Genomic DNA, 72,089 nt, shown 5'->3' with positions numbered 1-72,089 from the left:
CTAAGGTGGTACACTGACGGCTCCAAATCCGGATCTGAAGTAGGCTGCGGAGTATACGGCGAAACGCCTAGAAGGGCTAAAAGCCTAAATCTAGGACGGTATTGCTCTATATTCCAGGCAGAGGTATACGCCATCTTAGAATGCGCGTCAATCAACCTGCAATGCAACTACATCAACCATACTATTTACATCCACTCGGATAGCCAGGCGGCACTCTTAGCCCTAACTTCGGACGTCATAACGTCCAAGCTGGTTGAGAACTGCAGGCAACTATTAAACAACCTTGGATCCAAAAACAAGGTTGTCTTAAGATGGGTCCCGGGGCACGCAGGCATCGAAGGCAACGAGAAAGCTGACGAGCTTGCACGTACGGGGGCAAAGGGTAAGCACCATGGCCCAGAGCCTTTCTGCGGTATCCCGAAAAGCCTTACGAAACTAACCCTAAAGACCTACTGTCAATACAAAACGATTCAGCTCTGGAGGAACACGCCAGGCATGAACCATTCCAAGGCTCTCATCAGAGCCTACAGCAAAAAGGCATCCTCAAATGCCTTGGCGCTGTCAAGGAACCAACTTCGCAACCTAGTGAGGGTGCTGACAGGGCATTGCCACCTGAACAAGCACATGCACACTATCGGGAAACGTGCAAACGGGCGGTGCAGATTCTGTCTAGAGTCTGATGAAACGCCCCTGCACATCCTGGCAGAGTGCCCCTCTCTAATGCGCACACGTAACATGATTCTGGGCAGCTACCAATTTCTCCCAGAGGATGTGAGGTTTCTCGATCTCAAAAAGATACTACAAGTCTTTGAATTTGTAGGACTTGATCGAGAGTTGTAGTAGGTGGCGATCACAATAGATCAGAAATGGTCGCAGTGATACATAAGGCGCCCTGAAGCCTTACAAAGCCCCTAACCTAGAAGAAGAAGAAGAAGCGCCTCTTAAATCTAGCGATGTTGGGGTCAAAAATGTCAAAATCAATATGATTAGAAGCTAACTCATTATATTAGCGGCACATTCTAGTAATGGAATTATAGAAAGAAGTACTGTTTTTATATACTCTAAGAGCGAAAAGTTTAGTGTTGCGACCTCTAAATCTAGGTGTATTAAAAGTAATGGATGATAATAGTGGTGCAGAGTCAATTCTAGAGTGAACTATTTTGTGTAAATTCAAGAAGTCGCTCATCTTACGACGTGCTTCAAGAGTAGAGATATTAAAGTTGATAAGTATATTATATTTAATCAATTAAATATATTATATTTGATCGCCAGTGTGCTAGTGGTACTGACTGTACTGAAGAATATGATGTTGCACACTAACAAATTGAAATAATGCGTTCTTACAGTTAACAAGCTAACGTTTGCGATTCTCCAGTTTTTTTATAAATCTAAATATATAAAAGAAGAAGCTGACTGACTGACTGACTGACTGACTGACTGACTGACTGACTGACTGACTGACTGACATATCAACGCACAGCCGAAACCGCTGGTCCTAGAGATTTCAAATTTGGCACATAGGTTCCTTATATAGTGTAGAGGAGCACTAAGAAAGGATTTTCCAAAATTCACCTCCTAAGGGGGTCAAATGGGGGTTCAAAGTTTGTATGGGGAAACAAGATTAGTTTGACTATTTTATTCGAAACTTCACAGGAAGATTCCTTAAGACATATGACTGAATACGTGTTTCAGGTTTTTTGAAAATTTAACCCCTAAAAGGGTGAAAAGGGGGTGATAAAGTAAAAAAATCAATATGGGTATCGTTTTTATGGTTTATCGGGTCGCTGATCACGATAAATACAACGTTTTTAAAATCTAACGAGGCGGAAGTGAAATACCTTCTCCCCTGTTGTGGTGCAATGGGGTTTAAATATATAAAAGAAGATATTGACTGACTGATTGACATATCAACACAGCCGAAACCGCTGGTCCTAGAGATATCAAATTTGGCATATAGGTTCCTTATATGGCGTAGAGGAGAACTAAGAAAGGATTTTTCAAAATTTTCCTCTTAAAAGGGTGAAATGGGGGTTCAAAGTTTGTATGGGGAAACAAGATTAGTTTGACTATTTTATTCGAAACTTCACAGGAGGATTCCTAAAGACATATGACTAAATACATGTTTCAGGTTTTTTTGAAAATTTGACCCCTAAAGGGGTGCAAAGGGGGTAAAGTCAAAAACACAATAAGGGTATCGTTTTTATGGTTTATCGGGTCGCTGATCACGATAAATACAACGATTTTAAAATCTAATGAGGTGGAAAAGAAATTTTCTCCCCTGTTGTTGTGCAATGGGGTTAAAATATCCAAAATAGCCATAAGTATAGCTTTAGTTTTTATCTTTACTTCTGGTTCAAGAGATTTCAAATTGACACGGAAGTTCCTTAGAGGAGCACTAAGAAAGGATTTTTCAAAGTTCACCTCCTAGCATGATAATTTTACAGGGGCAAGGACAGGGACAGGGCCAGGGCCAGGGACAGGGACAAGGACAGGGACAGGGACAGGGACAGCGACAGGGTTAGGGATAGGGATAGGGATAGGGATAGGGGTAGGGATAGGGATAGGGATAGGGATAGGGATAGGGATAGGGATAGGGATAGGGATAGGGATAGGGATAGGGATAGGGATAGGGATAGGGATAGGGATAGGGATAGGGATAGGGATAGGGATAGGGATAGGGATAGGGATAGGGATAGGGATAGGGATAGGGATAGGGATAGGGATAGGGATAGGGATAGGGATAGGGATAGGGATAGGGATAGGATAGGGATAGGGATAGGGATAGGGATAGGGATAGGATAGGGATAGGGATAGGGATAGGGATAGGGATAGGGATAGGGATAGGATAGGGATAGGGATAGGGATAGGGATAGGGATAGGGATAGGGATAGGGATAGGGATAGGGATAGGGATAGGGATAGGGATAGGGATAGGGATAGGGATAGGGGTAGAAATAGGGATAAAAATAGGGGACGGGGACGGGGATAGGGATAGGGGAGGGACGGGGACAGGGACGGGGACGGGGACAAAGATAGAGATAGGGACGAGGATAAGAATAGGGATTGGGGTCGGAATAATCGGTCGGCAATCGATATATAGGCAGTGTAAAATGCAGGTGGCTCAGTGGGAAGGGATTAGTAAGTAGGCATCGGCGAGTATCCTGCATCCGTAATAACTATTACATTCAATGTGCTGTAAGAAGATCGTTGTTTGCTTGCCTTTTATATGTTTACGTTTGCAATATAAGCAAAATGGAAAAAATTGTAAGCGATAATGCAAGGAAGTACTTTTTACCCTACCGACCATAGCGTCGAGATACTGGCTATGTGGGTTGTATGAAGTTTCCCCAGTATAAATATTTATATAGGTAAAATTCATACATATTCGTACCTACTACCTACGCTGTGGTCGCTGTGTAACAATTCTACAATCATTGCAAGAATTTCTTTAAAAACGATAGTAATATGTGTAAGGTACAGTCAGCCAAAATCGGACAGTACAGCAAATAGATCAGTTACAATGGCCCCCCAGTCGAAAATTGCCCCGCTTTACCTGAATCGAAATAATCGCGGACAGATGTACCTACAAAGAAACCTACGGATCCAAATGAAAATCTTATTTTTTGTAAACGTTTCAATAAGAATATTTTTATTACGCGGGCGAAGCCGCGGGTAAAAGCTAGTATATTTATAAAAACCCCTAACCCCTATAGGGGGTTTTCAGAGAGCGCTGGTAGCCTAGCGGTAAGTACGTGCGACTTTCATTCCGGAGGTCGCGGGTTCGAACCCCGGCTCGCACCAATGAGTTTTTCGGAATTTATGTGCGAAATGTCATTTGATATTTGCCAGTCGCTTTTCAGTGAAGGAATACATCGTGAGGAAACCGGACTAATTACAATAACGTCTAGTTTACCCTTCGGGTTGAAAGGTCAGATGGCAGTCGCTTTCGTAATAACTAGTTCCTGCGCCAAATCTTGGGATTAGTTGTCAAAGCGGACCCCAGGCTCCCAATGAGCCGTGGAAAATGCCGGGATAACGCAAGGGGGATTGATAAGGGATTTTTAAGAGAACACAAAGCCCGTTTTCCACCTTGCCCCGAGTTTTACGTTTCTCCCGTACCTACCCAAAACGGTACATCGAATATCCATTCCCCCCTCCCCTTTTGTTCTATTGTTCAAATAATTACCAATCCTACGTATGTGACTCAGCGTTTACAGCTCCAATAATATGTATGCATACATCGCCTTTTTACGAAGGAATTAGGCTGAAATTTGTTGAGATGTTTTTGAGTGTGTTGGTGTCGAATTGCTACGTTTTAACCGAATTTAATTTCGTGGTTACAATGGAATTGGGTATGGGTTAGTAGAATAGATATATGACTATTGTCAAGAGGACGCTGTGATTCTGATGTATAAATAAATAAAATAAATAAATAAATATTATAGGACATTCTTACACAGATTGACTGAGGCCCACGGTAAGCTCAAGAAGGCTTGTGTTGTGGGTACTCAGACAACGATATATATAATATACTAGCTTTTACCCGCGGCTTCGCCCGCGTAATAAAAGTATTCTTATTGAAACGTTTACAAAAAATAAGATTTTCATTTGGATACGTAGGTTTCTTTGTAGGTACATCTGTCCGCGATTATTTCGATTAAGGTAAAGCGGGGCAATTCTCGACTGGGGGGGCCATTGTAACTGATCTATTTGCTGTACGGTCAGCCATGAAAGTGGTTTCCCACTTTTCGACTCTATTGATCAAAAAGTGGTAAACCACTTTTTTGGCTGACTGTACCTTACACATATTACTATTGTTTTAAAATAAATTCTTGCAATGATTGTAGAATTGTTACACAGCGACCACAGCGTAGGTAGTAGGTACGAATATGTATGTATTTTACCTATATAAATATTTATACTGGGGAAACTTCATACAACCTACATAGCCAGTATCTCGACGCTATGGTCGGTAGGGTAAAAAGTACTTCCTTGCATTATCGCTTACAATTTTTTCCATTTTGCTTATACTTATTGCAAACGTAAACATATAAAAGGCAAGCAAACAACGATCTTCTTACAGCACATTGAATGTAATAGTTATTACGGATGCAGGATACTCGCCGATGCATACTTACTAATCCCTTCCCACTGAGCCACCTGCATTTTACACTGCCTAGATATCGATTGCCGACCGATTATTCCGACCCCAATCCCTATTCTTATCCCCGTCCCTACCTCTATCCTTGTCCCCGTCCCCGTCCCCGTCCCGTCCCTGCCCCTGTCCCTCCCCTATCCCTATCCCCGTCCCCTATCCCTATCCCTATCCGCATCCGCATCCGCATCCCTATCCCTATCCCTATCCCTATCCCTATCCCTATCCCTATCCCTATCCCTATCCCTATTCCTACCCCTACCCCTTCCCTACCCCTACCCCCTACCCCCTACCCCTACCCCTATCCCTTCCCTATCCCTAACCCTAACCCTATCCCGTTCCTGTCCCTGACCCTGTCCCTGTCCCTGTCCCTGTCCCTGTCCCTGTCCTTGCCCCTGTCAAATTATCATGCTAGGAGGTGAACTTTGAAAAATCCTTTCTTAGTGCTCCTCTAAGGAACTTCCGTGTCAATTTGAAATCTCTTGAACCAGAAGTAAAGATAATAACTAAACCTATACTTATGGCTATTTTGGATATTTTAACCCCATTGCACAACAACAGGGGAGAAAATTTCTTTTCCACCTCATTAGATTTTAAAATCGTTGTATTTATCGTGATCAGCGACCCGATAAACCATAAAAACGATACCCATATTGTGTTTTTGACTTTACCCCCTTTGCACCCCTTTAGGGGTCAAATTTTCAAAAAACCTGAAACATGTCTTTAGGAATCCTCCTGTGAAGTTTCGAATAAAATAATCAAACTAACATTGTTTCCCCATACAAACTTTGAACCCCCATTTAACCCCCTTAGGAGGCGAATTTTGAAAAATCCTTTCTTAGTGCTCCTCTACACTATATAAGGAACCTACGTGCCAAATTTGACATCTCTAGAACCAGCGGTTTCGGCTGTGCGTTGATATGTCAGTCAGTCAGTCAATATCTTATTTTATATATTTTTTTGATATTTAAACCCCATTGCACCACAACAGGGGAGAAGGTATTTCACTTCCGCCTCGTTAGATTTTAAAAACGTTGTATTTATCGTGATCAGCGACCCAATAAACCCTAAAAATGATACCCATATTAGTTTTTTGACTTTACCACCACCTTTTCACCCTTTTAGGGGTTAAATTTTCAAAAAACCTGAAACACGTCTTTAGTCATATGTTTTTAGGATCCCTCTTGTGAAGTTTCGAATAAACCAGTGAAACTAACATTGTTTCCCCATACAAACTTTGAACCCCCATTTAACCCCCTTAGGAGGCGAATTTTGAAAAATCCTTTCTTAGTGCTCCTCTACACTATATAAGGAACCTACGTGCCAAATTTGACATCTCTAGAACCAGCGATTTCGGCTGTGCGTTGATATGTCAGTCAGTCAGTCAATATCTTCTTTTATATATTTTTTTGATATTTAAACCCCATTGCACCACAACAGGGGAGAAGGTATTTCACTTCCGCCTCGTTAGATTTTAAAAACGTTGTATTTATCGTGATCAGCGACCCGATAAACCATAAAAACGATAGGTACCCATATTGATTTTTTGACTTTATCACCCCCATTTTCACCCTTTTAGGGGTTAAATTTTCAAAAAACCTGAAACACGTATTCAGTCATATGTCTTAAGGAATCTTCTCGTGAAGTTTCGAATAAAATAGTCAAACTAATCTTGTTTCCCCATACAAACTTTGAACCCCCATTTGACCCCCTTAGGAGGTGAATTTTGGAAAATCCTTTCTTAGTGCTCCTCTACACTATATAAGGAACCTACGTGCCAAATTTGAGATCTCTAGGACCAGCGGTTTCGGCTGTGCGTTGATATGTCAGTCAGTCAGTCAGCTTCTTCTTTTATATATTTAGATAAAATACTTATATACATAGAAAACATCCATGACTCAGAAACAAATATCTGTGTTCATCACACAAATAAATGCCCTTACCGGGATTCGAACCCGGGACCGCGGCGTAGCAGGCAGGGTCGCTACCGACTGCGCCAGACCGGTCGTCAAACATGCGGTGACAGTTCAGTATAGTATGATGAAAAATTACATACATATGTATAATCATACCTGTATCCCATAAAGGGGTAGGCAGAGCATATGAATACTAAGTTTCAGACTCTTGGCGAAAAGGGGTTGAAAGAAATCCAAGTGACAGGTTGCCAGCCTCTCGCCTACGCCACCATGAAAAATTAAAATTTTGAAAAAACCCCTGCCCCAGACCCATAGTCGACCGATTTTCATGAAACGGCTTTTTTTACTCTAGTTTACGCTTACTTTATTCCTCTATGGTAATTATGCACCTATCTCGAAGCCGTCAAAAATAAATTGCCACTCATATCAAGAGCTCTCAAGATCCGACCGATTGACTCCATAACGTCATAACTGACCTCAATACAGAATTAAGACTCTAATGTATGGGCATACGTAGCACTGGTGGCCTAGCGACACATCTCGGACACTGGCTATCAAATATATGAAAGAGGTGCGTTCCTAGCACACAGTCTAAGCTCGTGTAGGTGAACGCGTACCATTCTTGCATGAGTGAGATATGACAGGTCGACTGTTCACGTTTTTGACAGGCGGTAACTGTGAGGTAACCGAGAGGGGGTGAGCAGCACTTTCAGCGGGGAGCTGGAATGGCCATACTGTACGATAGTGCTCTTTATTATACTGTGCTAGCGGTAAGACCGTGCCTAAAGTCCGTTTCTCAATCAGCAATTAAAGTAACATATATCGCAGATGTATGGTGTTTTTCAGAAAAAAGTTACGAGTAGTAAACTAACTATGCTATTCTGTTTCCTATAATGGACCTAACTATATGGCAAAGTTAACGGAATTCAATAAAAACACGGTGTATATAATACGAAATATTAATAATTTAATTCGATGATTGAAACTAAACTTAAATACAATCGACTTAAGAGTACATTTTAATTTGTCGTAACTCGTAACTCTCAATACTACGTTCTCTTATTACAGTCAAGGTAATAATATACAACCTGTCTTTATTGAATTACGTTAACTTTAAGGTAAGGTTCTTTAGATCAAATACAATTAATTTCTCTAAGAAACTAGCGTCCTTACGGTTATTGAGTTATTAAAAAAATAAAGATAATTACTGAACACGTGTGTGAGAACCTTTACCGATACCTAATGTTATTTGTTATGACATGTGCCGTCAATCACTTGACACTAACCTGAATGTTATTCTTAAGGGTCTCTCACGCTAATAAATTCAATTATTATGTATGAAAATGATGAAAAAATTATTTTTGCTAATTTAACTAAAAGTGATATACAGGGTGGTTCCTGATAGTGAACCTAGCGACGTGTTGAATTTAACGGAAAACAAAAAAAATCACGGTGTAGATGCGGACAACGTGTCAAAAACATGTATCTTTATTGCTTACACGTTAAGGTTGGGGATACATATTTTTGACAGTTTTTCCGCATCTATTTAATATCCTTGACTGTACAGTAACGGGAGGGGAAAACCGAAGAAGTGGATGGACTGTGTGAGACATGATATGGAACTAAAACAAGTTAATGATGAGATAACGAGTGACAGAGATGTATGGAAGAGAAAGACACGTTGCGCCGACCCCAAGTGACTGGGATAAGGGCAAGAGAATGATGATGATGATGACTGTACAGTCAACCAATTATACTAGGACATTGTAGAACCTTCTCACAGTAAAACATTAAAGGAAGTCCCTATATGGCAAGTTAGTACGATGTCAGTAAGACAGGGTTCTAAAGTGGCCTGGGATTCAAATTCGTCGACTGTACCTCGTATAGTCGTATATCAGTTGAACGTACATTGAAAGGCGGACTTTAATGCGTTGAGTTATGGTTGATACTTGGATGGGGCGTCGTGATGGAATAGTTTCCAAATTTGAAATGGCGGCACGCACGCGCGTGAGGTGTTGTTGTGTTTGCGAGGATCGCTAGCTTTCGTAATGTTAAAGTGAACCAAGATTTTCTATTTTTTTTTCGTTATCGTAGCTGGCTAACTCGTATTCCGTATTGGCGCGACAGAGCCAGACTGCGTTGCGTATATGCATACATTGGCATATATGGCAGAAAAAAAAAATATGAATTTCTCATAGTAGGCTATTTTTTAACTTTTGACCATCACCTACCATCGACTTCGTGCCTTACACGCCACGACTTGATAATTATAAAGTTGGAAAATTCAAAGCAAAAGTTGTTGACAAGACAAAGTTGTCAGTTGTTTATGTACATACAATTTGTCGCTTGACGATGGTAGTACGCTATTATCTTTTTGAGAAATAGATTAGTTGATACAAAATATAAGTCGGATTTTCATTTGGGGAACTGTCATACGTTCTTAAATTCCTTTCTTAAATTGTGGACATACATTTTGCTCCGGGGTGGCCTGAACCACGACCCTGTCTCTTGTCTCCTACTAGCTGCGGACACCTTTTTATATCGGCCTCATTTGCAGGTCGATATATCACAAGTAGCTCCCAACTTAAGGGCATTTCAGTGAACGCCCAGTGACAAAAATTACATCACAGTGGGTAGGTTAATCGTAGAACTATAGACGTTCAACAAAATCTTGAAACTAAAAATGGCGCCATTTTTTTATGGAAATAAACCTTCACCCCTAGATTTTCAATTATTTCTTAAGTGTTAGGGCTCGTCGATGATTCCGCCAATATCAAGGTAAGTGTAGGAAGGCACGCGATTAATGAAGACAGTGTTAGGGCTCGTCGATGATTCCGCCAATATCAAGGTAAGTGTAGGAAGGCACGCGATTAATGAAGACAGTGTTAGGGCTCGTCGATGATTTCGCCAATATCAAGGTAAGTGTAGGAAGGCACGCGATTAATGAAGACACTAGCTTTTGCCCGCGGCTTTGCTCACGTTAGAAAGAGACAAAAAGTAGCCTATGTCCGTTTTGCCGTGAAAGACGGACAAACAAACACACACACTTTCCCATTTATAATATTAGTATGGATTTGGCCGGTGAGCCCTACATTTTTCAAAGTTACTTTTTTATTACCAAATTTCGGCTACATTTGTCAAATTTATAATATCCCCAAACTTTGAATGGAAATTTAAAATATTTCCTCGCCACATCCCGTACACCCTCTCACTCACACATCAATCCAGTCTCGTCACTTATCCCACCGTCGCCAGACCTCAGTCCTGTCGCAACCTCCCGCGGGGCGGCCGCGCGCTCGCCCGCACGCCATAACCACTTGTTTGAGCATACACACAAGGCTCACATCGCCACGCAGGTTGGTCATTTGAAAATGGAATGTCTTGGAAGTTATTCTAAATTTGAATTTGAGTTGGTGAATTTTTTGGACGTGTATTGTAATGAGTCGATATTTTTATTGATGAAATCGATTGACATTTTGGTGTTTCAAACAAGTAATCTTGAATGAAAATCTATATTTTGTTCACCTGCTGAATTGCTAAACACAAAATATATCGATTACATTTTCGTGTTTAAGTCTTAAATGGAATTCCACATTGAAAATTGTAGGTACTATCATTTGACCTGTTGAATTTTCGGTACAATTAAATAGGAATATTATAAAGCAATTTTCAATTGATGAAATTGACATTTTCGTATTTCATATTGGATGTCTTGAATGATAATCTTAAATAGATAGATATCAGTTTATTTACTTGTCACAATACACACATATTTTGAATATTTTGTTCACCTGTTGAATTTTTACGTTTAGGAACCGTTTATAGAAACCGCTACACCACCTCGACCGCCCGATAAAATAATTTAATTTGTTCCCTACAAATAACACTATATCTTGAATATTATATGACTTCTTTTAAATGTTGATCTTCGAGGCAAGTAGGAATATCGTAATATATAACTATATTATTTTTTTTGACAAAATTGACGTTTTCGTGTTTAACTATGTGTTGAATGGAAATCATATTGAATATTTTAAGACTGTTTTTTATACATCTATTTTAATATTGTAAATGGGAAAGTGTGTGTCTGTTTGTTTGTCCGTCTTTCACGGAAAAACGGAGCGACGATTAGATTTGATATTTTAAGTGGAGATAGAAGAAAGGATAAAGAGATTAGAGAGTGACATAGGCTACTTTTTGTCTCTTTCTAACCTTTACCTAAAATGGAGGAATGGACGTTTGTATGGAGCATTTCGAAATTAACGCGAGCGAAGCCGCGGGAAAAAGGTAGTATTATTATGTATTATTTAAGTACTCAGGATTTCTCCCTTATGATAATTTATCAATAAGGAACGGAGTTGGCCTCGCTCCAATGTCTTTATTTGTTTTCCTTCTGAAGTAACATGGCGCAGTCGGTAGGATCAATTTTACGAAACAATTATTATATTTTTCCTCCGAAACGGTCACAACTCTACCTTTGTTATAAACCTCATTTGTTAAACTGGGAGAAGCTTGCGGAGAAGCGGACGGAGTGGTGAAAGTGCGTTGGAGATGGTCGCAAGTTCGTCGATGAGACCTGGTTTGCGGCACTTGCTGACAAAAGGGAAAGAAGACACCATAGCGAAGCGTAGCAATCGGTTGCAAGCTTCCCTTTTATCAGCTATGTGGCAAAATATGTCGCTCTCGCATAGGTCTCTTTAGTCATCAAAAGCGATGTCTCTCGGACATTGCACCATTAATCGTCTGAAATAGACGCTAAGGCTAGTAGTACTTACAACGTAGTATTTGTTATTAAGTATACACAATTTTTCAATATTATCTTTAACACTAATGCCAAATATTGTTTCAAAACTTTGACAAAGAAATGTTACAACTAGGGAACAAATCAAATTATTTTATTGAATATTTTTCGATTTAAGCTTTCACGATTATTACACATAATTATTTTTAAAATCGGGACTTAATCGCGTATAACTACATATTAAACTGACCTCCAAGCCAGCAAGGCAGGTCCTCTGAAGCCAGTCTTCTCCGAGACTACGGGGACAACGCCGTCCTTGAAACATTGGAGGTCAGTTTAATATGTAGTTATACGCGATTAAGTCCCGATTTTAAAAATAATTATTTTTCGATTTGTTTTGGCGGGCGGGTGGTCTAGTGGTGAGGACGCTAGCCGCGTAAGCTGAAGACCCGGGTTCGATTCCCGGCTCGGCCACCAGTGGGCCCTGTCGTTTTTTCTTAAGTGTATGATATGTATTTAAATTAAAAAAAAATGTTGTTTAGGAAATATCGCACTTAATAGCAAACCTAAATAGTAGTGGATAGTTTTTTGATAAATAATGGAGTTGATCTTACTCCAATATGCTTTATTTGTTCCTTCCGGAATAATTTGACATGGCGCAGTCGGTAGGATCAATTTTACGAAACAATTATTATATTGAGATTTAGTATTTAGGAACTAATCAAGCCCAAGTATAACACGATTGACATAAAAATAAAAGAAGTTAGATGCATTTTCTTAATGCACACTAATGTTTCAAAATATTGACTTGAAAAAAGCTTTTTAACCCCCGACGCAAAAACGAAGGGGTGTTATAAGTTTGACGTGTCTGTCTGTGTGTTTGTCTGTATGTCTGTGGCATCGTAGCTCCCGAATGAATAAACCGATTTAGCTTTTTTTTTTTGTCCGAAAGCTGAGTTAGTCGGGAGTGTTCTTAGCCATGTTTCATGTTTCATTATAAGATGTAATGTTTTGAAAAGAAGTTGCCCGCCGAGTTTCTTGCCGGTCCCATAGTGGATATCAATCAATCAATCAATTTATTTTGCAGTCCCCCCTCCCAACTGAGGGGGGACTGAAATCTTCTCGAGGCTGAGGCGTAGGGTTAGAGCCGGCGTAGCTTTATTTGACATTCATATGCGCATTGTAATATGCCTACTTGAAAAATAAATATTTCATTTTCATTTTCATTTTTTTTTTCATGAAAATCGGTCCAGTATGTCGCGGTCGGGGGTTTTTTAAAAATTTTAATTTTGTGGTTAGTTAGTTATGGCTGTTTCGCAGGTGCGTATATCGCACTAAATTTCAACCGGAACATTCCTTTGAATGATAGTTTATCAATAATGAATGGAGTTGGCCTGGCTCCAATACTTGTCTTCGTTTGTTTTCCTTTCAAAGTCACTTGCCATGGCGCGGTCGGTAGGATCAATTTTACGAAACAATTATTTTATTTTTTCTGCGATACGGTTGCGACTCTACCTTTGTTATAAGTATTATATGTACATAATATACAATTTAAAAAAATATGAAGTTTAATACTGATGGAAAATATAGTTTCAAAACTGTGACTAAAAACAATTCGTTTAGTAAATCGTAGTGTATCGTACTAAACTGCAAAAAAAAATATTCCTTTGACGATAGTTTCTGATATTTATTGAAATTGGTCTTACTCCGATATTCTTTATTTGTCCCTTAAATAATTTGACATGGCGCAGTCGGTAGGATCAATTTTACGAAACAATTTATTTAATTTTTTCAATGCCGTCACAACTCTAAATACCTTTATAAATAGCCTTTTTTAGGATAAATAGCCTTTTGTAGGATATGGGTTCAACAAATCCAAGAGTTCAAAAGGTCAATAATGCTCATATAATAATGTCATGCGTCCGTATTAGGCTACAGTAAAAGTAAAATTAGAGAGGATAGGAAGCCATGTACACTTTATACCGTAATGACCACCTCCGTAATTACTCAATTGACGTTCGGTGTGCAGGTAATGGCCGCATTTACATAATGCCCTACTCCAGTCAACGAGGGCAGAATCACAGAACTTAATTTAGATAGAAGAAACAAATTCATATATTTGTATAGGGGCCGAGCGTGTCAAATTTTGTACTGAAGTTGATTCTTGCCTGTAATTTTAAATATGTCTCAGGCTCTTGATTGTTTATAATTTTTGTGTTGTTGCAATTGAATATCACGTAACGAGGCATTTTTTATATTTTGGTTGACTTCAACTTACAAAAATTGACGCCCGAAAACTGCAAGCTGCGAGTAAAGACGGACAACTCAGTGGATTTCACTGAGTTTATTTGACACGCTAAGTAGATACGTTTGCTTGATCTATGGTATATATGACATCTGTGGGCAGAATACAATATAATGCCATAGACCAGTCAAAAAAGAAAAAATAAAATACAGTCCTAACAACAGTCAAAAACGGTGTGAAATAAATATTTACACACGTAAGCTCATGACTGTACCTATTTCCAATCAGGGTAAGCAGAGTACATGAAACTAATCAAGTCTCAGTGACACTCTTGTTCCCGCCTTTTGTAAGGACACGCACATAATGTTTTGTTTTCGGTTCTGGGTTCGAATCCCAGTAAGGGCATGTATTTCTGTGATGAGCATAGATACTTGTTCTTGATGGATGTTTTATAAGTATTTATGTAATTATATAATTACTAGCTTTTGCCCGCGGCTTTGCTCGAGTTAGAAAGAGATTAAAAGTAAAGCCTGACAAGATTTTATTTGACCCTGAAAGAGTGTCGCTACAAACCGCTTTCGTATGGGGTTTCGTAGGGTTTTAGAGAATCAACGTTTAATAAGCAAGGTTTAAATACTCGCTTCTTGTTTCTGCACAGGCTAAAATCCATGAATCTTGTGCCTTTATCGAAGTCGTCGATGTTTATTTTCTTTTTGCGTGGGACCTTGTTTTATACTGGTGTCAATGATGTAACGGCCTTCTTATTTCTATAAATATTTTTCACGGCAGAGCTACAGACACCTTAAATAAGAACAAAAATATATTAAGCTAAATCGAAACCAAATAATCAGTACAGGACAACCGCACTATAAATTGTCAGTACCGGACATGTCAACAACCGATTTCGGAACATTGTTAACGAAATACTGTGAAATCCTTCATTATTTTTTGTTGTTAGTAATTTATCACCTTAAGTATAATTATTTTCACTTTTTTAAATATTATTTTGGGCAAATTTGCGATGAAACCGATAGAAAATTGAAAATATTTACTTCTCGTTTACATCACTGACATTCAATGACTTTTGACGACGGGTGTCAAATATTAATCCTTGCCAGTAAAAGAAATTTGTTCAGCTGAAAATCCGCAACGTGGCGAGGGTCAAATAAAAACTTGTCAGGCTATAGCCTATGTCACTCTTCATCCCTTCAACAATCTCCACTTAAAAAATACGTCAATTCGTCGCTCCGTTTTTCCGTGAACGACGGACAAACAAACAGACACACACACGTTTCCATTTATAATATTAGTATGAATTATAAATATCGTTGTCTGAGGACCCACAACACAAGCTTTCTTGAGTTTACCGTAGGGCGTAGTCAATCTTTGTAAGCAAATACTGAGATATTTATTTATTCAATGTTTTGTTTAGGGCAGAGCGTCGTATTATATAAAAGTAAATAGTATTAAGATATCCTTATTTATTATACTTTGTTCCCCAGCAGCGTTAGTTTCTTTTTCCTCAATAAATCAGGGTGACGTGGCGGTGACATTACGCAATAACAACGCAGCAAAATGCCGCCATTTTCTTTATGTGTATTGTGTACGCTGCTTCTCAGTCTCAGTGGACAGAAATATAAATAAAAAATGATTTTGGACAAAAACTTTTCGTCCTCATCATTGATCAACGTAAAGCGATATACAGAGTTTCATAAAATTGATCCTACCGATTGCGCCATGTCAAATTATTTTGGAAGGGACCAATAAAGCATATTGGAGTAAGACCAACTCCATTATTTATCAAAAAAACTATCTACTACTATTTAGGTTTGATATTAAGTGCGATATTTGCTAAACAACATTTGTTTGTCAAAGTTTCGAAACAATATTTGTCATCAACAACATCGTAAGGAAACCGGACTAATTCCAATAAGGTCTACTTTACCCTTTGGGTAGGAAGGTCAGGCAGTCGCTTTCGTAAAAACTAGTGCCTAAGCCAAATCTTGGGATTAGTGGTCAAAGCGGACCCCATGCTCCCGTGAGCCGTGGCAAATGGCGGGACAACACAAGGAGGACGATAATTTGGTATTGGTGTTAAAGTTGATATTATTGAAAAGTTGTGTATAATATAACAAATAAGGCTAATAATGAAGGTAGAGTTGTGACCGTATTGCAGAAAAAATATAATAATTGTTTCGTAAAATTGATCCCACCGACTGCGCCATACACCTTCGAAAAAAAAAAAGACAAGTATTAGAGCCACGCCAACTCCATTCATTACTGATAAATTATCATAAGGGTAAAGTAAAATAAATATTATAAATAAATATTATAGGACATTCTTACACAGATTGACTGAGGCCCACGGTAAGCTCAAGAAGGCTTGTGTTGTGGGTACTCAGACAACGATATATATAATATATAAATACTTATATACATAGAAAACATCCATGACTCAGGAACAAATATCTGTGCTCATCACACAAATAAATGCCCTTACCGGGATTCGAACCCGGGACCGCGGCGTAGCAGGCAGGGTCACTACCGACTGCGCCAGACCGGTCGTCAAAATACGTCAAGTAAACTTCCCAATTCGTTTGATTGGGCTAGCATGGGACTACGGCCCGAGATTTCTCATGCGTGGGAGGAGGCCTGTTCCCAGCAAAGAACGTATTCATCATCATCCTCCTTGCGTTATACCGGCATTTGCCACGGCTCATGGGAGCTTGGAGTCCGCTTTGACAACTAATCCCAAGATTTGGCGTAGGCGCTAGTTTTACTAAAGCCACAGATCTGACCTTCCAACACGAAGGGTAACTAGGCCTTATTTGGATTAGTCCGATTTCCTCACGATGTTTTCCTTCACCGAAAATTGATTGGCAAATGTCAAATGACATTTCGCACATAAGTTCGGAAAAACCCATTGTTGTGAACCGGGGTTCGAACCCGCGACCTCCGGATCGAAAGTTGCACGCTCTTACCGCTAGGCCACCAGAGCTTCGTCTTCTCCAAGAAATAATAAAACAATACTCGGTGAAGTTAGGTACTTTGGATGGATGTGTTTTCCCATCCAACTCAAATCCATAAGAGACATTTTTTTCTCTATTGTTACCGTAAGAGACTTAACACATTATCCGATCCGATATCGGATGTATCAAGGGTGTCAAAAACAAATACATGAACTTTTGGAAAACCCCCGACATAGTGAAACATGGCTAAGAACACTCCCGACTAATTCAACTTTCACACAAAAAAAATCTAAATCGGTGCATCCGTTTGGGAGCTAAGATCACACAGACAGACAACACAAACAGACAAACAGATAGACACCCCGTCGGTTTTGCGTCGGCGCAATCAAAAATATCGGTCCTACTTACGATATCGGATCATTCTTTTGGATTTTTTTAATTTCTATTTTCAGTGGATATAGGATTAGAATTCGAAATAGGTATAACAATTTGTATGCACACAAATTTCCAGGCATTGCAAATCATTAATCGAAATCGAAACATATTATTTATTAAATATTTACAGCTCGAGCAACAATATTATTTATTTCCGTGCGTTTCACGCTTGACCGAATCCGTTTGCCAATTTATTAAAATTATCTCGAAACCCCTTTGTTGAAGCCCCGTTTATAACGCGTTGACATAATTTACAAATTACGGCTAATTTATGGTCGCATAAATTACTTTCGCATAATCGCGTTTTAATTGTCTTTTTAACCGACTTCAAAAAAGGAGGAGGTTCTCAATTCGACTGAATGTTTTTTTAACCGACTTCAAAAAAGAAGGAGGTTCTCAATTCGACTGAATGTTTTTTTTTTGTTTTTTTTTTTTTTTTTTGTATGTATGTTACTCGATATCTCCGAGGATCGTGGACCGATTTTCAAAATTTTTTTTTTTTTGATCGAACGGGTATAACCCCGAGATGGTCCCATTGGCACCAAGTCGGGGTCTGATGATGGGATCTTGGAGAAATCGAGGGAACTCTTCAAATGTTATAGGCACATGTAATGTTCTTAGTGTATTTTTCAAAGGTACACCAGTATTTACGCCTGATGGTAATAATTTTATGTGGCTGAGCTGATGATGGAAGGTCAACTCCTCAACGGTTAGGAGTTAAAGGATAATTCTTTCACTACTGTACATATATTCGGACTGATACATATAATATCACTAGGAACCACTAAAAATCAACAAATAAATTAACTTTTTAACAAAAAATAAAACCGCCTTCAAAAAAAGCGTGTTACAAAACAAGGAGAAACTAAAACGTGTTACAAAACAAGGAGAAACTAAAAAGCCAAAAATAATAAACCTTCGAATTCAGATTTCTTATCGGATTGCAATAATCTAAACATCCAAATTATAAACAAATCAATTATTTTTGGAGTCGGGGCCAGCCTGCGTATGGTTGGGTGGGGCAAACAGGAAATAGCAAGGCGACGAACAGGTCTAGTACCGACTACAAAAATAATTGATTTGTTTATAATTTGGATGTTTAGATTATTGCAATCCGATAAGAAATCTGAATTCGAAGGTTTATTATTTTTGGCTTTTTAGTTTCTCCTTGTTTTGTAACACGTTTTAGTTTCTCCTTGTTTTGTAACACGCTTTTTTTGAAGGCGGTTTTATTTTTTTATTTTTTTTTGTATGTATGTTACTCGATATCTCCGAGAATCGTAGACCGATTTTCAAAATTTTTTTTTTGATCGAACGGGTATAACCCCGAGATGGTCCCATTGGCACCAAGTCGTGGTCTGATGATGGGATCTTGGAGAAATCGAGGGAACTCTTCAAATGTTATAGGCACATGTAATGTTTTTTGTGTATTTTTCAAAGGTGCACCAGTATTTGCGCCTTATGGTAATAATTTTATGTGACTGAGCTGATGATGGAAGGTCAACTCCTCAATGGTTAGGAGTTAAAGGACAATTCTTTCACTACTGTACATATATTCGGACTGATACATATAATATCACTAGGAACCACTAAAAATCAACAAATAAATTAACTTTTTAACAAAAAATAAAACCGCCTTCAAAAAAAAAGCGTGTTACAAAACACGGAGAAACTAAAAAGCCAAAAATAATAAACCTTCGAATTCAGATTTCTTATCGGATTGCAATATTCTAAACATCCAAATTATAAACAAATCAATTATTTTTGGAGTCGGGACCAGCCTGCGTATGGTTGGGTAGGGCAAACAGGAAATAGCAAGGCGACGAACAGGTCTGGTACCGACTACAAAAATAATTGATTTGTTTATAATTTGGATGTTTAGATTATTGCAATCCGATAAGAAATCTGAATTCGAAGGTTTATTATTTTTGGCTTTTTAGTTTTTCCGTGTTTTGTAACACGCTTTTTTTTTGAAGGCGGTTTTATTTTTTGTTAAAAAGTTAATTTATAGCATAATATGTATTTAGTTTAAATATGAATGTTTAATGAGTAAAACCAAAGACATAATGTAACTCCGTATAGACAGCTACAGTCTAATAAAAAAACGTGCCTCAGAACCATATAGAAAAAGGTACGGTGGCCTAGATGGCGTTACACCTTTGGGGAACGCTTGGCTAGATGGCGCTAATATTAATATAATGACATTCTAACACATATCAAGCTAACGATATGGTCTAAATTGTCAAAATTGATGTTTAAAAGTTTTAAGCCTGTGTCGAGAGATGGCAGTCTATGCACAGTGATTACACATTTTACTTTGACAGTAACTCTATAATACTCGATCCTCTTCAGTTAAACTTACCGTACCGTACAGAAATAATAAGTATATTTAGACTGGAAATTATGATTATTTATTAACAAGAAAATTGGGTACTTTATATCCTCGTGGAGAGACAAGTCAGTAGTGAAACACAGAATAATAAGTGTCTAAAGGCAATTGCCAATCGCCGAGCTCCGTGTTAGTGCGTTTTCACATTATCCGATTCGATATCGGATGTAGGACCGATATCCCATATATTGCAGGCACCATCTTGGATTTTTCCATTGAAGTCGTTCCGACCTACGATATCGGATCGGATAGTGTGAAAACGGACTAAGGCCGAAGGCCCGAAGTATCAGTGCTGAAATAACTTTACACTCTTGATTGTCCTTACTATAGTCTTTATTTTCAAGGTATTTGAAACTGCTGATAAAAAAGCGGAAGAAAGTGCCACAATTTTAATGTTAAATTATTTTTTTTGACTTGGATTAGCAGAAACGTTTGCAATCGAAGCCACTAGGCTTAGAATATGTTTAGAAGTGTAAAATTTCTGCCTCATTTTCCACTTTTAAATTTATTTTAACTTAAATTCACCCAGTATGAATACATTCATACACTATACTATACCAAAGAGGATCGAGTATTATAGAGAGTTACTGTCGAAGTAAAATGTGCAATCACAGTGCATAGACTGCCATCTCTTGACTCATGCTTAAAACTTTTGAACCTCAGTTATGACAATTTGGCCCATATTCTTAGCTTGGTAGCTTAAAATGTCAAATATTAATATTAGCGCCATCTAGCTGAGTGTACTCCAAAGGTGTAATGCAATCTAGGCCACCGTACCTTTTCTGTATGGTACTGAGGTACGTTTTTAGGGTTCCGTAGTCAACTAGGAACCCTTATAGTTTCGCCATGTCTGTCTGTCCCTCCGTCCGTCCGTCCGTCCGTCCGTCCGTCCGTCCGCAGATAATCTCAGTAACCGTTAGCACTAGAAGGCTGAAATTTGGTACCAATATGTATATCAATCACGCCAACAAAGTGCAAAAATAAAAAATGGAAAAAAATGTTTTATTAGGGTACCCCCCCTACATGTAAAGTGGGGGCTGATATTTTTTTTTCATTCCAACCCCAACGTGTGATATATTGTTGGATAGGTATTTTAAAATGAATAAGGGCTTACTAAGATCGTTTTTTGATATTATTAATATTTTCGGAAATAATCGATCCTAAAGGAAAAAAAAGTGCGCCCCCCCCCCTCTCTAACTTTTGAACCATATGTTCAAAAAATATGAAAAAAATCACAAAAGTAGAACTTTATAAGGACTTTCTAGGAAAATTATTTTGAACTTGATAGGTTCAGTAGTTTTTGAGAAAAATACGGAAAACTACGGAACCCTACACTGAGCGTGGCTCGACACGCTCTTGGCCGGTTTTTTTCCTAGACTTTATCTATTTATACGGAGTTATATATGTCTTTGACTATACTAATCTCTATTCTCGTATAGTAGTTATAGTTAGTTAGATCCCCTAGGAGCCATGTAATGGGTACACGTTCTAGGACATTACATTACTGCAGATGAGGCGGTTACGTATATTGTAAGCAGTTAGCTTTCGTGGTCTTACTTGGTATCTACATACAAATTGAGATCAAATTGCAAATTAAAAGGACTTTAATAATTCCGTGACACTAACGTATACACCGTGTTTCTTTTGTTTTCCGTTAAATTCTACACGTTGTTAGGTTCATTATCAGGAACCACCCTGTATATCTCTTTTAGTTAAATTCGCAAAAAAAAATTTTTCATCATTTTCATACATAATAAATTAACTTATTAGTATGAGAGACCCTTAAGAATAACATTCAAGTTAGTGTCAAGTGATTGACGGCACATGTCAAAACAAATAACATTAGGAAGTGGTAAAGACTGTGACACACATCTTCAGAAATTATCTTTATTTTTTTAATAGCTCGATAACCGCAAGAGTTAAGACGTTAGTTTATTAGAGAAATTAATTGTATTTGATGTAATGAATCTTCCCTTAAAGTTAACGGAATTCAATAAAAACAGGGTGTATAAGTATTATCGAATTTGGAAATTAAGGAAGAATTTAAAACTTTACGTTATAGGAGGTAGGGCATAGCGAATGATATTCCGCTTTGTGTGGTAGGGCACAGCACAGCGGATATCGTCTCGCTCGAATCTAGAGCAGAGCCCAACTGGGGTAGTACCTCCGCCTTACAGAAGACCACAGCCAAATAGCACTAGACCCTACTCATAGTGTTGTGTTCCTGTCGGTGAGTAAGGCTGCCAGAGCTCAACGGGGGTGCGGTGTGCTGATGACGGGAGGACTTACGGAACTAACTTGTTCCGTTTATTGTCCTTTGAGTCGTCGGCAACCCGAACCCTCCTTAGAACTTGTACACTCCTTTTTGCTGTGTACTTAACACAGCAAAAGGGAATGTACAAGTTTCTAATGGGGTGGCAACGCGCATGTGACACTGTTTGAGTTGCAGGCGTCCATAGGTTACGGTGACCGCTTTACATCAGGCGGGCCGTATACTTGTTTGCCACCGACGTAGTATAAAAAAAAAAAAAAAAACTTACACTCCAGCAGTGGGATACTAATGCAGGCTAAAGAAAAATAAACACTCCTAGCAGGAATCGATCCTGCAAACTTCTAGAGCTCTGGTCTAGTCGCTCTCACCGACTGAGCTACGGAGACCTAACAAATGTGTGCGAACTTATCCTTCCTTCAGTACAGGTCGCAAATTCAAGTCCTGTCGGAGGTGTATATTTTTCATTAAATTTAAAAATTATAGCAGATGTTTCTGCTTGATAATTAAAAAGAATTAACATACTTTAACAAATAACATGTAACCATATCATGTTATTATAAATGCAATATAATTCCTATAAATTTAAATTAAAGCTTTAAATGTTATTTTAACTCGAATGTAAACTTATGTGACATGTTGAACATGTTAAATAAATAATGAGCGTTTGATAAAATTACCAAACGTGCGGGAAGTAGGAGATACGGTATGAGGATTTTCTAACCTCATACGTTATTTAGTTACGATAAAATATATGATAGATAACGTTCACAATTTTCATATTGACATTTTGCAAATGGTGGCCTATTAAGAAGCGTACGGAAAGGTTGTTTTTTCACTTTTTTGATTTGTTATTTAATTGTGCAACTAGGTACTATATCAGAAATAAAACGTATACTGCCTTATATTAAGTTAGTTAGGATAATGTGAAAACGGACTAAACATTATCCATCGTTATGAGTTTTGACTGAATCACCGGTTTCCTAGATTCATTGAATTCTACGCCGGGGAAAACGACCCAACGAAGCCACAACGTTACGTTGTCAACTAAATTTTGTTCTGAAACTGTGCTTATATTTTCATAATGTGTTTCTTTTTTTTTGTATTTTTATATTTTTTTTTGCAGTTTCACAGTGCTTTGGTTTTACAGTTATGTTGTGTACTATTTTAATATTAAATGAAATAAATAAAACTCAAAATAAATAAAGAGAATGAAATATAAATTCAGCGGAATATAGACCGTGACTACCTACCTTTTTGTGTTTTGTCGAGCTCCCGATATTCCGACGCAGCTATGTACAATTGTACATGCATCATATTATTTGTGGCGCTTAACTTCAAAATTGGGTAAATCCATTCTGCTGTAAGGATATTTATCTTTCAGGTCATATTATATTTTGTACATATTCAACCTTAAAGCAGAACGGTTTTACTTTGAAGTTAAGCATAACACATTTATTATCAAAACTATAATAAATATAAACTTGTGAGGGAAGAAATTCCATATTCCGTACCTCAGACTAAGGCCCCCGCGGGGGCCAAGTGAAAGTTCGCCGGTATGCCTGATTGGGAAAGTTGCTAATTGTCGTACGTTACAATATTTACACGTTTCACAAACTTTATACATTGTTTATTAAATAACATAACCACAAAATTAAACATTTGAAAAACCCCCGACCGTGACATAGTAGACCGATTTTCATGAAACATGGCTAAGAACACTCCCGACTAACTCGTCAGCTTTCAAACAAAAAAAAACTAAATCCAAATCGGTTCATTCGTTCGGGAGCTACGGCGCCACAGACAGGCACACACAGAGACAGACAGACAAACAGATGGACAGACAGATAGACAGACAGGCAGATAGGCAGACACGCAGACAGACACGTCAAACTTTTAACACCCCGTCATTTTTGCGTCGGGGGTTAAAAAAAGATCTCAAAAAACAATAGTGTGTCTCTTAATATACTTTTCAGTACAGATGGTGTTTTTTTTACGCACTAGTGCGAGAAGTGGTTCATTATATGCCAGGTCGAAACTTCCGAGGGCCATCTGTACTGAAAAACGTCGTTCGATACACGTGCGAAAAGGAAATTCGTAACTCTTGTCGATTTAAAACACTCCCTTCGGTCGTGTTTTAATTTATCGCCACTCGTTTCGAACTTCCTTTTTTACGCACTTGTATCGAAATGTACTATATCAGTCTAGGTAGACGTGTGAAAACAGGATGTCAGTGATATTATGATTACTTATAGTCATTTAAAATTAATAAATTGCAGCTATTTCATCATGTCTAATTAGATATACAAAATGTAGGGGAAGATATAATATATCTTAGTGAGTGTGCACGTAAAAACGTCCCACTTTGTCGATTGCTATAAAGCCGCTATGTCAGTTTATTCATATAAAGATACAAGTAAATCTCGCCTTAATGGTAACCGACAAAGAGGGACGTTTTACTAAACACACTCTTTTAATAAGCTTTTTAGCAAACCTAATAAGAGATTAATCATTATATTATTATGAAAAATAGTTATTTGTTTTACAAGGGGGCAAAGTAGTTGTTTAACCGCACGTGTCAATATTGATACCTGAGCATGCGAAAGATTCCAATATTGAACCGCGAGCGTAGCGAGTGGTTCAAAAAGTGGAATCTTGTGCGTTGCGAGGGTATCAAGGCACGAAGGTTAAACAAACTTTGCCACCGAGTGAAACACAAAATTTTTCACCACACCAACACGAACAAAATACTGACTATAAAACATCAAAATAGATCAAATCCATCAATTTATTCAATATTTATGATTCAAAATCATCATTTATAGGTAAAATCTAGCAGCCAGATTAAGACATCGTGTTAAAATTTGTATGAAATTACTTTGCCCCCTTGTGGATAAAATGCAATTTTGCTATCTGTTTTCGAATAGCAAAGAAAGCCTTTACCAGTTGGTGTGGTGAAAATATATTTACACGCTTATTAATATAATAATTATATAGACTTTGTCCGCGGCGCATCCTAATAACCCTGTTGTAAATGCTGTCTTTGTCGCTGACTCAATGCTAATAGTTACCGTATTACCCATTCCATCTGACACAGAGGTTCCAAGTTCGATCCCAGCTGCGTAAATATCAATATTTGCAACGGCACAAATATTCAATTTAGATCGCTTTTACAGAAGCATTGCTACTATTGCTAGATAGTTTACTGTTACCAAAGAGGATCGAGTGTCATAGAGAGTTACTCTCAAAGTAAAATATGTGTCGAAGACAGACCGGATATTGGCACGGATAGTCAATTATAGCGCAGCGCGCGAATAGTTGCAGCTGGACAGCTGACGTCACAACCAACCAGTTGTCCACCCAACCAGTTGTTGTCCCCACTTCGTGCGCTAGGACGGAGCCGGGATACCTGAGACCCAACACTCTCTGGCGGACCACGCTAGAGACAAGAAGTCTTAGAGCCTCCTCGGAACTGTCCACGCTATAATTGTTCTAAACCAAGTTGTTTACCTATCAGTTATTGTAAAATTTAAAGTGTGTAAAATAAATCTTTGATTACTATCGTCTTCGTCTCAATCCTCGATGACTCAGCAACGCCCCGATGTCTGAAAATGGTGCCAATCCTGACCTGTCCCCGACATATGTAATCGCAGTGCATAGGATGCCATATCTCGACACAGTACTGATAATTTACGCTATTTGACACATGATTGACGCTAGATGCCACTACAAATAACTCGCATTTACTGATGTATGGAGTTACAACTCTCCTTATTCATTCTATGCTGCTTACTACATATTTGGCCAGCTGTAGGTACATTTATTTACTACATAGAATATAAAAATTTTGCACATATGATATTTAACACGCCATATGCACTTGCGCGCTCCAAAACTTCACATGTGTTGCAATATATCGACATTTCACATAAACGGAGTGTATTCCTACCGTCCATGGCCGCCATTTGTAAATGTACGGACAGATGGAGTGCAAACACCGACATTTCAACGGACCGAGCCGCGTTCCGAATTCAAATATCTATTTTTTTAAACGTTAAATATTTTAGGGCCGGTACACGCTGGGCAATATTTGGGGGTGGATTAAATCAGGTAAAAGACGCACAAATTGTGTAAGGTACAGTGGGACAAATCTCGACTGGGGGGCAAATGTAACTGGTCCATTTTTTTACATGTTTTAAAATGTTTGCATTATTAAATACCTCTAGAGTCTCCGCCGGGTATATATGGCAGGCGTGTTCAGTGGATACATGTAGAACTCAACATCATAGTGTAATACTAATAATGGAAAAAATGGATCAGTTATAATTGCCCCCCAGTCGAGATTTGCCCCGCTGTACCTTAATAGAAGCAAGTAGTAGTAAAGGTATTTTTTTTAATATGGAATTTTTAACATCAACACTTTACATGCCCGTGTCTTGTTTTCCGCACTAGTATCGAAAATACTATTAAGTCTATTAACGCATTCCAGTCCCTTTTCGCGGACACACGAACAATATTTGTTTTTGTCCGCGGCAGGACCACTGTGTGATAAATCGTCACCCATATTTACTCGTGCGTGTGATACGATACACAGTGGTATGTGTAGAGGACAAAATATGTTTCAACACAACAATTGGAACAGTAAACGGCGATTAAGAATGCACATTTGTCTTTGGAAAGAGACAATAGGGATGAGAATTACATAAAAAAAATGGCATTCTGTTTAGTCCGTCAGTCAGATCGTCCAAAAATACTGAACACATATTATTCGCTTTTTCTAATTAATGAAAAAATACAAAGATATAGATCATCAAAGTTCCGGAGTGGGGGCTTGTGACGTCACTTCTAAGTAAAAATTGTACCTAGGCGTGACGTCACGCGAAACTTCAAAGCACTGTACCGTCGTCATTTTTCGTTTACGAGAAAAAAGAAAAAATACGTGTCTAAAATTCTTAGATAATCTAACTGACGGACTAATTAGTTTTTTTAGTCGTCTCGCCTATTAACGTCACATAAGCAAGAAAGAGACAACGCTCTACGAAGACGAAAAACGTGATAAATGTGCAATCATTATCGCCGGGTTGATAAAGTTACATTTTATCCACATGTGCGCAAAGTTTCATACTTTTTACGTGTCGTTGTTAGCTGTAAAAATTGGATGAATAATTATATTAGTTGATATTAGGTATGAATTCAATCGACTTTTGGTGTTTTTTTTTGGTGGAAAGTATTTCCCTGTGTTGGTGTGTTTTTTTTGGCATATAATTAACCGGGCAACTAAAATATTAAACGGGAAGTTAAGTCGGGCATACAATAATATAATTTGGCTGTGTTTTAATATTGTGGCGACAAAAAAAATACATGAGCCTCAAATATTAAGCATCATTATTATTGAAAAAACGGCAGCAAATTTCAAGCGACAAAAATATTTCCGAGGAACATTAAACAATACTTTGGCGACTAAAATAATAATTGGCACCTAGTATTGTAAAGCGTAAGATTTTTAATATTTGTAGTCATATAGATGTTAGCACCTAAATAATTATACTTAGCTCATCGTTTAAAGTAGTATTTAAATTGAGGAGGCAACTAAAAAAATTAATGGGAAGTATGTTTTTTTAAAAACACATATAAAATCGTTTTTTTATGAAAACGGGTTGATGCGTAGCTACCTACGTACCGATGGTCTCATCGGAAGATCAGCGCTGGAAGTCCAGCAACATGCTGAGGTGAGGCCATTTCGTGGCACTTCATTCCTTTCTGTCTTGTTTTATTATGTGCATTTTGTCTTGCCTGTGTTCACGAATATATGTTTATTCTATTCTATTCAAACATCGTATTTGCGACCCGTAAACCACGAGTAGTATTTAAATATCTCTATAAGGGAACGCGTACCATATCATTTTATAATAAGTACACAGCAAAAAAGAGTGTATAACCTTCTTATGGGTCGGTAACGCGCATATGATACCCCTTGAGTTGCAGGCGTCCATAGGTTACGGTGACCACTTTCCATCAGGCCGATCGTATGCTTGTTTACCACCGACATGGTATTTAAAAAAAATACCGTGATAATCGTATAGTATAATATTAGAGGTACAAGAGCAGAATTATTTTCTGCTAGCAGAAAAGTGGGTTAGGGTTAGATTATTTTTAGTAGAATATAAGTCCTACCAAATTTGCTATGGCATAATTCTTAGGTACTTTGTATGAACAAAACAACGATAGCAAAAAGGAAATGAAATACAGCCCCAGAGGCACCGTTAGGTACGACGACGAGCGAAGCGAGGAGGAGTGTTAGGTATCTTGCATCCCCAACACATAAGACTCATTATCAAAACAGAAATAGGAAGAAGATGGACAAATTTTTACTGCCTAAATATTATGCAAACAAAAATCTACGGAAATACTCTTAATTCAGAAGATTATTTTGCTCATTAACATTATGCCAGCATAAGATTCGATATTATAAAATCTGCGGAACGATTTATAAAAAGACATATTCTGAGTAAGGTTTTACTGCCAAAAAAATGAATCTTTCAGAGTGATGTTAAGACTGCGTAAGACCGGCCTTAGATTCGATAGAGTAAACGTCATGAAAAGTTAAATTCATTGTATAGAGTCGAAGTTGCCAGCACCCCCAAACACCTAATTTCTTACCCATAAGTATAATATTTTGTCGACCATTATATTTTATAAGAATTCTTTTTTTTAATTAAAATAACAGCTCAGGTGATGAGTGCCGATGTATAAATTTTAAATGTACTTTTTATGTTAATTTGCTATATAAATATTTTAAAAGAACTGTATATTTTATATTAATAGATAGCCGTTTTCCGATTAAACTGTATCTCTTAAATTGTTTCCAATATAATAATTCAGTTGCCAAATAAATAGTTGGTACTCGCGTCTGAATAAACCGTAGCCGTAATGACATTAAAATGCTACCTCATATTGAAATAATTTGAGGCCCCATTTTAGTCGCCAAACTATTATTTTTGATACCCATTTCTATGGTTATTTAGTCGCCCGGTTAAATACGTGCCGTTTTTTTTTAACCCCCGACGCAAAAACGACGGGGTGTTATAAATTTGACGTGTCTGCCTGTCTATTTGTCTGTCTTTGGTATTGTAGCTCCCGAAGAGGAACCGATTTAGATTTAGTTTTTTTTTGTTTGAAAGCTGAGTTAGTCGGGAGTGTTCTTAGCCATGTTTCATAAAAATGGGTCCACTATGTCGCGGTCGGGGGTTTTTTCAAAATTTTATTTTTTTATTTTCTTCTTACAAAAATCAGTGTGTTCTCACAAATGAGTTACAGAGTGGGGTAAATAAACGTCAGAGGGACGGTACAAGGTGATTTATACAGGGACTTTACAAGTCGAGGGCCGAGAACGGTCCTACACGCCATTTGTCAAGTTCCATATACTGTGTCTATATCCTACACAGTGTCATCATCCTCCTTACGTTATCTCGGCATGTGCCACGGCTCATGGGAGCCTAGGGTCCGCTTTGACAACTAATCTCAAGATTTGGGATTATATAGTTTGTTATTTTTATTCCCGTTAACTTTAAGGGAAGGTTCTTAAGGTCAAATACAATTAAGTTTACTACGAAACTAGTGCCTTAACTCACACACTTAGGGCCTCCCCAAACATATCGATCTTATTAACCTTATCGTAGTAGAAGATTACACAGATGCTGTAACCATCTGTATATGTACGAACCTTTGTAGCAGGTATTAGCCTTGTACTGATGATGATTACATTTAAAAGTAAAATGTGTACGATTTTATAAAACATTAACATCACATCACACGTTCAGGAATGTGGACAATTTATTACGCGGAGCTTAATGGCGGCATTTTGCATAAAATAGCGTGTAATTTTGCAACGATTTAACTTTCACTCATTTTATCTACATCAGTTTGTACGATAATAAATACTTTAACCCTATGTGTATAAAAAAAAGCTTTTAAGTTTTAAAATATTTTTAAAAGCACACACATTATAGCAACAACATAGCAACACACTGTTCTCATACAAAAGTGACTTAATACTTGCCACATTCAAAACGGTTTGGCGAGCCGTCAGGCTCCCGGCTGTATACCCAAAAGGGGTAGACAGAGCACATGAAACTGTTTCGATGATACTTTTAGCAATTAAGGGGTTAAAACAAAACGACATTGTGATATTGCATTGCAGCGACAGATTGCCTCCAATCTTGAATCCATGTCCCACTGTCGACTTCTACATCATCATATGTCATACAAACAAACGCATCGGGTTCTTCATGTTAACAACCGATATGCATTTAGTGTATCAAAAATATCACAACTGAATTATACACTTCACTATGTTAGTGGGATAGTTTTCAGCAGCCAAAGTTATTTTTTAATAGTTTCAATATAATGAAGTAAAAATAATAACCACCAAATTAAAATTTTGAAAAAACCCCGACCGCGACATAGGACCGATTTTCATGAAACATGGATAAGGACACTCCCGACTAACTCAGCTTTCAAACAAAAAAAAAACTAAATCGAAATGTGTTCATCCGTTCGGGAGCTACGATGCCACAGACAGACACACAGACAGACAGACAGACAGACAAACGGATAGACAGACACGTCAAACTCATAACACCCCGTCGTTTTTGCGTCGGGGGTTAAAAACAAGTGCTGAAGTAATAAAAACAGTGAAACAAAACAACAACGCTAAAAAAACAAACCGCTGTTTTGGACGGATTAATTGAGCAAAATCGCACCGTAAACTTTATAAAAACGTACATTAATTTAAACGTTTAATTAAATATTAATTAGTAAGGGTCGAAAGTTGTTTTTTACGGCTCTGTAATCAATCATAAACAATTGTGTTACAGCGTGGGTCCAGAAAGGGCGGAAAACGGTGTTACATTTTATTTATTTATTTATTTAATCTTTATTGCACAAAAAAAAACAGCGTACAAAAGACGAACTTAATGCCGTAAGGCATTCTCTACCAGTCAACCATTAGGCAAAGCAGAAAAGTTGTAGGCGGTGCAAAACGTGATTAAAACAAGATAATTTAGTACTTTTAGGACACAATACATACAACCATAAATAATACGTCATAATATATAAACATACACAACATTACTAACTTTTTTCTACTCCCATACTGTTATTCGTCATTTCCAGGGTCGTGCATATCTTTAAAATACTATATAGATAAAAGCTGTCAGGAAAAGTCTTTAGTCTATTCCCCTGTCAAGTTAAAATTTGTTTGAAATTACTTTGCACTCTTGTGGATAAAATGCAATTTTGCTAACCGTTCAAGAGAGCCTTTACCAGTTGGTGTGGTGAAAAATATTTTACATTAGACTTATATTGAGCGGGATATGTACCGTGATTACCTTTTTGATTTTTATTGAGGTCCCGCTATTTTGACGCAGTTGCATGCATATAAGTTTAGTGAAACTAACCGTGAATCACTTAAAATTCTTAAATATTTTACACGTATAAAGACAGGGGCAGAAGCTAATGCTACATTTAAGACGATACAGGAGGGGTCAATTCTCCATATAAACGCTCGTGACTGTTTCCTTCCTGGTTTTTGAAGATAGAGCAATGATTTTTTCAGCACAGATTATTACGAGTATTATTTTTATCTGTGTCGGACCGTTTTGATTATTTTCATATTTTAATTTTTAAAGACGCCAGAGCCAACGAAAAATTTAATTAGCCAAAAAAACTAAACGGTCTGACACAGGCTATTTCATTGTTATTCAGATTCTCAAATTTCGTTCCGATTGATTAAGTTTTGAAGGAGGAAATAGTCAAAAGCGAAAACTCGATTTTAAAGATTTTTTCGCAATATCTTTTAACTCAGTTGTTCTTAATGGACAGTTTTTATTCGATAAATCTAGTTAATAATCCTAGTATATTTAACTAAAATTCCCAAATTGAAAGGAACCCCCCCTTCCATTTTAGCATTTTCGCTCCTGTATCGTCTTAATATGGTTTTTGTGTAGGCCAGAAATATCGTCTCGGTGGCAAGGGATCGATTTTCCGTTATATTTAAAGAACGCCAATAATGTTAATACTGTTAATACTTAAGGGTGTTCTCTGCGCCAATGACCTTCTATTTGAATCCATTGATATTATGATAGTTTCTAAAACCTATCATACTTATTAACTGCATCGTTTTTAAACGAAATAGTATCTCATAATTACTTCACAGCTCATTGTTTCTGTGATATTTGGCTTCAATGTTGAACAATTTTAGCTGGTTTTTTGTTAAGGTATGTAAGTTTGGTATGTTTAGTAAAAAATATGGCTCTTATAAATAGAGATAAAAGATTGAAGAATCGATGGCCGTTAGTTTTACAATTCTATGTGTAGTGCAAATTTAGGAGTTTCAACTCAAAACTTGTGAAAATCGATGAAAACCGTGTGAAGCCCCTTAACCCAGTCAAAGAGAAGTAAATATAGCCTTGGAGAAAAAGCATTGAAAAAGGCTTTTTTTTTCGCTGATAGACGGGATCAAAGGGCACTTTTACTCCTTGCTAGGCGGAATCAAAGTGAATGTTTTCTGTCATAGGATATTATTATGTACTTGGTTGCATAGGTAATATTTTTATTTGAATAATTATTTAAAACATGATGAATTCGTCATAGGTACTTGAATAAGTTACCAAAATCATTTCAATTTGAAGCGTTAATACTTGAATCTCTCATTACGCTCAGGATTCTATTTTAAAATCTTATATTATTTAATTTTGGCACCTAACTACCTACTGTTTACCCTGAACTTTGGTAATTAATATTTTTCTTCTACTTTTTAACCCCCGACGCAAAAACGACGTGTCTGTGTCTGTCTGTTTGTCTGTCTGTGTGTGTCTGTCTGTGGCACCGTAGCTCCCGAACGGGTGAACCGATTTCGATTTAGTTTTTTTTTGTTTGAAAGCTGACGAGTTAGTCGGGAGTGTTCTTAGCAATGTTTCATGAAAATCGGTCCACTATGTCGTGGTCGGGGGTTTTTTCAAAATTTTAATTTTGTGGTTAGGTTATTAATATTACCCCGTACACATTTCCACCCTGTATATTTAGCCATTCGGCCGGGTTCGATTCCCGGCCGGAACCGGATATCGGCCGGCGCCGGATGCGTCCGGTTTTATTTCGACGATGATATATTTATGACCGGCCCGTCCGATTTCAAATACATTTTGGGAATCATTATTTAGGTAGGAGTTATTTAATAAATAAATAGAGTCTGACCAACATAACTTGGCAACAAGTTTGACAGCCTTGTTGTTAAACTGTTATTTTAACCCTTTAACTGTGAAGACTCAAAAAATCGTGAATCCAAACCTCATCGCCATCCTGTACCATTTTATACAGGAAAAAATACAAAAAGGTAATCATACAGGGTGTTTCTTTTAGACAAGTGCCCTATAAAGGATTAATTATAGAATACCTTTGAAATGATGACGTTTACTTAACCTTTGTAGTATCGGGGTTATCAAATTCGCTCCTATTTATTTAATTAGAATAAGTTTTTAAAGTGTAATCCTCACTGTATGGACTTTGGTCTGAAATAAGGTGGATTGCAATCCATCAGCCTGAAAAATAACTATAATGAAGACATTTATTTACAAAACTGCTATCCAGCTGAAATATACCCCTATATCTCCGAAACTTTTCCGTTTCAAGTTTGTCAACCGTCATCCAAGTTGCCCCGGCGGGAGAGAAAACTTTTCTGGATAACATTCGGGTCTAAATTATGATGTTCCTTGTCTTAAGTTTTAATTAAGTACCTACTTTTAGAATACAGGATTACATGTAGCAATATAAGCGTCCTAATTTTATTATCCATCGTATATAACAAAGAGGATCGAGTATTATAGAGAGTTACTGTCGAAGTAAAATGTGTAATCACAGTGCATGCATAGACTGACATCTCTTGACACAGGCTTAAAACTTTTGAACCTCAGTTTTGACCATTTGGCCCATATTCTTAGCTTGATATGTGTTAAAATGTCAAATATTAATATTAGCGCCATCTAGCCGAGCGTCCCCCAAAGTTGTAACGCCATCTAGGCCACCGTACCTATTTCTACATTGTTCTGAGGTACGTTTTTTTTTCTTAGACTGTAGCTGTTTATACGGAGTTACATATGTCTTTGATCGTATATACGTACTTTAGAGTGTGCAAGTGTTATTCGTAACGTTATAGTTTCATAGTATATACAGGCTGTAAAGCTATACGGGCAAATCTGTGAAATGTTTTATTATTTCTTGTGTACCTCTTATTTTAAATATACAAACACAGTACCTACTTCTAATTTTTATTATAAATTAAATATTCCTACGACATTCCATTTTCAAATGATTGTGGTGGGCATCAGGTATCACAGCAATCGACGACGTTGCCAGTTTAAAGTGCTTATAGTGCCGACCAAGCCCACAGGATAAAACATTACCAGCACCTAAACAGGAATGGGTAAGTACTTTTTATACTATTTTTCATCACACCCGCACTTTAAATGTGCTATTGCATGCAGTTGGAGCGTGAGTTGTAGAAAAATCGTTCTCCCAAGGGAATAATGAAATTTCTTGTACCGTACTTAACTTTTTTACATCTATTTACATATTTTTTACATTGCGAGTGTGATGAAAAACATTGTGTGTAACTCGGGGAGTATGAATATTACTAACTCGAGTCTTTAAATCGCTCCGGCAAGCCGTCGCGATTTAACTTACTCTCGTTAGTAATATTCAACTTCCTCCCCTTGTTGCACAATGTACTATTATGCAACCGGTGTTTAAGAGAAGTTATTTTTATATGAATGAAACTGTATATTATAGACTCAATATTATTATGAACAATAATTACAACAATAAATTGCTCTGATAATTAGGTTAGATTAAAATCATAATATAAATTTAATGAACTATTCATAATAGCTTGTAATGAAAAAAGGCGAGTGGCAATGGTAACAATTTGAAGACAAGCTGAAAACGCCACGAGTTTTTGTTGACTCAGTTAAACTACTTGGAAACAGTTTAGGTAAGTACCTTAATCATTAATCTCCCATTGAGTAACAAGGCTCAAAACTTTAATTTCTAACGCTACGCTCTTGATACAACTTTGCTATCTATTAGGAGTTAAACAATAACTTCGCTCTCTTGTAAAACAAATAACTATTCTTCATTCGTTCTTGCCTATTACATATTCTGTACCTACAGTCTGTTCTGAATTCGATGATTTATCATTAACAAGGAATTTGCCTCCATTACTCACCCGCGGTCGCTCTCAGCTCTGGTCCCTGAAACACTGATGGGTTGAACTTACAGAAATATGTAATAGCAAAGAGGATCGAGTATTATAGAGAGTTACTGGCGAAGTAAAATGTGTAATCAGAGTGCATAGACTGCCAATGCCATCTCTTGACACAGGCTTAAAACTTATTAACTTCAGTTTTGACAATTTGGCCCATATTCTTAGCTTGATATGTGTTAAAATGTCAAATATTAATATTAGCGCCATCTAGCTAAGCATTCTCCAAAGGTGTAGTGCCATCTAGGCCACCGTGCCTTTTTCTGTATGGTACTTACGTTTTTTTCTTATACTTTATCTGTTTATACGGAGTTATATATGTATTTGGTAATAGTAAAGTACCTAAAATACGGCGTCATCCACATATTAGGTACGTACGTCACAGCCAAGAGGGGGGGGGGTCATACTAAATGTCACAATCCATGTCAAAGGGATACAGAATTGGGGGTTTCAATAATCGAAAATTTCGTGTGACATACTGTGGGCCCCTACTAGCCGAAACCCTTTTTATGTCCTATATCAAAATACAACATATTTGCCATCAGTCAAAAAAACAGGAAGACCGAGAGCCTCCATTTTGTACAATATCGAGTCGGCTCAACAAACAGTGTGGGTAAACATCAGTTAAGGCTGTGGCCTGGACGCACGCGACGCGGTGCACATAGCGGCATATCAAGGCAGTTCATGTTTCACTTTTGAATGAAAAAAGAGTTAGAGTAGATTCTTCCCAGGCTGTAAAGCCAGGTATGTAGGTAGCAGTGGCGACTGGTGAAAATTTCTGCTAGGCAACACCAAAGCAAAAAAAAACCTACCTTTACATTAGGTACTTTAATAGTAATCAATTTTAGGCAAGCCGGTGGGAATCGGCCTGTATGGACCAGCCGCTGCTGGTAAGAGGTCAATAGGGTTAATTGCGTCTGGCGGAGTAAATTTCCTGGAGATTTTTCACATCACCCATTCGGAAAGAGTACTTTTCTTTTCTGTGAGGAGGTAGCAAAGTAGCACTTTTCTGTTCAATGACTTTATGTTGTCAGTATAAAATATTCACGCAACGAAATGGCTTTGCACATAAAATAATCTATAAACAAATTGTGGCGAATAAGTGTGTATTATTTTTACAACAGCGGTAATTCATATATTTTGATATCCTCATAGGTCATAGGTAAATGTGAAGAGCCGTATATGTGTCACATGTTAGCAAAATAATTAACACATTGGGCGTTAATACTCAAATCTCTCACTACGCTCAGGATTATATTTCAGAATCCCTCGTTACGCTCAGGATTCAATTATAACATCCTTCGCTTCGTCGTAAATATGTAATTTGGCTCCCTTGTAACATCTTTATACCGCCGCCCCTTTGTGGATTTAAACACAATTCATAATTTTGCTAAGTCACAAAACAAAAGACCAAGGTACGGCGGGGCAAATCTCGACTATGGGGCAATTGTAACTAATCCATTTTTTCCATAATTACACTATGCTGTTGAGTTCTACATGTATCCACTGAACACGCCTACCATATACAGAGTGGGGCCTGTAACAAAGGCGAATAATTGAACTGTAGGCTATTCTCCTTATACTGATCAACATTTGTTCAGCGACTTTTAAAAATTATGAAGTCTTTAAATTTTTAATTTTTCATACAAAATAAATATTAGCTTCAATGTACGCCATTATTGTTGTCATTGACGTTGTCTGTCACACTTTAGACTTAACAGAATTCGCAATACATTACCTCTTAGAAAAAACTTTCAAGGGTGATAAAAATCAAAATACAAGTTATTTTTAAAAGTCGCCGAACAAATGTTGATCAGTATAAGGAGAATAGCCTAGAGTTCAATTATTCGCCTTTGTTACAGGCCCCACTCTGTATAACCGGTGGACACTCTATTTGATAATGTAAACATTGTAAAACATGGAAAAAATGGACCAGTTACATTTGACCCCCAGTCGAGATTTGCCCCGCTGTACAGTCGCCATCAGATATATGGTAGCGGTCTAGGTACTCAAATATTTCGGAGCAGCATTACATTTCAATATGTTCGGTATGATAGATGAGGCCTAGGTTGGTACAGTACTTGGAAAGTACTCTATAAAGACGGTGTACACGCCATTATCCAAAGTTGCAGGAAGCCTAAGATCACCTAAGGACGTTATACCGTTTCAATCACCTGGCGTTTATAAAATTGATTGCAGTTGTGGTAGCTCCTACATTGGAGAAACTAAGCGCACCATAGAAGAAAGGGTAAAGGAGCACATCGCGGCTGTGAGAAATCGTCAGGTCAACAAGTCTGCCGTGGCTGAACATTTGTTAGAGTCAGGGCCAAACCACTGGATCGAACTACATGACCCTAAAATCCTTTCCACGGAACGCCATTTCTACAGTAGAAAAGTGCGTGAAGCCATTGAAATAAAAAAACATCGCAATTTCAATCGGGACGAAGGTTTTAGGATCTCATCCACATGGAATCCTGTCATTAATAAGTGTAAGCCGAAAATAATATCGACAGTCGTTAAATCAAATATCGTCAGTGTTGTATGTCGACAGAGTAACATCCCTAGTGCGCAAACAGTTCAAGTTGATAATCAAAACCAAGTGCGGGTAGTTCGAAAAACTCGCGCGGCTGTCAGAAGGTGTTGATGTCATTTCAAGCCAGTCTTCTCCGAGACCACGGGGACAACGCCGTCCTTGAAACGTTGGAGGTCAGTTTAATATGTAGTTATACGCGATTAAGTCCCGATTTTAAAAATAATGATGAGGCCTATAATATCGGGACATACAATTCGTCACAAATTTAGGATCAGAGACTTTTTAATAAGTTCGTTACATACAATCAAGCAATGATATGAGGTATAATGAGGTACCCCATACATTTTTTCGAACGCAAAGTATGAATGGCATTAATTCCCCGCTTACCGCTTGCATATAGACCACGGCCTTAAGATCACTGTTGTTATTGCAACCCACGAATACGAAGAAACAAATATACCAACCCCTATTCATAAAATATGAAAATTACTACATTTATGTATTTTTAACCCCCGACGCAAAAACGACGGGGTGTTATAAGTTTGACTTCTGTCTGTCTGTCTGTCGGTTCATCCGTTCGGGAGCTACGATGTCACAAACAGACACACACACAGACAGACAGACAGACAGACAGACAGACAGACACGTCCAACTTATAACACCCCGTCGTTTTTGCGTCGGGGGTTAAAAACTTGTTACATGTATAAAAAAACTTTTGTCGACGTTTGAAAGTCAGTTTTGGCCCAACTCACCCCAACTCACCCCAAATTACGGTAGGTAGGCAGATCTTATATACTTAAGATGTTGATGATCCATACTATAAATATATTATAATATACCTACTAATCCATACTTCCATACTAATCCATACTATCCATACTATCCATCCATCCATACTATCCATACTAATATTATAAATGCGAAAGTAACTCTGTCTGTCTGTCTGTCTGTCTGTCTGTCTGTCTGTCTGTTACGCTTTCCCGCTTAAACCACGCAACCGATTTTGATGAAATTTGGAACAGACAATCTTTAGACCCTGAGACAGAACATAGGCTACTTTTTATTTCGAAAAAAAGGGATGAAGGCGTTGAAAAAGAGGTTGAAAGTTTGTATGGGATTTCTTAATTTTAAATGATAAAACCATGAAACTTTATATTTTAGCACTTGATAAGAAATCATTAAACATATATTTAAAGTCACATACAGGTCGAACGCGATTAATTAACATTATTTTTACCTTTAAAATAAACATGGTGGGAAATAAACATTAACTAAAAGCGGGTAGATTATATTTATTTGTCTACCCCGAACATTTATATAAATTAATATCGGGTAGTTTTGTGTTGTTTACATCTCCGGTGACATTTTGCTGGGACGTCAGTCTTCCGCGACCACGGCCAGTGCAACCTGGCCGAAACGTTGGGAAAAAAGGTAAAAATAATGTTAATTAATCGCGTTCGACCTGTATGTGACTTCAAATGTGTGTACAAAGCGCGAGAACTTAAAGTGTTATATCATTAAACATCTTGATAAGGGATAGGGATAGGGATAGGGATAGGGGTAGCGATAGGGATAGCGATAGGGATAGCGATAGGGATAGCGATAGGGATAGCGATAGGGATAGGGATAGCGATAGCGATAGCGATAGCGATAGCGATAGCGATAGCGATACGGATACGGATACGGATACGGATAATATGGGTATCGTTAGCGGGATACGGATAATCGGTCGGCGGTCTCTTACAATCAATGTGCTCTAAGACGATCGTGGTTTGCTTGCTTGAAGATTACGTTTGCGATAAGTATAAGCAAAATGTAAAAAATTGTAAGGGATAATAGAAAAAAGTACTTTTTACCCACCGATCATAGTGTCGAAATACGGGCTATGTGGGATGTTTATAAAGGTTTCCCCAGCGTAAGTATATAGAATTACCTACGCTGTGGTCGATGTGTAATATTTCTACAATCATTGCAAGCAAAAGTATTATGTGCAATCGAAATAATCGCAGATAAATATACCTACAGAGAAACCTACGGTCCCTACGGATCCAAATGAAAATCTTAATGAATACTTTTATTACGCGGGCGAAGCCGCGGGTAAAAGCTAGTAAAAATATATAAATTAAAAGCGCCCCAACTAAGTTCGCTTTCAAAAAATCCTTACGAGCTCTCTTTGCTAGCAGAATGAAAAACTCTTAGTTTCACATGTTTCGCTTTCGTATGATATATATGTATAATATATATATATGTGTGTGTATGTGTATACGTGTATATATATATATATATGTGTGTGTGTGTGTGTACAGTTATATGTATGTATATGTATTTGTAGATTATATGTGTACTTATGTTTATAGTTTATTTAGTATGCTTTCTTTTATTTCCTTTTACTGTTGAAATTGTAGCACCGCTCACAGTCTCTCTGCTTAGCCTTGAGGTTGACTGGTAGAGAATGCCTTAAAGCATTAAGTCCGCCTTTTTGTACTGTAAGATTTTTCTTTTGTGCAATAAAGATTAAATAAATAAATAAATAATATTATAAATGGGAAAGTGTGTGAGTCTGTTTGTTTGTCCGTCTTTCACGGCAAAACGGAGCGACGAATTGACGTGATTTTTTAGGTGGAGGGTGGAGATAGTTGAAGGGATGGAGAGTGACATAGGCTACTTTTTGTCTCTTTCTAACCCCCCACTTCCATAAAATGGAGGGTGGAAGTTTGTACGGAGCATTCCGCAATTTTCGAATTTAGCGCGAACGAAGCCGCGGGCGAAAGCTAGTAAACAATAAAAGAAAATTCTTCTTCATATATCCAACAAAAGAACAAATTTCATCTAAATCTGTTCAGCGGTTTCTTTGTAACAAACATAGTTCCACATTATTATTTGTCGGGAGGAAATCTAGAAATTCCTAACTATTCAACTAATACTCGTAGTAAGAAATGAGTGAGCAACTTGTTCGCAAAGCGTTCTTGTAGTTAGTTCAATAAAGTTTACACAACTTTCCATGAAATATGCTAGGGGAGTTGGGGTTATTCAGAGAAGGCACTTTAAGTAGGTAATATAATGTTTGTTAAATTTATTAGATTAAAGAAATATTAGTTAAAATTACTATTGAAAGGATCGAAATTAATAAATTAAAATAAATGGCAAATAAAAAAGAAAATATAATAGTAAAGAGGCCGCTCCCGCCATCAACGACTCAAAATAGTAGAATATTTGTTTTTATTATACACTAGCGACCCGCCCCGGCTTCGCACGGGTACTATACCTACATGTAAACCTTCCTCTACAATCACTCTATCTATTAAAAAAAACCGCATCAAAATCCGTTGCGTAGTTTTAAAGATTTAAGCATACATAGGGACATAGGGACAGAGAAAGCGACTTTGTTTTATACTATGTAGTGATAATACGTTTGTGTAATTTTGTTAACTTTTATTGTAGGAGGTAGGGCATAGTGTAGGAGGTAGGACATAGCGAATGATATTCCGCTTTGTGTGGTAGGGCACAGCACAGCGGATATCGTCTCGCTCGAATCTAGAGCAGAGCCCAACTGGGGTAGTACCTCCGCCTTACAGAAGACCGCAGCCAAATAGCACTAGACCCTACTCATAGTGTTGTGTTCCTGTCGGTGAGTAAGGCTGCCAGAGCTCAACGAGGGTGCGGTGTGCTGATGACGGGAGGACTTACGGAACTAACTTGTTCCGTTTATTGTCCTTTGAGTCGTCGGCAACCCGAACCCTCCTTGGAACTTGTACACTCCTTTTTGCTGTGTACTTAACACAGCAAAAGGGAATGTACAAGTTTCTAATGGGGTGGCAACGCGCATGTGACACTGTTTGAGTTGCAGGCGTCCATAGGTTACGGTGACCGCTTTACATCAGGCGGGCCGTATACTTGTTTGCCACCGACGTAGTATAAAAAAAAAAATTAGAAGTAGGGGAGAAATCAAATTATTTAATGAAATATTCTTTGAAAATATTTTAAGCGGGTTACTCACGTATTAAGTCGATATAGCGTTCGACATGTTTCGATCCAATTTTCGAGGATCTTTCTCAAGAGTAGCGACCCCGCCTCAGCAGCCGCGCACACCGAGCAAGCGCCCGCAGTATGCGTCGCGCTCTCGACATGTAAAGACGGGGTCGCTACTCTTGAGAAAGATCCTCGAAAATTGGATCGAAACATGTCGAACGCTATATCGACTTAATAACCCGCTAAAGCCTGACAAGTTTTTATTTGACCCTGATAGAGTGTCGCTACAAATCGTTTTCATATGGCAATAATGTGCGGACGTCATGTATAATGGGGACAGTGTGTACTGGTTTCGCGTTAATATTTGTAGAAAATTAAAACATGGTTTTAGAGAATCAAAATTTATTAAGCTAGGTTTTAAGACTTGCTAACTTCTTTCCGCACAGCCTAAAATCCATGAATCTTGTGCCTTTAATATTTGTAGTCGTCGATGTTTCGATTTTCTTTTTTTTTAGTGGGACCTTGTTTTGTACTGTTGGCAATGATGGAACGGCCTCCTTATTTCTTTAAATATTTTTCACGGCAGAGCTACAGACACCATCAATAAGAACAAAACATATATTAAGCTAAATCGAAACCAACTAATCAATACAGGAGAACCGCACTATAAACCGTCAGTACCGGACATGTCAACAACCTATCTCGGAACATTGTTATCGAAATGCTGTGAAATCCTTCATCCTTTTTTGTTGTACGTAATTTATCACGTTCAGTATAATTGTTTTCACTTTTTTAAATATTATTTTTGGCATATTTGCGATGAAACCGTTAGAAATTTTAAAATATTTACTTCTAGTTTACATCACTGACATTCGATGACTTTCGATGACGGGTGTCAAAAAAATCCTTGCCAGTAAAAGAAATTAGTTCAACTGTAAATCCGCAACGCGGCGAGGGTCAAATAAAAACTTGTCAGGCTATAATCAACCAATTTTGTATACTATGTTTGAATGTATTTTCACATAAATAGTATCTAAATGTTATTCATAGAACCAGCACTTTAAATCAGTTTTAACGTTATTGTTTTTTTTTAAACCTCAGTTTACTTAAACTGAAAATCAAGGGGCCGATATGTAATTTTTATAAAGGTCCTTGAAAAAAAAAAAGAAAATCAATCATCAATTTAAATAAATCAAATTGAAATAAAATTGAAATAAATTGAAATGTATTATTATATGCACTAATAACACAGAAGCGCTGGTGGCCTAGCGGTAAGAGCCTGCGACTTTCAATCCGGAAGTCGCGGGTTCGAACCCCGGCTCGGACCAATGACTTTTTCGGAACTTGTATTTTATTTGATATTTGCCAGTTGCTTTTCGGTGAAGGAAAACATCGTGAGGGAACCGGACTAACTCGAACAAGGCCGTAGTTACTCTTCGGGTTGGAAGGTCGGCAGTTGCTCTCGTAAAACTAGTGCCTACACCAAATCTTGCGATTAGTTGTCAAAGCGGACCCCAGGCTCGGCAAATGCCGGGATAACGCAAGTTGGATGATGACGCCATCGAGTCACATATTTTAAAACTCAAGGTAACGGCTCATACGGTACAAAACCGATCTGTCAATGACAAAACTGACATTTTATCAATCACTTCAACACTGCCAATTCATTATCGTACCGCAATGATATCGTAAAAGCATTATTTCGATGGGGCCTGTATTCCGTTCAGTATGTTTTCGTTAAAAATAAATATCTCTTTTTAACCGACTTCAAAAAAGGAGGAGGTTCTCAATTCGACTGAATGTTTTTTTTTTTTGTATGTATGTTACTCGATATCTCCGAGAATTGTGGACCGATTTTCAAAATTTTTTTTTGATCGGACGGGTATAACCCCGAGATGGTCCCATTGGCACCAAGTCGGGGTCTGATGATGGGATCCTGGAGAAATCGAGGGAACTCTTCAAATGTTATAGGCACATGTAATGTTTTTAGTGTATTTTTCAAAGGTACACCAGTATTTACGCCTGATGGTAATAATTTTATGTGGCTGAGCTGATGATGGAAGGTCAACTCCTCAATGGTTAGGAGTTAAAGGATAATTCTTTCACTAGTGTGCATATATTCGGACTGATACATATAATATCAATAGGAACCACTAAAAATCAACAAATAAATAAACTTTTTAACAAAAAATAAAACCGCCTTCAAAAATAAGCGCGTTACAAAACACGGAGAAACTAAAAAGCAAAAAATAATAAACCTTTGAATTCAGATTTCTTATCGTATTGCAATAATCTAAACATCCAAATTATAAACAAATCAATTATTTTTGGAGTCGGTACCAGCCTACGTATGGTTGGGTGGGGCAAACAGGCAATAGCAAGGCGACGAACAGGTCTGGTACCGACTACAAAAATAATTGATTTGTTTATAATTTGGATGTTTAGATTATTGCAATACGATAAGAAATCTGAATTCAAAGGTTTATTATTTTTTGCTTTTTAGTTTCTCCGTGTTTTGTAACGCGCTTATTTTTGAAGGCGGTTTTATTTTTTGTTAAAAAGTTTATTTTTATGTCCCAAATAGAAAAGGATGTAATTGAAAAAGTTGTTCAGTTACGGCCAAGGATAATTTATATAGGACTAGCTTTTGCCCGCGGCTTCGCTCGCGTTAGAAAAAGACAAAAAGTAGCCTATGTCACTCTCCATCGAGCCGAATTGGACAATATTTACCACTTGGCAGTTTCGAACGGTTATGATAAATCAATCGTTGATGGCATCATCAGAAAGAAGCGAATGGTTATGGTTAACAATATGTTGTATGCGGCACGTCCTTCTGAACCGGTTAAGAGGTGTCAAGCGAGCATTACTTATGTTGGCAAAGTGTCAGAGGACATTTCGTCGCTGCGCGTGCAAATTTCGCTATGTGTTTTTAACCTACTTTACAGGAGACACAAAAAACTGTTTATTTCGGCAATTATTTAACATAAATAAATCAATATTTTTATGGCATAAGTATTTTCACTTTTGCATACATTAAGAAATTACTTGAAATTATATTTTAGTTATCATAAGGTTAAAAAAATATTTTTTCATAAATATGTTACATAGCGATTATAATTTGAGTCGTAAATAATCGGTATGTGTCTTACAATCACATAACTAGATTTTATTCTTAAGGAACAAAATACAATTTGTGCACTTTATCGTCACATAGTTATTTAATCATATGATTTGAATTAACTATGTTGTTGTTTATTTGTAATTTATCAATTCATTTTCGAATAAATTATTTCAGAAAAACCACGATTTAATACTATAAGCTTAATACACAATACTATAATAAAAAACTCGATTTAATTAATATATTACTTTACTACCAATATATTACAACTAGAATAATATATTTATTCCATTAATTTTTATGAATGGAGGTTATTTCAGTTACAAAGTTGCTCAATGTGGTATTATGTAAACATTTACGCATTGAATAAGTTTTCATTATGCATGTTTAACTTGAAAAAACCGGATAATGCTAGTCTGGCTCGAACACCGAAGGTTATGTGTACATTTTACTATTTTTTTCTCACAACTATATATTAATAACCATGTACTGATGTATGGTGTAATACGATTTATTTTCCAAATTTTATAGTTTAGGTCAACCGGAAGTACCCTATTAATTTTGACTTCCTTGAGAGTGTAGATTTTTTTTCAACTCAATTAACCTATGTTGTATTTACTTAGAAATAAGGTTTTTTTACAGCTTCAAGGAACGGTACAGTACACTTGAGTATAGGGTTTTTCCGAAATAAAGAATATTGACAAATAGATAAACGGATAGACAAGAAAGTACATAATTGTATAAGGGTTCCATTTTTCCCTTTTGATCCGAAAAAGATAAAAAATCTTTGTCATTCAAAACTTTATGTGATTTCTCAATTCAGCTTTTTTTCATTTATTAAACATTTCATTTTCATTAATTTATTGTAAAATGTTTCCAGAAAGGATAGGTAGATCTTATCACACAAAATTTCATACAAAACGATGTCTTGCCACTTCAAGGCAATGATAAATCACTTGCTATTTTTTTGAGTTACTTAGCATAAATTTATCTTATTTCGATAGTTTGTAATATACGTTTACACACACTGAACCCTACACGAAATTTGTCAGTATACTAAACACTATACATTTCTGACAGTTAATCTTAAAAATCAATTTGAAATGATTTATTTTTAACTAATATTAAAAAATAACTATTCGGTCAGAGTGAGTACTTTCAGACATAGTCTCAATAAAAAGGAAACTACACTCTGTCTCATTTATAGAGGTTATACTTGACGACAAACCCAGCTACCATACACCATTTAAACAAGTTTTAAAAGATTTTTATAAGAAAAGCCTGCTATGTGACGCAAAACACACGATCTGGAAACATTCACGATTTCTACAAATAGTACTAAATTATCGCTATGTATGAGATTGTACAAATCGGGCACAAACATCTAACACATCTTATTATACAATATTTCCAAAAATATAGCTATGTGTCATAATTCACATAGCAGGCGCAATTCCAAAACTGCTGTTATAAGAAGATAATGTAGTTATGTGATTTATTGCAGTTAGCGATTATAGGAAGAACATTCAATGTATGGGCGTCACATACCTACTTTTGATAAAACCTGTAATACTGAAATAAGCTCGACGCTGTTTTTGGAGCATATGTATCTAGAAATAAGGTTTAAAATGGCATTGAAAACGAAAAATCGTTAAAAATCACATAGCGAATTTTGCACGCGCAGCGACGATTTATAAGATTTTGAAGTCAAACGGCATTCCTGTGGCCTTTAGGACAAATAACACTTTGCACTCCAAACTTTGTAACGGCAAAGATAGGATCGAGAAAGGGAAAAAATCTGGGGTTTATAAGTTGAGCTGTGATGTTTGTAACAAAGTGTACGTGGGCCAAACGGGCCGCAATTTCACTACTAGGTATAAGGAGCATATGGCATCATACAGGCACAACCATCCAGAGAGATCCAATTTTGCAAAGCATTTGATAGAGAGTGACCATACTGTATCAGAGAATCATTCTTTTGATGTTTTACATGTATGTGAGAAAGGGCTGCGTTTGGGGGTTCTAGAACAGTTGGAGATAATTAGGTACAACAATAGGGGGTTAATCCTTAATGAGCAGTTGAATGTTGCGTCATCGCCGTTATTACGAATTTTTCCATCTAACTTGCTTGGTAGGGGGGGTGGACAAAGTATAAATATGGCCGACCATTCTGGGGACGATCAGTCAGTTGCGGGACTTCGGACCGTCAACATCAGCTCCTGAGGATGCCTCGTAGAGAGGCGAAACACGTGTCGAGTTTTGTATTTTTGGTGGTGGGTTGTTATATTTATTTGCGTATTTATTTTTATTTTTGCGGTGGGAGGGTGGGAAAATTAATTGCATGTAAAAAATACGCAAGTAATTATAACAGGTTAGCACTGATTGACTTGCACGTTATCTATTCGCGGATTAGCAAAGGAAAGTTCTAGTTTACGACTCTCCATCCCTCCAACTATCTCCACTTAAAAAATCACGACAATTCGTCGCTCCATTTTGCCGTGAAGGACGGACAAACAAACAGACACACACTTTCCCATTTATAATATTAGTATGGATTTACAGTCTTCATACTAAGAATCGTACCTCGATTTTTTAGCGCCACCTATTAAATACTCTCATAAGTACACTGATGATGCTTACACGTAATATCATGACAATAAAATAAAGAAGCATGTCATTTGTTCTTACAAAACATAAAAACACGCAAACATATTTGGGGAAAATATGATTTTAACGACTTCCAGGTTGCGAAACAGGCAGGCAGGTTGGTTGGTTGTGTCACAGGTCCGCGTCGTACAGCTGCGTTCGTGACCAACAAAATGGTCCCGACGGAAGACCAGCGCTGACCCTCGGGTTAGCATTTTATGCTGAGTCGGGACCATTTCGTGGTAACTTATATGTTTTAATTTCTTTTATTTGCTGTTTCTGTTTTCTTACTTGTGTATTTTGTAGTTATCACGAATAAATAATTGATTGATTGATTGGAACAGTGCCTTCTAGCAGAGATTATGGATATAGTAGATATGTCCACCCCATACAAAAAAATGCGACCGCCTAAAAGCACGGCAAATGTAGATGGCGTTACTACAAATTTCTTGTTGCCTTGAGATCACTGTTAGATGGCGTTAAGTGTCACTTTTGAGACATAAATCTTTAAAAGAATATAATGAATTTTAGGACTCGTAACGCCATGCATGTACTAGATTGAAAGTTAGTTAATATTTCGCCACCCTTACTATCGCTTAAATAGCTCAGTTATAGTAGCGTAAGATGATGGACGCGGCCCCGACGTCGTGGGTTCGATCCTCGGCAGTGAAAATATTTTTTTTTCTTTTTTTTTTAATCTTTTATACCCTTTACAACCATCTTTTTTTAAATAGTGATTTTTTTTTAATATTAGATTCACAACCCATTTCATTGAAATTTTGTTAGACACATGTAATGCAATAAGTTTAAAAATTGTTTTTCAGTATTAGTATTGATGGAAGGTAACCTAAGGTTCAACATCGTACCCATCGTACCTACTAACAGCAATACTCTGTCTTAGCTAACCATAGACGTTATGCCCTTGTAATAAGAATTACAAATGTACAGTGACAGTTGTCCAGTTGCATGTACCACATTGAAAGTTAGTCTAGATATATTAATATCGACAATTACAAACCGTCAACAGATGTTGCTTTATAATATAATTAATAAATAAAATATAATATAATAAATTAAAAAGATTTTTTTTGAGTGTAGGTGGATATTGTCGATTTTGGTTTCGCTCAAGAACCTTTGCGTATACGTTACAAACTAAGGTATAAATTATTTACGCATTTTGTTATGAAAAACGATACAATATATGAAATGAAATGAAATGAAATGAAATATTTATTTTCCAAGTAGGCATATTACAATGCGCTTATGAACGTCAAATAAAACTACGCCGGCTCTAACCCTACGCCTCAGCCTCGAGAAGATTTCAGTCCCCCCTCAGTTGGAGGAGGGTATCCACTATGGGACCGGCAAGAAACTCGGCGGGCCACTTCTTTTCAAAACATTACATCTTATATTTAACATGCATTAAAAAAAACAAGATACAATTTAATAAGCAAAAGTATTCATAAAAAAAAATATTAACACAAGAAATTATACAAAGTACAAAGCTATTATGATTATTAATAAGAGATGTTAGAGATGTATAGTCTCTAAGTGTCAAAGTACATATAAAAAAATTATACATGAAGAAAAAAACCGAATAACTAAAATAACTTTAGAGTTGTAAAAGACTCTTGTTGTCTTAAGCAAAGGAAAAAAAAATATATATGTATACTTAATCTACTTTTTTCCTTGGAGATGTATATGGTCTCCAAGAGTCAGAAAGAAAAATAAACAAACAAGGACCGAACAGAGTGCCTCAACGTAATCTCATTCAAAATTAATGTTACATAGAATAGCATAGCCCCTATTAGCTGAAACAGACCGGTCTTCACAAACAGCACCCGTTCACGAATATGGCGCGCATCTCAGCCATCCTATACGCCTTAAACATAACGCGGAATATAAATACATAACAAAAATTGCCTTGTGTTGCTTAATTCCGTGATTCAATATATGTATTTTACAAAAGCTTTGCCGCCATCCACGTCTTACTCAGCTTTGACATAAGACTGAAAATCACTTAAACATTAGTCTTTGGAGTCAATATGTGTGTATGTGTGTACTGTGCGACGTGGGCTGATGACATAACAGTAACATGACGTATGACGTCTTAGCGACAGACAAGATGGCGCTCGCCGCTGCGTTTAGTTATAACATTGCGCTGCGTTCACTATGTCACGGGTCCGCGTCGTACAGCTGCGTTCGTGACCAACAAAATGGTCCCGACGGAAGACCAGCGCTGACCCTTGGGTTAGCATTTTATGCTGAGTCGGGACCATTTCGTGGTAACTTATATGTTTAATTTCTTTTATTTGCTGTTTCTGTTTTCTTACTTGTGTATTTTGTAGTTATCACGAATAAATAATTGATTGATTGATTGATTGATTGATTGAATATCTTTTTACTATTACAATGAATGAATGACAAGTCTAGCTAGGAGGTTTTCCACGAACACCAGAGTTTGCGCTATGTGGCTATATATGTCACTCTATATGCCTGGATAGGAGTAAAAGAGAAAGATGTCCGCAATGTGTTAACCCAGGTGACAGCAGTAAGCCCTCAGTACTAGTACTGTCACTGTCACTGGCTGTCATGGCCAACATACTGCGTTTCGATACTGGTAAAATATCGAAGTATCATTCATTATGTTCTTTTTGTATCTAGGTTATTAATTATATACGAATATCAAAATATCAAAATGATGATAATTGGTGAATATCAAGATGATTTTGAGTTTAAAGCAAGAAGATAAAAATATTTTCAGAAATATGTACCTACTCTTTTTATATAACAAAACGCATCCATCAGTCAAGCGCCGTATAGCCACCGTCTTCTATTTCTGAATTGATTTTTAATAATAATTTACTAAGGTCTAAATCAGTTTACGACTAAACTAGAGTTATGCGACGTTGCAGTCAGCAGTCTGGCAACGTTGCATTTTTAAGTAACAAAACATTTAATATTCATTCAATTTGTCGTGAAAAGTCTTCATGACTTACTACTCATATTATACCTATAAGTTACCTAATTTCGTCACTCTGATTAAATAGAAGTTTGGTGTGGCTGTCAAAGATACTGCTTTTTAGCTGCGATAACTTGAGCAACAGAGGTTCGAATCTCGCCGGAGACCTCTTGCTTTTTTGTGAATCTTTTTGTATTTTTTTAATACTTTGTGTTTGATTTATTTTTATTCATTATATTTGATGGGAAAATAACTACTACTACCTACTAGTACTAATATTTCATATCTCAGATTTGACATGTTTTTACACCCCGAAATACCAATATTCAATGTTTTATCAATCTGGACCAACACTTAGTATGGTAATGAAGAAACTTTTCAAAGAATTTGGTGAATAAAATTGGCCTATTAACATAATTATTGTTTTATTCCCCAATAATATACAATATCTATCATTTTGACAACTTTTGTCTCATTCTGATCATAGTGCCGTCTGACTCTGTCGTGCTGATATTATGTAGTTGTTTGTGGTAAAACATTTTTATACTACTAAAAATGAAATAATCAGAAAGTAATACTTCCGTCTTAGTGCGTTTTCACATTATCCGATCCGATATCAGATGTAGGACCGATATCGATATCCCATATATTTAAGCCGCCATCTTTGATTTTTGCCTTTAAAATTCTTCCTTCATCCGATATCGCGGATAGGATAATGTGAAAACGCACTTAGAGTTGTAATATTTTACCTAGCATATTTTGGTTTTACTGGAATGTACGTTCAAGATAATTCAGAATTATCGTTAAAACTTATGCAAACAAAAATCAAAAACCATAAAATAAAAATAAAAATAAAACACAAAAAAACTGCTATCTTCACTTGTGTCTCTCCGCCGGGATTCGAACCCGTGACCTCTGGCTTGAAAAGCAAACCAACTTCAACCGAGACCATAACGTGTCTTGACAATTGGCCCGAAATTAGCCATCATCTAGCTTTCACTAATGTGTCAGGCGTTTCGATGTTCCTGCTGAAAAGTAAATACTTAAGTTAGTAAGTTGCACCTGTCAAATGATTGAAGAGAAAAACGTGAGACGGATGTATGGGATGACAAGTCTGTACTGTATTGGCAAGATGCAGGGTGCAAAGCGGGTGGAGGGGGTAACTAAAAGGATCACAGCGCAGCGCTCACTATGGCCAAAATTGACATTCCTGTCGCTGACTTACGCTGTCAAATCCATATTGCAGTAAACATTTTCGAGATAAATTTAATATGGGCCTAGTAAAAATTGTTATGGTGAATTGTAATAACACCAAGAAAAATAGCGACTAAATTCTAGCTATTTCCAAGACCGTGGTGGAAACGAAACCACCGTTTAAGTGGATAATTGCCGTAAGAAGAAATATGTCATCTAACCTCTGAAGTTTTATTTAAAGTGCATTAATCATTTGGTACAAGTATTGAATTGAATTTACGGTGAATTTGTAGTGCAAACTTTATTGGAGGTAGAAAAGCCGATGTGGAAGCCAATCCCAGTTACGAGTATGTTCCAAAATCATTCGAGTTGTTTCCTCATGTCTGCTCCTGTGTACAAATCGAAACGGATTGACAAAAATGCGTAAATATCGAAGTTTCAATGGGATGAAGGAGCACGAAAACAAGAAAAGCAGAAGCAGGCCAAAGGCTTATCACATTTTAAATAAATTTCCTGAGAACTTCTTTCATCGCATTGATGATTACATATTTGATGTGATATGGTAAACCTCTAATATTTTCAAGTAAATGAAACAAGTTTTTGTAATGTATATTATAATTAAAAGTTATTATAGCTGGTTTCTTTTTATTTTACAATAAACCCTGTACCCTGTCCCTGAATAATATAATACCATACCTACAGTTAGCCTATGAAAATGACATATCAACAATTTCAAAAGCCAATGATTTATTTATACTTTATTGCACATAAGTACAAATGGTGGAATAATGTCTTCAATCTCTAGAAAATGCCCAGCTAGAACCAATTTTTTGCCTTTATTCATTGTCTCAGGTTGGAAAATGATTTCGTGAGTGATGGCACGAAACCCCGTTTTAGTCACCAGTTTGTTAATTTCTCACTGAAAACAACAATTTTAATGTTATTGGCGATAATGTTATAACCAACATCGTCCAAAATTGTCTAATATAGTAAAATAACACAAGATTCCATTAATTTTTTCACAATGTTTACTTACTTCTCGTTGTACACGGTCCCAATTTTTCGGCTTCGATTATTATTCATTCAATATTCGACCATATTTGTATGTGCTAAACGTCTATTTTGTCAAATTGTTCAGGTAAATTTGAAACCTTAACCGCTTAGATACCAGTGATTTTTTGTTTTTTTGATAGATGGCGCTAAAAATTTGCTCTATTATCTGTAAACATAGATTTAATTTGTTTCTAATGTTTTTTGAAACAGTTTTTATTACTATATGTCAAGAAAATTAGATCTTAACATGTAAATTTAAAAATTAGCCATGTTTCAAAATTTATTAAATTTAGATCAATGCCAAATCGGACTATGAGTGACATCTATCATTTTCGCTGGAATCAATAGAGTTTCGTTTTGACAGTCGCATTTTGTGGTACGGGGTGGCATAGTCTGTATATATGTAGTTTGTGCTTCTAGTTTTAAGCCTAAAAAGCCTATACATTTCAGGGGTACGTTTTTTTGTATCGGCTTTGTCTGTCCGGTGTTATACCGTTCTTGCTTAAAAGCATTATTTCAAAGGAACCTTATTCCATTCAATATGTTTTCGTTAAAAATAAATATCTCTTTTTATGCCCCAGATAGAAAAGGATGTAATTGAAAAAGTTGTTCAGTTACGGCGTTCTGCTTTTCGCCGGCTTTTTAGACGTGAAGAAGGTTGAGAGAACTGTAGGCCATGTTCTTATTGAAAAGAATGGAAAGCGAGTTATAGTGACTGAAAAACGTAATTTATTCATAAAACATAATTTTTGAGACGTTCTGAAAATAAACAACATACAAGAAAACAAAATAAAATATTACATGTAAATTTCAAAAAAATATGGTAAATGTAGTATGTACATACCAGGAGCCGAACTTGTTATACAGGTGATTAAAAATTTGTTTAATTTTTTTTCCAGAGAACAAAATGATATTTATCTATAGCTGAGTTGCGCGATAAAATTTTAAAATATTTTGTATAATCTATATTACTTATAAATGGGAAAGCGTGTATGTCTGTTTGGTTGTCCGTCTTTCACGGCAAAATGGAGTGACGAATTAACGTGATTTTAGTGGATATAGTTGAAGGGATGGAAAGTGACATAGGCTACTTTTTGTCTCTTTCTAACGCGAGCGAAGCCGTTTAAACATTTAAAATTTGTTGTGTTTTAAATGATTCTTTCTTTTTATCGAAACCGGGTTCTTTCGACCGGTTTTTTATCAAATTTCCAACTGAATCGGAAATCGGGAAGTAAAGAATTAGTGTAAATTATATTTCCCATAATGTAAATATTCTGGGGAAAAAGATCTTCTTTTCAATTAAAACCGTTTTCAAACTGGTTGTCCCCTTTTCCTCTAATTCTTGAGGTCCATTAAAGAAAGAATATTGCGACCTCGCTCCTAAACTAGGAACAAGGGGTTTTATCAAAGGAAGGGTTTTTATCTAAGACGGTCTTTGTAACAATCACAATATTTTGAGAAAATAAATGGAAAGAAATTCTTTTTCGTAAGGCGTTTTTATCTTAAATGTTTTGTTAATAGAAATTAGAACGTTTGTAATAACTAGGGTGCATTGGGATAATTTCAAATTCAATTTGGTTAGACCCTACTAGCTTTTGCGCGCGGCTTCGCTCGCGTCAGAAAGAGAAAAAAAGTAGCCTATGTCACTCTCCATCCCTTCAACTATCTCCACTTAAAAAATCACGACAATTCGTCGCTCCGTTTTGTGAAAGGCGGACAAACAAACAGACACACACTTTCCCATTTATCATATTAGTATGGATAACTGTTACTGTCGTCTGCGGTTTTCCGAAGCGATACGACCTTCAAACCTCAAGAAAAAAGTGTACAGCCATCTTAAAGGCCGGCGACGCATTTCCAACAATTCTTGTGTTTCGGGTGTCCATGGGCGGCAGTGGTCGCTTACCATCAGGCGACCTGTCTGCTCGTTTGCCTCCTATCACATAAAACATGTGATTAAAATACATCCTCTATAGTTGTAAATAGTACAAGGCTAGCTATCAAAAATATCATTCCTAATAAAGTAACTAAAATCAATATAATCTAAAAACGAACTCATTTTCCATATAAAACGTCCTAATGTTTACTTATTGGCAAGTTAATTTGGACTGTATTGCGGATGAGATATAGTCGATTTTGGGCCGAAGCTAGAGTCCATTAGGACAAATCGTTAGGCTGCATGCATATTGTATGAGACGCCGGAAATATGGACAGTCGGAGACACAACGGTTATTTTTATTTTATTTTCCCCTCACTAGCTCGGAAACACGTGTTTTGTCCTTTAATACCAGCGAGTAAAAACGCATTTTATCCACTCTTGGGTAAACTAATTTGACCTTGAATAAAGACATAGACAAAGACATAGACATTCTTTATTGGTAATGAAAATTACATTTTATACATTCAAAATATTCAAATCATTCATTAACCCCCGACGCAAAAACGACGGGGTGTTATAAGTTTGACGTGTCTGTCTGTCTGTCTGTCTGTCTGTCTGTCTGTCTGTCTGTCTGTCTGTCTGTCTGTCTGTCTGTCTGTCTGTCTGTCTGTCTGTCTGTTTGTCTGTCTGTGTGTGTGTGTGTGTCTGTGGCATCGCAGCTCCCGAACAGATGAACCGATTTCGATTTATTTATTTTTATTTGAAAGCTGTGTTAGTCGGGAGTGTTCTTAGCCATGTTTCATGAAAATCGGTCTACTAGGTAGCGGTCGGGGGTTTTTCAAATTTTTTAATTTTGTGGTTAGGTTATTTTATAAAGTTAAATTAACTGCTTTAAAATTGATAAAAGTTGGTGAATTTAGTAATAAAGATGATTTACCACCTGTGGAACTACTGGAAGCAGCGATAAACGCATTTTTTGCGTTGTAGTTAGTAGTTAGTGAGAAGAAAAGTTTTGTGTTACACCCGAGTGTATTTGCAAATGTATTTTATTTCTCGTGTGTTAAAAAAATTCCACACTCGGCGTTAAAATACAACTTTTCCCCCTTGTATAAGACTCGAACTCAGACGCAACATCTCATTCCAAAATAATATGTATACAACATTGCACAGTCATTTTCATTTATAGTAGGATTAATAAGAATAATAAGCTTTCAAATGACACCTCGCACGAACAGATTGGCCCTATAGGACTCGAGTTGTGAATAAATATCAATGATGGTCGGTCGCCCTCCTTCCCCCCTTTTTTCTCGACCTAATAATCTGCAGACAATGAGAAACACATACCTGATCCTTTAGCACAACGTGCCTTGTCGCGCGTGAGTCCATACATCAAGCGCGACTTCTAGTATGGACTCGCGCGCGACTAGGCAAGTTGTGCTAGAGGGTCTGTTTCAGGTATTTAGGAGAGATGTCTACGAAAATCGTGAAGGTGACTACTTTTGGTCAAATTGGCTCTAGACTATTATTACTTTATAAACTTAACATCAACATCGTCAACCTCAAATCCGTTTCAAGCAACTCCGCAATATTTGCCCAAACCTCGGATATTTGCCCAAAGCTCGGGTATTTGCCCAACGTAAAGTTAGCGCTCGCGGCCGCGAGTGTACCTCATCTAATATTAATGTTTGTCCGGGTGTCCATGTTGTATTTGGCTACCAATCGGTTTTTATATAAATATTTACTATGTGAGAAACTAGAAGGCCATATTCCTGTATTAAAATAATGTAAATACAATAAGAGTTTTGAATGATTCACGGTTATTTTCATTATATTCCAATTACGAATTGAACGGAATAAACGTAAACAAACTGCTGTCACTGTCAAAGTAACACGCGCAGCTCAAGTCAGGGGTTCTCATAGTAAGGGCCGAGAGAAAATCAAATTACTTTTAACTAGTTATTAACGGTCACCCTATTACATACTTAAAATCGTGAAGCGATCTAAAACAATGACTGTTATATTATGTTATGATCCCATGCAAGTCAATATAAATATCAGATACTTACAAAACCAATAATTAAATTTATAACCACCATATTATCACCATCGCATTTGAAGACGGTTTTAATTAGCTATTAAAATTCACTACCACCTAGTCTCATAAGTTGCTGAAAAATAATGTTTAGCGGCCCGCTACTTGGTCGCCCAGGTACATTTCCACAGTGATACCAGAGCAATAAACAAACTACCCGACGAAAACGGCTTTTTAATTTCAATAAATATACCAAAACGTTTAGTATTTCAATTTATTTTCGTTTTTTACAGAGTCATTATTTGTGTAATGGAATATGTAAAGATTTTTAATAAACCTGTAAAATATCGGCAATTTTGATACCTCGAATGGTGTAAAAGGGGCCACACTTTTGTTTACAATAATTCCGGCTAATTCAAAATGATCACGTCCATACATTTCAGGGGTACGCCTAATTTAAATTTATTAAATCAGCGCAATATAAAAAACCGGCCAAGAGCGTGTCGGGCCACGCTCAGTGTAGGGTTCCGTAGTTTTCCGTATTTTTCTCAAAAACTACTGAACCTATCAAGTTCAAAACAATTTTCCTAGAAAGTCTTTATAAAGTTCTACTTTTGTGATTTTTTTCATATTTTTTGAACATATGGTTAAAAAGTTAGAAGGGGGGGGACGCACTTTTTTTTCCTTTAGGAGCGATTATTTCCGAATATATTAATATTATCAAAAAACAATCTTTGTAAACCCTTATTCATTTTTAAATACCTATCCAACAATATATCACACGTTGGGGTTCGAATGAAAAAAAAAATCAGCCCCCACTTTACATGTATGGGGGGTACCCTAATAAAACATTTTTTCCCATTTTTTATTTCTGCACTTTGTCGGCGTGATTGATATACATATTGGTACCAAATTTCAGCTTTCTAGTGCTAACGGTTACTGAGATTATCCGCGGACGGACGGACGGACGGACGGACGGACGGACGGACGGACGGACGGACAGACAGACATGGCGAAACTATAAGGGTTCCTAGTTGACTACGGAACCCTAAAAAGCGCATTGATTAAATATAAAAGGAAATAAATGTATTTTTTTAAAGTTATCGTAAGTATTTGTATATTTCACAGTTAGTACATACGAGTATCTTATTTATCGTAACTAGTTCATAAAACCCGAAATGACACAGATATTTTAAATAATATTAAAAGAAAACTAACAAATGTTCCCGATTTGAAGCCGAGTCACGTTCGAGTCCACTGCAGCGAGAAACGTGTCGCTATTACACACATGTCTGAACATGACGAGATAGTATAACTTACATGTTATATATTTCAGTCTCTAGCCAAGATTCCGAAAGTTAAATAAATGTCATATACAAAGAAAAAGTGACCAAGGCCTCCAAGTGTTCCGAGCTGGAAAAAATTAACTAGGTAACGTTGTGACAGTATGTATAAATACTTATATTTAATATGACATCATACTGTTGGACTTTGACTTTGACTTCGAACATTTTTTATATGTCGACTCCACGGATTTTAGAACCACGGTCTGCCACAAAAAGTCCTAAGCCTAATTATTACGTTTTCAGGGTTCTTTAAAAGGAAAATGTTATTGCATTTTCTATATAATGATGTTCTCCTAATCAACCAATGAATTGCCAAAAGTGTAGTGAAACTTGAGCCGTTTCATGTGCTCTGCTTACCCCGTTTGACAATACAGAGGGACTGTAAGTGAGAGAGTAATATATGTATGATAGACACTTCAAATGAATCTTATATAATATGTATGTATGTATGTATGTATAAGTTTTATTGTACATAAAGGAAACAAAAGAGACACAGTTACAGAGTCAGTAATATACAATGTAGGCGGACTTACCCCTTAATGGGATCTTTTCCAGTCAACCTTTGAGGAAATGAGTAGAATCGAATTAACGATGAATGACAAATTTTAAAATGTACGACCACTAAAAGAATTAAATGCAAAATTTTATATACACATGGTAACAGATATATACGTATAAAATTACATTAATACAACAATAATCTTCTAGAAAAAAAAAATCTAAGTGTAAGTGCGTTTTCACATTATCCGATCCGATATCGAATGTCGGACCGATATCCCATACATTACAGGCGCCATCTTGGATATTTTCTATTGAAATTCTTCCGACATCCGATATCGGATCGGATAATGTGAAAACTGCCTAAGGCCTTGAGTGCACGCTCACATTGGGCGTGCAGCGGCGCGGGGCGTGCGGCGTACATGTCAAACAATTGAAGCTCATACAACTGTCCTGAGTCGACGCTGCTTAGCGTGGACGCACGCTCGTCCGCCACGCTGCACGCGTCGCCGAACGCTCCGCTCCGAGCGGTCACTCAGGCCCAACACCTAAATGGTCGCGTACCGTGCGGTTTCAGAGGAATTTCCTCCCACGACACTCCGGCTGTGGAATGAGCTCCCTGTCGAGGTATTCCTACAGTATGGGGTCCTTCAAAAAAGGAGCGTACAATTTTCTAATGGGTCGGCAACGCGCATGTGACACCCCTTGAGTTGCAGGCGTCCATAGGTTACGATGACCGCTTTCCATCAGGCGGGCCGTATACCTGTTTGCCACCGACGTGGTATAAAAAAAAACACTTTCTTTTGAATAACGATCCCTATTACTTGTGTGGCTCGTGGTATACACACTAAGCGCTTTGTCACGTCAGCTGTCACTCTGAGATGACGGAATGACAGGCGAGAGGGAACAAAGAAACGCAGCGGGGAAATTACACTTTTGCTTTCACTATTTTTAGATATCTCTGTGAAAGTATTGTTGTCTATTAAATACAGAGTGTTTGGCACATTACACGACAGTTTTTTTTGGGAGTTTATGGTGGCATTTTCTTTCCTTTTAGTCCTTCGAACCTTGGTCCTAGGAGTTACGGTTCTGGAGATACGATTTTTTTTTCTCTATGTAAATGCTACGTTTTCACTGCTACACGATACAGATAATACCGATATGTGATCTGTAAGTAACAATATTTTGATAAACAAAACTAAAATAAGGTCGTGTTTCAAATCGACAAGAGTTACAAATTTCTTCTTCGCAAGTGTATTGAAGTACATTATGGCCTTTGAAGTTTCGAGCTGACATGAAATGTATTACTTTTCGAATTTGTGCGACCCCCCCCCCCTCCCCTCCCCATTTCTCCCACTAGTATGGAACAAGACGCGGCGTCAGGCTTTGCCATACAGTTGGCCCGACGCTACGCTCGCGAGACGCTAGATGTGGGGGGCTTATTCGTAAAAGCGTCGTAGCACTGCTACGGCACCGTAGCAGTGCTACGAAGCTACGTAGTCAGATCTGTGGTGTCTATTAGATGGAGCAATAAAATTGAGTCAGAGTTAAGTCATCAGTTTTTTTACAAGCTTTTATTCAACTTGCCTTGTTAGTATGTTAGTGTGCGTCAAAACGTAGAAGCTAAATTTGACCCACTTCCCGGTTTCTGATTGAACTGAAATTTTGCACACATATGTAAATCACGTGACAATGCTATATTATGGTATCATGGAGCTGATCTGATGATGGAGCAGAAAGGTGGTCATAGGAACTCGATGAAACGTCGTATCCCCATCGAGTAAGGGGTTTTTAGGAATGTTTCGGAGAGCAGTAGATGACTGTTGAAAGAAAGGTACAGTCGGCAATAAAAGCTTGTGCCAAAAATTAAATTTTTGCAACAACTTATTTTAGATTCCATTCAATTTCGAATAAGTAATCGGCGCGAAATTCGATTTTTGGGAATTGTACCTTCGCCCTTTTCAAATTTTAAGTGTGTCGTCGATGATTCCGCCAGCGTCAAGGTTTAGGAAGACATGCGTATTACAGACAGTTGGCCGGTGAGCAACACATTTATCAAATTTGCTGCCTTTTTTTAGTGCAATATTTGGCTGACTGTCTATCCAGGACGATATGTTCCGGGACTGACAAAGCCCATACAAAAAAGTGTACCCCTTAAATGGGCCTTTTAGGGATACAACTAGATGGCGCTGTTTCGCAGCCTGGAAGTGGCAAAAATTATATTTTCCCCAAAAATTTTAGGGTGTTTTTATTTTTTATAAGAACAAATGACATATATCTTTATTTTAATATCATGATATCAAGTCAATACACATTTTGAAAAAAAAAAATGTAGGCATTAGCAGTTTAGTTATGATAGTATTTAACAGGTGGCGCTAAAAAATTGAGATACATACGATTCGATGGAGATTTTCAATCCATACTAATAAACTAACTATTAAACCCCGCTCCTTATCGTTTCTGGTGCAAAAGTACCCATAATACTTATGGCGTTACCCCTTTGGATGGTTATGGATAACTTTTGCACCAAAATGCATATTATTTTTACCTTTTATTAAAATGTTGTATTTTCTTGGAATAAATATTTTATCCATACTAATATTATAAATGGGAAAGTGTGTGTGTCTTGTTTGTTTGTCCGTCTTTTCACTTCAAAACGGAGCGACGAATTGACGTGATTTTTTTAAGTGGAGATTTTTGACGGGATGGAGGTGACATATGCTACTTTTTGTCTCATTCTAACGCGAGCGAAGGTGCGGGCATAAGCTAGTCATATATAAATGATCCTTGCTGTCTATAATTAAGTGAATCCCTCTGAGATATCTAGTGAGCAGTAATCTACAGTTTTCAGTCGGGCAGTTTCCGCGCTGTGGCCGAAAGTGCTTAAACTCGTCTCATTAAGCGCAGAGTTACGCTTATACGTGACCTTCCTTCGCAAAAGGGTCCATATAAAAACAATAACTAGAGATGGAACGGATATTCGGTCACTATCCGGTATCCGGCCTATCTGGTCACATTTTATTATCCCGCCGAATACCAGTTTTTTGCTTTAGTAAGTGTATAATCTCACAAATTATTACTTACAATAACACACACACAAAATTATATCCAAACGAAATCGCATCTAGAGCTAATACTTGACATATTTGACGCTCGAATCAGGCCGCATGTTATGTTTCAGGAAAGTAAACAATTTGAAAAGCTCTGAAGTAGGTTTTTCAGTTCTGAAAGCCCTTTCGAGGCTCTATAGCCGAATAGCTTGTAAAGGTCCAAAGAATATTTTGGTGCTAGTAATGCTTCTTTTGAAAGGCTGAGCCTACTTTTAGGTATTATTTTTCCATTAGATGGACTGCATATTCAACGAGTTTAACTTCTTGTCTAAGATTTTTGTAATTTTTTTTTCCAATGATCAAATTATCACATAATTATCATAATTTCTATAGAAAGATAAGTTGTAGTTGTAGTGTAGTTGTAGTTATCCTGGCATTTGTCACGGCTCATATGAGCATATGATCCTCATTGACAACTAATCACAGTAATCGCAGATTTGGCGTAGGCACTTTTTACGAAAGCGACTGCCATCTGACCTTCCAACCCGAAGAGTAACTAGTTCTTATTGGAATTAGTCTGGTCTCCTCACGATGTTTTCTTTAACCGAAAAGCGACTGACAATTATTAAAAGACATTTCGAACATAAGTTCAAAAAAACTCATTGGTACGAGCCGGGGTTCGAACTCGCGACCTCCGGATCGAAAGTAGCACGCTCTTACCGCTAGCCCACCAGCGCTTTGCTTAAATAAGTTGTATAACTTTATCTAATGGACCAATACTTTTCTCACAAGTGTTGTAAACAGCATTCATCACTACGCTAAATGTTGTTCCCTTGTTACATATTGTATGTGTACCTACCCTCCAGACCCGGGTCTTGGAGGGGAGGGGGCGAGCCGGGGCCCATGCCTCGGGCGCCAAGTTTAGAGGGGCGCCGAAGTTCGTGAAATCCGAGGGGCGCCAAATTTGATTTCATTTGGTTGTTGCCCTCCCTCGGAAAAAATCTATTTGGCTACGATCATTGAGTCCTTCTAACCCTTCTCACCCCCTTTTTCTTTGTCTACAGAGGAGGAATGCGAAGAAGCGCCATTGCCGGCGCGGCATCGCCCCGAGGGGCTCAAGGAGCTCGCCAAGGGCTCCAAGTTCACCGCCAGGGAGATACAGCTTATGTACCGGGGGTTCAAACAGGTAAGAGTACAAAGAAGGCAAAGCCCCGCATTGAGGGGCTTCGTGAGCCAGCAAGGGGGTAAATTAACTGCTCTGCGGGGCTTCGTAAGCTTCGAAGGGGTCCAGTTCAATGACAAAGAGACACAGGTCATGTACCGGGGGTTTAAACAGGTAATTATGGTACAAAGGAAACAAAGACCGGCATCGCGGGGCTTCGTGAGCTTGCTAATGGATCCAAGTTTACCGCCAGAGAGATACAGCTCATATACCGGGGGTTCAAACAGGTATTTGTAGTACAAATGAGACGAAGCCCCGCATCGAGGGGCTTAGTGAGCTAGCAAAGAGGTCCAAGTAAGTTCAAGATCAGAGAGATACAGTATTCAAGCACCGAGTATTGATACAAAAAATGCAAATTTAAATATAACATGAAATGAAGAGTTAAAGAAAATTATTTGTATAAATGCTTTATTTCAATTTTCAGGAATGTCCATCAGGGGTGGTGGATGAGGAATCTTTCAAGCACATCTTCTGTCAATTCTTCCCCTTGGGTGGTAAGTCAATTTAACTTATAATCCTACACAAGAAGCAAGTCGCCATCAGATATATCGTAGATACGATACGACAAAGCTCTCAAAAACATGTCTCGTCGACGTTACTGCTGCAGCGCTAAACAGTTTTGTCTTTGATATCATCCTCAATTTGTGGAATTAGTGACAGATGTACTTATTCTAATTTCAAAAGATTAGAATCAAATCGTTTCTCGAAATCCGAATACGCCTGAATACAGAGTACTTAAAACAAAAAGGACCGTTCAATTCAAACTTTGCATATAGTAACTTCCGAGTTTGAGTTTTCTTTGCGATTTCAGCTTTAGTCCCATAGTAAAAGTTATTCATTATGACCTCCAAAGTCACTAAGGTACAGCGGGGCAAATCTCGAATGGGGGGCAGTTGTAACTAATCCATTTTTTCCATTATTCCACTATGATGTTGAGTTCTACATGTATCCACTGAACACGCCTACCATATATAACCGGTGGACACTCTATTTAATAATGCTAACATTGTAATTGTAAAACCTGCAAAGAATTTACCAGTTACATTTGCCCCCCAGTCGAGATTTGCCCCGCTGTACCCTATGCACAAGTTTGAACGGTCCTTTTTCACCGTATATAAAATGAAACCACACTAACTCTGCAGTCCCAGACCAAATACATGGATGTAATATTTATATGTTTCCAGATGCGACGCAGTACGCTCAACTCGTCTTCAACACCGTCAAACACAAGCAGAGCGGGAAAATCAACTTTGAGGTCAGTATTATTTCTTTCCATTACAGGATTTTATATTGGAAGCGCTGGAAGCCTAGCGGTAAGTACAGTCAACCAAATGGAACCCTAGGCCTCTCTACAACCATGTCAAAATGACAAGCAGTAAGACATTTCTTACAATCTGATTTATAACGTCACTATAACATAGTCCTACAGCTACATAGGTTCCAATTGGTTGACTGTACGTGCGACTTTCGTTCCGGAGGTCACGGGTTCGAACCCCGGCTCGCACCAATGAGTTTTTCGGAACTTATGTGCGAAATGTCATTTGCTATTTGTCAGTCGCTTTTCGGTGAAGGAAAACATCGTGAGGAGACCGGACTAATTCCAATAAGTTCTAGTTTACCCTTCGAGTTGGAAGGTCAGATGGCAGTCGCTTTTGTAAAAACTAGTGCCTACGCCAAATCTTGGGATTAGTTGTCAAAGCGGACCCCAAGCTCCCATGAGCCGTGGCAAATGCCGGGATAACGCAAGGAGGATGATGGTACAGGTTATTATAACAGTTTTTCTTAACATTGTCTTAGGTTACCGCGATAGTTACTCATGAAATAAAACTATGCAAACGGATTATATCGCGTATAATGAATAAAATTTACAATTCATTCCGACGTTTCGAACACTTTACAGCATTCGTGGTCAACGGGTGACTGAGGGAAAATTACAATGTGCAAAAAGCTACCCACACTTACACTTAACATTAACCATGGTTGCAATTTAAGATAGGTAGTTTGAATAACAATGTAATAAATGTAATAATTTAAAATATGCACGATCGACCTCTTTTTTAGATTTTATAAACGCTTACATAGCAACACATATTATCCAAGTGTAATTTATTTACTTTTAATACCTATTATGTACATGTTCTCATGATTTTAATTTGTTTACATTAATTTGTGTTTTTAAGCTAGAACATTATCTCTTTGCCCGAGATACAGGGTTTTTTTCCTAGTTCGGGCGCACGTATCACTGCACGTACGTATAAGATAAGTAAACGCATAAATGTAATATTAGCAATAAGGTTTTTTTTTCAATAAATTATTCTATTCTATTCTATTAACCATGGTTTAACCATTTGTCAGGAGAGTCCTTTCCTCGTCATTGAACCCCTGGAACGCTGATGATGGCTAACATTTGCTACTCAACCTTAGTGCGTTTTCACATTTTCCGATCTGATATCGGATGTAGGACCGATATCCCATACCTACATTTAGGCCGCGATGTTTGATTTCTGCCTTTGAAATCCTTCCGACATCCGATATCAGATCGGATAATGTGAAAACGCACTAAGATCTGTTAATTACATAATATAAAGTCCGAATTGTCTGTGACGGATAAGGGACGAGGCGTTGGAGAGGTTAATCATTGTTTTCACTGTTACCAAATGAGTCCCATTCTCTAATTAAAATTGTGTATGTATCTATCTAAATATTCACAGAATCGTGTTTTCTTTAAACAGTTGTTTAGTTGTTCGTATTGTTTTCTAACTTTTCGTTTTCATTGAAATATAAAAAGTCTTTATTTTAATTTTAATTTAAGTTTAACGAAGTGAAAAAACAAATACGAAGAATATTGTCCCAAGTAGTCTCCTAATTCTCGTTAACTAACCTAACCACAACCTTAAAATTATGAAAAAACCCCCGACCGCGACATAGTGGGCCGATTTTCATGAAACATGGCGAAGAACACTCCCGACTAACTCAGCTTTCAAACAAAAAAACTAAATCGAAATCGGTTTTCCGTTCGGGAACTACGATGCCACAGACAGACATACACAGACAGACAAACATACAGACAGACAGACTCGTCAAACTTATAACACTCCGTCGTTTTTGCATAGGGGGTTAAAAATGATCAAGACGTCAAAAACTACGGATTTTATTTGAATAGTCGAACTTACAATCATGGACGTAAATCGAACAAAGGCGTCCCCCGCGATTACCCATTGTATGGCTGAATAACGGCCTGCGCCGGGAGTCGAACCCGCTAAGCTGGCGGCCTCCCAACTATTGGAAAAATTGGTATTTAGTTGGTACGGCCCAGTGTGAGCGGATATGGGGGATATTTTTTTTAAAAACGATCTATAATCGTCACGTCATAGAAATATTCACACTCAAAGTAGTTTTTATTTTATTTGTATTTTAATAAGCAAAGCAGCCCCTGTGACGAGTGAAGAATTTCGCCATCCTCTTTCCTCCCATGGGTATCGTAGAAGTCGACTGTGGGATATGGGTTCAATTGTGGCACATGGGTAATGGCTGGCAACCTATCACTGCAATGTCAAAGTTTCGTTTTCTTTCGATCTTTTGATTGCTAATTATGGTACTGAAACTCGAGCTGTTTTATATGCTCTGCCTACTTCTCTTGGGAATACGGACTTAAGTAGTCTATGCGTAATTTGCACAATTGTATTTGCGTTTGACATTAATATTTAAACACCATTTTGATATAAGTTTGAATTTGCATCCCATTACCTATTCTGTCGCTTACAATATTTGCAATACTACACCGCTTCCGCTAGCATTGTGGCCCCGCCCCCGCTCATAGAATATGTTGAGCGATTGCCCGTGACTGCCACCGCCACTGCCACCTCTTTGTTTTAGCTCCAATTCTTTCCTGCTGACGCTATAAACTTTTACTTAATCGGTACAGTCAGCATCAGGGGCAAAAAATGGGAAATACGGTTACTTGGCAAAAGTATGTAAATATATTTTTATGAAATATGCAGCTAAATAGAAGAATAAATATATTTAAAAACATAGAATAATAATAAATCAAAAAGAAAACGAAGAAGCGCTGAATAAAATGAACATAAGTCAGGTTCTTCAAATATAATACCGAAACTTTTTTCAGTTCCACTCTTGGCAATTAAGGGGGTTGAAAGAAACCGAAATTGAGATATTGCAATGACTGGTTGCGACAGTATTTTGAAAACAAATTGAATTGAGGGTTGAAATAATTTACGATAACTTTTTTTCTGGAATTCCAGGAGTTCCTAGAGATCCTATCCCGTGTGGCTCGAGGCTCGGAACAGGAGAAGCTGGCGTGGGTCTTCCGGCTGTATGATGCTGATGGAGACGGGAGGGTCACCAGGCAGGAGATGATCAAAGTGGTTCAGGTGAATATTACTGCAGGAGTACCTGGCGTGGCTCGAGGGTCCAAACAGGAGAAGCTGGCGAGTCTTCCGTCTGTACGACGCTGATGGAGACCAACTGTTCCTTCAAATGTTTCTGTAGTGCGAGGGTCCAAATGGGTGTAGCTTAGCTGGCGTGTGTCTTTCGCCTATTATGATAATTAGAAATAATAAGGTGAACAAACGGGGAGCTTAGGTTATTCAAAATTAAACAGATTGTGACTAAAATAACTTATAGTCAGTTGAAACAATAATGGCACTTTGATAAATTTACTTCAAACGATCAGATTGACTTCTTTTGAAACAATAATGGCACTTTGATAAAATTTACTTCAAACGATCAGATCGACTTCTTTTGGCCGAAAATGACATTCATGATAATTTTTGATCCAAAATTAACATGTAAACAGATTTTCATGATTATCAGATTTGTGTTGGAGAACAGGCTCCGTAGCCGAATGGCATTTCTGCGACGCGAAACGCCGCCGAAATGCCGCAGAAATAGTAGTCTGGAGACACTTATCATCATGAGCGTTTGTGCATTTGCGAATATCTCTTTCTTAGCTATGTATCTCTATCGCTCTTGCGTATTGGCGCGACAGAGCCAGACTGCATTTCTTCTTCTTCTTCTTTCTTCTGACTTCAGACTAAAGACTGTGCGATGAGAAGATCAGCAGATTTTCTTCACTACTTGATACTAAATCAGTTGTTAATTTATTAATAACCATTAAAACATAATAAAAACATTTAGATTAAAATCTTACAAATAAAATAAAACTAAATTATAACTAAATAACTACTTAAAAATGAGCTTATAATAAATAATACATACATACACATACATACAATCACGCCTGTATCCCATAAAGGGGTAGGCAGAGCACATGAAACTACTAAAGCTTCAGGGCCACTCTTGGCACATAAGGGGTTAAAAGAAAACGAAACTGTGGCATTGCAGTGACAGGTTGCCAGCCTCTCGCCTACACCACAATTAATAAATAATACTAATGAAATAATTAGAAAATAATAATTGTTGTTAATGTTTTCCCTGTGATTGTTGCAGGCTATCTACGAGCTGGTGGGGGCGGCGGCGCTGCCCCCCGCGCACCCCGCCGCCGCGCAGGATCATGTTGACCGGATCTTCCATGTAAGTTCCCAGCACAGAATATGTATTATTAACATAATATATCATACACCTAAATATATAAAAGAAGAAACTGCCCTGAGTTTGTGGCATTGGCGGTTGAAACCTTGGACCTTGGTCGTCAGACACCAAAAAATTGTAAAAGAGTTCTCCGAGAAACTTATTTGTACGTCTGACGACCTCCGGGCAGGAGCGTTCTTTGCCCTGCAGAGAGGCAATGCGGCCAGTGTCCTGGGAACGATGCCTCGCGCAAAGTTATTAGGCTTATATGAGTAGATTGTAGGTTTTTTTTTGGTTGCTTTGTGTAGTTTTGTGTTAGTTTGTAAGTGTGTAATTGGTGTGTTTTTGTAATTATATAATAAATATGTGTTATTAAGATTATGTTAATAAATGATATTGTAAATAAGAAACTGACTGACTGACTGACTGTCATATCAACGCACAGCCGAAACCGCTGGTCCTAGAGATTCCATATTTGGCATGTAGGTTCCATAAAAGGTGTAGAGGAGCACTAAGAAAGGATTTTTCAAAATTCACTTCCTAAACGGGCGAAATAGGGATCGAAAGTTTGTATGGAAAAACAAGATTAGATTAGTACGCGGACGAAGCCGCGGGATATAGCTAGTTTTCAATAACTTTCAATAACTAATAACGCCATTAGCCCATTGCACAGATAAAGAATTTCATGAGTGAGAGCGAGAAGAAGATATTTCTTTCTCTCTTTCTCTCACATATGAATGATAGTGACATGCCTAGACACTTGCACATGCGCCGTCTGGCGGGATAAAATGTCAGTGTGCCTCCTTATTGACCGCTGAGCCCTACATTTTTCAAATTTGCTATCTTTTTAGTGTCAAGATTTGGTTGACCGTCTGCATTTCTTCCACAGCTGATAGACACGAACGCGGACGGAGTGGTGACCCCGGACGAGCTAGCACGGTGGTGCGCGCGCGACCCCGCGCTGCGCCGCTCTCTGAACACGCTGGACACCATACTGTGACCCGCGGCGGCGCATAACAGGTACACGGTGTATAATAGGTACACGGTGTATGACAGATACACGGTGTATAGCAACCCCGCGCTGCGCCGCTCTCTGAACACGCTGGACACCATACTGTGACCCGCGGCGGCGCATAACAGGTACACGGTGTATAATAGGTACACGGTGTATAGCAACCCCGCGCTGCGTCGCTCTCTGAACACGCTGGACACCATACTGTGACCCGCGGCGGCGCATAACAGGTACACGGTGTATAATAGGTACACGGTGTATAGCAACCCCGCGCTGCGTCGCTCTCTGAACACGCTGGACACCATACTGTGACCCGCGGCGGCGCATAACAGGTACACGGTGTATAATAGGTACACGGTGTATGACAGATACACGGTGTATAGCAACCCCGCGCTGCGTCACTCTCTGAACACGCTGGACACCATATTGTGACCCGCGGCGGCGCATAACAGGTACACGGTGTATAATAGGTACACGGTGTATGACAGATACACGGTGTATAGCAACCCCGCGCTGCGTCGCTCTCTGAACACGCTGGACACCATACTGTGACCCGCGGCGGCGCATAACAGGTACACGGTGTATAATAGGTACACGGTGTATGACAGATACACGGTGTATAGCAACCCCGCGCTGCGTCACTCTCTGAACACGCTGGACACCATATTGTGACCCGCGGCGGCGCATAACAGGTACACGGTGTATAATAGGTACACGGTGTATGACAGATACACGGTGTATAGCAACCCCGCGCTGCGTCACTCTCTGAACACGCTGGACACCATATTGTGACCCGCGGCGGCGCATAACAGGTACACGGTGTATAATAGGTACACGGTGTATGACAGATACACGGTGTATAGCAACCCCGCGCTGCGTCGCTCTCTGAACACGCTGGACACCATACTGTGACCCGCGGCGGCGCATAACAGGTACACAAAGGGCCTGGCCGGACTGCCATGGTAAAATCGCCCCTGGCTAAATATGAAATATTGATATGCAGGATTATTCGTATTGTTACTACATGTACTACTACTGGATATTATGCCTCAAACTGTTTCCGTTTACGAAAAAAATTAAAAAAATAAAAATTTGTTTTTTATTTTTTTCTTTAAAACCGCGTATCCGATTGAGTTGTTCTTTGGATATTTTATAGATATATTAGGGATACATCAATAAAAAAAAAATTAACTTCCTGACTTTTTGTTAAGTACATTTTTTTTAAATTTATGTTTTAAATATTTTTTTTTTTTACCACATACGAGTTAGCGACACCTACTATATTTTTATATAATAATCGCCATTTTATACTCTATTACATATATTTTTATCAAAAATATTAGTTTGGATCAACAATGTCAAAATAAGTTATTTATATATTACTAGTATTACCCTTTAGTACGTTGCTCCTGGAAAGTGATGTATGAAAATTTTGGCATAATTAATGGAAGATTTTTTTTTAATTGGAATATGTAGATTATAGGCCGAAGTTATTTTTCATCAACCCTCCCCACCCCTCCCCCTCTGCGTCACCCCTCTACCCCCCCCTTAAAGAGCCGAAAATGCGATTTTTCTCGATTTCTGACAAAACCGATGAAGATACAGAAAAAGCGTGTAGGAACGAAGTAATCCTTAATGAATTTACTACAAATCTCTTCATAAACATTTTAGTGCTAGCACTTATAGTTTTCGCGCAATCCGTCACGAAAGTTGCTCCTTTCTGCAATTTTCTTTAATGAATGATAAGTTTTCTCCTTAAATGCTTAAGAAATCGTCGGTTTGATAGTACTAAAATATTATAAACTCAGAATGAATTTCAGGGGAAAAAATCACTACCATGGGCGGGACTTGAACTCACGGCCTCTAGATTGATAGATATGATAGATAAATGACGCTAGGGGTACCATTGATTCATATAGTAGAAAGCTGAAAGATTCGCTAGAAACTAGGGATGAGCTTTTGGTGGCTCAGTTGGTAGAGCCCTCGAGTTTCTATCCGGAAGCCGTGAGTTCAAGTCCCAACCATGGTAGTGATTTATCCCCTTAATTTTATTATAGTCATGAGTTTACAATATTTTAGTCGTATCAAACAAATTTCGTAAGCATTTTGGGACAACACTTTAATATTCTTTAAAGAAAATTGCAGAAAGGAGCAACTTTCGTGACGGATTGCGCGAAAACTATAAGTGCTAGCACTAAAGTGTTTATGAGAGATTTGTAGTAAATTTATTAAGGATTACTTTGTTCCTACACGCTTTTTCTGTATCGTCATTCGGTTTTGTCAGAAATCGAGAAAAATCGCATTTTCGGCTCTTTAAGGGGGGGTAGAGGGGTGACGCAGAGGGGGAGGGGTGGGGAGGGTTGATGAAAAATAACTTCGGCCTATAATCTACATATCCCAATTAAAAAAAAAATCTTCCATTAATTATGCCAAAATTTTCATACATCACTTTCCAGGAGCAACGTACTAAAGGGTAATACTAGTAATATATAAATAACTTATTTTGACATTGTTGATCCAAACTAATATTTTTGATAAAAATATATGTAATAGAGTATAAAATGGCGATTATTATATAAAAATATAGTA

The 72,089-nt window shown here is 37.6% G+C and overlaps 1 protein-coding gene across 1 annotated transcript; it reads left to right on the top strand.

Annotated features, from left to right (window-relative positions):
* The first annotated feature begins 34,504 nt into the window (after positions 1–34,504).
* Positions 34,505–69,499, top strand: LOC125239177 (Kv channel-interacting protein 4-like). Its single transcript, XM_048146688.1, has 7 exons — positions 34,505–34,596; positions 62,781–62,902; positions 63,363–63,432; positions 64,123–64,193; positions 67,201–67,329; positions 68,408–68,491; positions 69,378–69,499. The coding sequence occupies exons 1-7, from the start codon at positions 34,593–34,595 to the stop codon at positions 69,486–69,488; spliced, it is 591 nt and encodes a 196-aa protein (XP_048002645.1). The 5' UTR covers positions 34,505–34,592; the 3' UTR covers positions 69,489–69,499.
* The last annotated feature ends 2,590 nt before the right edge of the window (positions 69,500–72,089 follow it).

The sequence above is a fragment of the Leguminivora glycinivorella genome, chromosome 25, assembly GCF_023078275.1.
Source record: "Leguminivora glycinivorella isolate SPB_JAAS2020 chromosome 25, LegGlyc_1.1, whole genome shotgun sequence".
Lineage (NCBI taxonomy): Eukaryota > Metazoa > Arthropoda > Insecta > Lepidoptera > Tortricidae > Leguminivora > Leguminivora glycinivorella.
The sequence above is the reverse complement of the archived record's forward strand: the minus strand, read 5'-3'. Positions and strand labels throughout refer to the sequence as shown.

Coding starts and splice junctions, on each gene's coding strand:
- LOC125239177 (XM_048146688.1), top strand. Junction 64,194..67,200: donor GCGGGAAAATCAACTTTGAG/GTCAGTATTATT, acceptor CTGGAATTCCAG/GAGTTCCTAGAGATCCTATC. Junction 68,492..69,377: donor ATGTTGACCGGATCTTCCAT/GTAAGTTCCCAG, acceptor TTTCTTCCACAG/CTGATAGACACGAACGCGGA.